This window comes from Sorghum bicolor, chromosome 10 (genome assembly GCF_000003195.3).
Source record: "Sorghum bicolor cultivar BTx623 chromosome 10, Sorghum_bicolor_NCBIv3, whole genome shotgun sequence".
Lineage (NCBI taxonomy): Eukaryota > Viridiplantae > Streptophyta > Magnoliopsida > Poales > Poaceae > Sorghum > Sorghum bicolor.
In genome coordinates this window covers 1,445,750-1,506,820 of record NC_012879.2, presented here as the reverse complement: position 1 = coordinate 1,506,820, position 61,071 = coordinate 1,445,750, and the positions used below count along the sequence as shown (strand labels likewise).

Genomic DNA, 61,071 nt, shown 5'->3' with positions numbered 1-61,071 from the left:
CACTCAACTTAAAAGTAGGCAGCTAATATTATATTGGCCACATCGAAATGAAAAGGGCCTGTCTCTCCTTTTGACTGTGTATATATATAGGTGAGGAGATAGCTAGCCGCCTACTATTAGCTCCTCATTGCATTGTCTCATTATTGCCGACAGATAAGTGAAACTTAATCATGAATTGAGAGATCAAACACGTGCAAGCAAAATGGTACTACAGTCTCCGTGTATTAACATCTTTCATTTTTGTATATTTATTCTGCTACCGAAATGAGCAGATGCAGTTCGTGGTGCTACGCTAACCACGCGCATATATATGTGCATCTCTTATTGTTTTCAATGGTATTAAGGCCTTGTTTAGTTTCGAAAAGTAAAAAGTTTTCGTACTGTAGCACTTTCGTTTGTTTGTGACAAATATTATCCAATCATGGACTAACTAGGATCAAAAGATTCGTCTCGTGATTTACAGCTAAACTGTGTAATTAGTTTTTGTTTTCGTATATATTTAATGTTTTATGTATGTGACACAAGATTCGATGTGACGGGAAATTTTGAAAACTTTTTGATTTTCAGAGTGAACTAAGCAAGGCCTAACACTAATTGCCTCTATCCGTTAAAAAAACACTAGTTGCCTCTTGTTACTATTGGAAAAAAATGTTCCTCGATTATTTTATTTGATAAATATATATATTAAATAGAAAAGCGACTGGATGGTGACTACGTACGGAAAGGAAGAGTATTGCGGATGATGGGACGCAGAGGACAGACATGTGGCAATCACTGGTACGACACCGCAACTTGCCCTCTCCAAGTGACGATTTTTTGGTTTTGGAGAGATTAGGTAACCGTTACAACAATTATAGGGCGCTTGGATGCCAGCCATACATGGGCCTTGTTTAGTTTCCAAAAAATTTACAAAATTTTTTAGATTCCCCGTCACATCGAATCTTTAGACATATATATGAAGTATTAAATATAGATGAAAATAAAAACTAATTACACAGTTTGGTCGAAATTGAAGAGACGAATCTTTTGAGTCTAGTTAGTCCATAATTGGATAATATTTGTCAAATACAAACGAAAGTGCTACTATTTCTATTTTACAAAAATTTTTAGAAGTAAACAAGGCCCTGGCCAGTCTGGCCGCAACTCACTTGTAGCAGTAGAAATGTCCGCCTAAGCTACAACAACTTTTTAAATTGCGAAAGGCTTGGCGCGCCCTAGCTGGTAAAGTGTGGCGGCCATCTAAACACCTCTATAGTACTACTGTCATCATCTTAAATTATAAGACATTTTTAAGATTTTTAAAGAGTCAAAATATCTCAAGTTTAACTAAAATTATACAATAAGATAATGATATTATTATACTAACTAAGTATCATTGGATTCTTCATTAATTATATTTTTTATAGTATATCTATTTAATATCATAAATATTTGATATTTTCTCTATAATTTTAGTCAAATTTGAAATATTTTAACTCTCCAAGATTCTTGAAAGGTCTTATAATTTGGAATCGAGGGGGTACTCAACAACGAGATGTTGTTGCTCTATCGACCTGGATCTCGTTGTTGATCTATCGACCTGGTTATTGTGTTAGATCATATATTATCCATGTCTCAAACTGTAACAATATGTGTTTTAGTTTTTCTTTAAAGAATGGAATTAAAGGGAAAATGCTCTCAAGACTTCTGCAAGCAGCTACGTGTACTCCCTCCGTCTCTATTTAATTATCGTCGTTGGTGTTGTCATAAGTTTGACTCGATTTATAGAAAAGACGTGCAATATTTATATATTTAAATAAATTTATTAAAAATAGATTTAAAGATCTTTCTAATAATACTAATTATGTATCATAAATATTAATATTTTTAATATATATGTAATTAAAATTGTTTCTCAAGAAACGTAAATGATATTTATTTAGGGACGGAGGGCGTATGTTTAAAAGGAGAACAATGAAAGATAATGGCACCACAAAAGACAGCCAAAAGATGAGTAGTGCATGGGTCTTCACATATACTACTGTATTTGCTTCCCACCATATTATAACCTGTAGTATTCATTATTCAACGTCCACCAAAGATCCGATTAATATGGCGTGGACCCAACTAGTTTTAATGCATGCACAGCGAGTGGCTACTGGCTAGAATAAAATATATTTAATTTGTGGGATTTGCTTGTTTTTTTGAAAGGATGTCAAGAATTTATCCATAAGTTTTATAGACGAAGAAAAATAAAGAGAAAGTGTACATATGCTACTCAAGGAAAAAAAAAGCTAAACGCTTTAGCATAGATCAAAAGAAACTACAAAACAAGACAGGAAACCAGAGACTACTCCGAACCCAAAAAGGTGCCGGCTGAAGCGCACTCCAAAGAACACCCAAATGGCCAGCAAAGAGCAACCACACCCACAAAGATCTCTCATTTCATTTTTCTTTTCTTTTCTAAAAAGGCAACTCCCTTGCATATATATGAGAAATGGATGTAGGAGTGTTAACCTAGTAGAAAAGGTGCTTAATTGTTTCATTGCAGTACGTCTGGTGATACACTTGGGTATCATGTTAACTCCCTACCATAGATTTGTGTCATGCTTCACAAAATTAAGTTGAGAAGAGAAAAGGTGTTAACTCCCTAGAATAGGTTAGCAAAAAGTCTAGTAGTGCCAACTTTGGTACAAAAAAAAAGTATAGTCGGCATTAAGTAGACAAATAGGTCTATGTTGTTGGATTCTTGTGGCCTATTTTATCTTTGGAAGAAGAGTAATGACAACAAATTTAAGGTATTATAGAGGTAATCGATCTTAAAGAATTAAGCATGGAGAGCACACAAATCATGTTATTAAGTTCCAAACACTTGATACATCAGGGCATGAGACTTATTGTTTTCCATTTCAAACATCGTTTCTTACTTCTTTATCAATGAAATGTGAAGATAGGAATCTATTCTCCTCGGTCACTTGAAATATCATTTGTCTACTCTTTTTGGAAACTAAAATTATTTTCTTTAGATGAACCAAACAACCCTTTTGCTATAGTTTGTGATCAATGCTTTCAATTGAGCATCGCCCACACTATTACTCCATCTTCTTGTTCTAATAATTTGAAAGCTTTTTATTGCCTACATTTATTTCCCATTAGCAACTAAATGGAAAAATTGGCTACCATCCCCTCCCAAAAAGGTTCTTAACTTCAGCCCTTTCACACCATTAATACTAGGAGAATACCCCACGTGTTGCTGCGGGAATGTAGATTAATGGATTGCGTGGCATGATGACGTGGATAAACAAAATACTTATGTGCCTTACTGACATAGACATTACAATTGTATGGCTAGTGGATTTTAGTTATGTATGATAGTGCATTGCTTAGTTGGACAACTTGCATGTTGAGAGAAATATAGTGACTTGTTGACATGGACAGTACAATTGCATGGGCTAGTGAATTTTTAATTGTATGTGATAGTGGCTTTTTTAGTTGGACAACTTGCATGTTGAGAGAAATAGGTAGCGAGGTTTAGCTTTATAGGAGTATAATTAAGACTTCCTCTTCCCCTATGGAGAAAAGCATTTCGTTTTTCTACCATCCATCAACATTCTCATGTAGTTGTAGAAAATGATTTGTTGAGGGAGCAAAAAGTGCAATAAAGTGAACATTGCCCAATTATGTACCGTAGACCGTAGCCACAGTCGAAATATTTGTGGAGATGCACAATACATGCATGTCTTGAAAAGGAAAAAAAGAAAGAAAGATAATGAGGCCTTGTTTAGTACCCAAAAAATTTTAAGATTTTTCGTTATATTGAATCTTTGGACACATTCATCGAGCATTAAATATAGATAAAATAAATAACTAATTGTATAATTTATCTGTAATTTACGCGACATATCTTTTAAACCTAATTAGTTCATGATTGGACAATAATTGTCAAATACAAATAAAAATATTACAGTAGTCAAACTCAAAAAAATTTCACCAACTAAACAAGACCTGACACTCCAAAGACAAGCTGATAAAGAATATATTGTACAAAAAGTCTTGTCAATCTATATTTTGCTGATGGTGAAAGTTAGTAAGTTACTGTAAAACAGAGCCATGATTTCAGAATATCAACTTCATGGAGGGCCGTGTTGTAAAATTCAAGTCATCATTGTGCCCAAGTAACTTATTTGTCAAATAATTCAGGGAAAGTCACTTGTGTAGTATCTCCATTTCCCAATATCTCCTTACGTAAGAAAACAGAATCTCTGAAAGAATCTGGCCACACCAAAACTCGTTCATGTTTATCCAGGGGTGTTGTTGGATTCTTGCGAGGAAAAGGAATCAGACAATAATCAGTGCTCAACTGCTGCGTCCACACCAAACTATCAAGCCATGCCCACTCGACAACCGGAGCTCGACAACCGATATAAATAATATGCATACCCAAAAAATCAGGTAAGAATTCTTGCTGGTTTTTTCCCATAAACTTAGGCCTTGTTTAGTTCACTCCCAAAACCAAAAAAATTTCAAGATTTCCTGTCACATTGAATCTTTCAGCACATGCATGAAACATCAAATATAGACAAAAATAAAAACTAATTGTACAGTTTAACTGTAAATCACGAGACGAATCTTTTACTCCTAGTTAGTCCATGATTGGACAATATTTGCCACAAACAAACGAAAGTGCTACAGTAGCGAAATCCAAAATCTTTTCGCATCTAAACAAGGCCTTAGATACAAAGTTTACGGAAAACAAATAAAAAATTCACAAAACTGATATACGGAGCCTAGAGAAGTTCCAAGACCTCTACAAAATTCTTTTTCTTTTTGCGAATTACGCAAGTGCAGACATAGAAACTTAACACATAATACACTCACTACTATAGACACACGTACATAAACTCTATCCTTATAAGCACCTCCGAAAGAGTATACCGGCACATCTTTAGATTGATGAAGTCACCACAAACACGTTACTATAGACGAGAAATCATAGAATAAATCTAGAACAATATGAACATCTGTGCTAAACCAAAGACATAAACCCAAGTAAACAGGTTCCGTCACAAGAAATATAACCGATTGAACTAGACTGAGTGTGCAGTCGCCTACAAAATTCAACCTAGCATATATGCTCACATTTGCATCGGCTAATAATACCTAATGTGTCCCATCTCCATGCTACGTGTGCAGAGTAGTGAATCAACGAGTGCAATCTAGCGGGGTACACGTAGCAGAGCGAGGTGTAATGCAGTCAGAGGTAGGGGAGGCGTGTTGTGCGAATGATTGGCGAGGGGTGAAAATGACACGCGCAATTGGCGAATGCCCCCACGGAATCACCTGCTGCCGTGCTCGCAGCTCGCAAGCAAGTTGCACCCAATGGCCGGCCGCGTCGGGCCCACCTGGTGGTGGCGGCAAAGCCTTGCGCAGTTGCGTCTCGTGGCTTCCATCGGCGGCGTGTCATTCTTATTCTTGCACGACCGTGCACGGCTGCCCACCTAGTGTGGTAATTAATTACTTGTTGTTTTGCTTTGTTAAAAAAAAAATTCATCAGCACACGTGGGTCCCACATGTACATGATGACAGAGAGATTTACCGAGATGGATTAGTAATAATATAATAATGTAGCGGTAGCTCTCTTTGGCGTATCTTTTATCACCTTTTATTAATAATATAGTAATACATCAGCATATTTAATGTGTATAAAATTATTATAAACCTCCATTAAAACTGCGCCTTAGTCGACCTAGTCGTCGTCGATATGATCGATCGGCTGCATTGTTGGCCTGCTATACCTGCTTTGCATTGCATGGGCTGCCCGCTGCCCGGACAGGCAGCGGTTGGACATGCCGTGTCCCAAGTCAGCATCAGCAGCTGCCATGCATGGGTTTATTGGTGCCACAAGTGTCCTCCTAGCGCATGGTTTATTGTTTAGTTCTAATTTTTTTTTGTTTTTGGTACTATAATATTTTCGTTTTTATTTGATAATTATTGTCTAACTGTAAACTAAGAGCATCTCCAAGGGCTTTGCAAACAAACTTTGCATTGCCCTATTTGCAAAAAGGAGTAGAAAATACCCCTCCAATGGTTTTGCAAATAAGGTTTGCAATTTGGTTAACTTTGCAAATAGAGGTTGAGGCTTTGCATATATGCAAACCTTGCCACCACTTTGCATCTACAATTTCGGCCTTCCACGTCGGACTCCGTCCCCCGGCCACGTCTGGACGACGTACGCGGCCACGGCGCGGGAACGGAGGTGGACCTTCACTCACGGGGACCTTCCCTCGAAGGAGGACGGAGGTGGACGGAGCCAAACTGACGCGAACGACGACGGCGACGAACAACGAACGCGGCCTATAGGCTGGGCGGCGACTGGTGCGAAGACCTGGGCTGGGCGGCAACTGGCGGCGACTTGGCCTGGGCGGCGACTGGCACGCACGATGTACGTCAAAATGGCGCGAAGGAAAAAAAACGTGCGGGCGCGATCGGTGAAAATAAAATAATTCAGAGGTGGGGTCCACACTTTGGGTTTGCCAAGTCTAAATACAAAGTCCTTTGGAGTTGGACTATTTTTAGACTTTGCAAATAAGTTTGGGACTTTGCAAACAACACCAAATGCAAAATTCATTTGCAAAGTCCCTTGGAGATGCTCTAACGAGACTCAATAGATTCATCTTGTGATTTACAGATAAACTGTGTAATTAGTTTTTATTTTTATCTATATTTAGTACTTCATACATGTACCACAAGATTTTATATGAGAGAAAATTTTGGAAAAAAAAAGTTTTTGGAATGAACTACCAAGGTGTATGCATGGGCCAGCAGCTGAGCTGAGATCCGATTCCGATCGGAGGATGCAATTGCATACATGCATGCAGGCTAGCCCATCCTCGATACTCCGTGCATGGGCCAGCAGCTAGCTAGAACCAACGAGGTATGGGAGGCGCCACTCTCCTGTATAGTTTCAAGACATGACAGTACATATACTCCATGTCTCATTTGTGGTGCGGGGACGCATACTCGCTCCTTCCGCCTCTAAATTAAAAAAAGTCGGGTATAGGAATTAAACTTTCTCAACTTTAAATAGAAAATGCATACAACATTTACATCTCTAAAATAAATCTATTATACAAGTATATTCAACTATTTGCTTAATGGTACTAATTATGTACCATAAATATTAATATTTTGTTAAATATATTTAGTCAAAGTTAAAAGTTGTTATTTTTAAAAGTGAGAATGACTCATTTTCAGGGATAGAGGAACTACTCCATATGCGTGTTTTTGCTAAACATTAGACTATCTCCATATGGATACCCAAACCAAAAATGCGTATGGGAGGCTCATTTTAGGTTGTATAAGAGGCACAATCTAAATATAGTCATCATCTCTCCTGAAAACAAATTTGTAGAAAGAATTCTTTTTTGGGTCCTGTTGTTGGAGAAGATCTCGAATGAATACTGAACTCTTTACCTATAGCACTACTCAATCATTGAATGAGTCTTGTATTTTAGGTGTTGTTGTTGGAGATAGTCTTAAATGATAAACAGTAATGATAAACAATGGCTACCGTTCATAAGATGTTTTAAACGGGCTAAACATCCATTTATATTGGACGTACGAACAATATCCCTATGCATGTGCATGTGAGTGCCCTAACCCGGCCGTGGATGAGCCACCGAGAGTGATATTCATATTGTGAAATCCAAATTTGGGAAGTGGGAAGTCCACGAGAACTCATCGTCACTACCATGTGGCGTCATCATCATTTCGCACCAAGCACAATGATGGCACCATGAAACCCTGGTCAGTATTTCCATGGAGTGGACTACGACAGGAGTCCCCGGTGCATGGATTCATCCATCACCAAAAGTGTAAAACCATATGCTGATAAAGGTTAAATTAGGAGAAACGCACTTCGGCATTGCAGCTCAAAGGAATATTTGAATTGACAACCACAATGAGCTAGGCTTTATTTATACATGATCATGCCTTATGTTGAGCGCCTGGGTTAATGATGGACCAACCGTCTTCGTCAAGGTCAGATTAACCGTGTTTTTTAGATGGAGACGGATGATTTGCCTAAAGATGATCAACGGGCCGGCCCGGGCCGGCACGGCACGGCTCGATAGGGCACGGGCCCGTATGGCCCACGTGCCACCGGGCCGTGCCTCCATAGGCCATCGTGTCTGCCTGACGGCCCAGGCACAGCCCGTGGGCCGATTTTCGGGCCGGGCTGACCCGAAAAGCACAAGGCCCAATAGTGCTTCGGGCTGGCCCATGGCCCGCTATATGAAAAACACCAAATTTAATACAGAATTTAACAAAACATAAGCAAATCATATTTAATTCGTAGACATTAATATTTCACAATTCACATAACACAATATACTCAAAGATCATATTTCACTTGTCCAAAATTACAAGTTTGACAAGTCACATAATAATACTTCAAGTTTCACAAATTTCCTGATACCAGGCCGACACCGTGCCTGCTGTTAAAAGCGGGTCGTGCCGTGCAGAACGAAGCAAATATTATTTCCAATAAAAGCTTGTGCTACTCATGCTTTTGACGTAGTACCTGAGTTTCCACGCGTGGAGTGCTTCCGATGAATTTCGCCAAACCTCATTCAAACACTCACATACGATGATGCGACCCATTTGTATATACATAGCTAGTTAGTTGGAGCCAAAAATTAGCTCAAATTAGCTTTGATTGGCTAACAACCAATTGAATACTTGGCTTAAGAAATAGCCCACCTATTAACTCTCCTGTTTAAATACACTAGAGCTAATATTTTGGCTATTTTTTAGCTAGCTAGTAATTAACACTTATATCCAACCCAAGTCCATAATTAGTTAGTTCATTGATTTCTTCACCACAAATGTGGACACACAAATATAGTGATTGAAGGGAACAATAAAGGAAGAGATGCATATGGGCCCATTTTCTTGCCAGCCCAGCACGGATGTTTAGCCTCCACGCTCCGGCCTAGACTGGGTGCTTCGTAGTTCGTTGTCGTGTGAAACCTCCATGTCTGAAGCGCCTTTGTTTATGTTGGCCAATGTAGCCAAAGAAAAAACGATTGCAGCGAGACCTTAACTTAATTAGGTCATGTTAAGCACCTTTATTTGGAAAAAAAAATTCTATTGTACATTGTGTTCCTCTAGATGTGTTTAATGATGTGATACTTTTACTTTTTTTCTCTATCATTAAGCATCTCTATAAGAGCCTATATATGCATTGTACATACATACCCACATAAACCACAAGTGAAGATTATTACCTTGGTACAATTTAGCTGTTAGAATAATGACAACCAAACAAGAGTGATTATGTGCTAGCAAAACTAATAGAAAAATCAATTAGGCGTAACTTGATTTAGTCATTAACAACACGATCAGCCAAAACCATTTAGTTTTGGAGAAGCTTATAAGAGACACAAAATCAGATATATTTTTTTCACTGATTATTGTGATTGTATTTTGACCGAGTGGATCATAAAGTTCTTCCCTATCTGGCCCTGGCCGGCCTAGGAGTTTGCGACAAAGACAACCAACTGCATAGACAACTGAGCAAGGGCCTCACACAACAGAAAATCTACTATCCTTGAGTTATAGATAATTAAATATAGGAGGTCTATCATTTGTACTCGACACACAGTTGAATGTGTTTCCATCTTCTCCTCACTCTCATTAGTAGAGCTAGGTTAAGGTACGTAGTTAGGATCGGAGTTCAGAGCTAGGTTAACGTAGTTAGGATTGGAAGTTTGAGTCGAGCCGATCGAACCGAGTGTTGCCTTGAGGTTCCAGAGTTGTCTTAGGAAGTTCTGGGGATAATCTCTTCTATATATCATATCCTTTCCTTTTGAAATAGTTGGAGGCTTGCATTTGCTTTATTATTCCACTTGCCAGATATTCTAGCCATTCCAAATTATATAGTTCACTTTAGGTTTGTTCTAATCAAACTCATCCAACTTAGATTTGTTCGCTTGAGCTTATCAGCCGAATCTATCAGCCATTCAGCAATGTTTTTCTCTCACAACAAATTAAAAAAAATGCATTGGTATCCACAACATTAAATTAGTTTCATTTGTTTAAAAATTCAAAAAGTTTAACTTTTTAATGACTAATAGATATAAGAAAACTCAGCCTTGCCCCGAGCCTAACAGGATTAGCCCGACCCGTTCACCTTATTGGACAAGGTATCGCTGTCCAGAAACATTTTTGTCAGACCAAAAAATTATTTTCATTTGTTTTTACACTAAATACTCATGTGTAACATGTCTAGGCCCAGGTCAAGCTCCAACCTTCTAGACCCAAAACATCAACATGGCTTTTTTGCAGCATGTGGCTCGGCCTAACTTTTGCTTAGGTCTGGTGACTAATCACACGAGCCTAGCTATAGGGTAGCCACTTATTGGAAGCACGTAGTCGAATTCAATAGTCCTGGGGCCGGTGAATGAGAGTTCTAAAATCTTCATCAATTAAACATTTCTTCTTCTGCCATGTAGTTTAACCATGCCATTCCACAATATCTGATGTGTATTCTTGTTCATGGCTCTATTAGGGGTTCCATGTCATACTTAAAACTTCTTTATATGCTTCCCAAATGCTTATACCTATGTTTATACTCAGTATTAGGCATTGTTTGGATGTAGTCAGATTCGCATCAATCCACATGTGTTGAGGTGGGTTGGAGTGGAACTTGAACTAAATTCTACCCCAATCCACTCCAACACATGTGGATTGAGGTGAATCCGACAACATCCAAACAATGCCTTAAGTGGGAGGGAGTACTAGAAGGCAGGAATATGGTTCAGTAAAGGGATTTTCACGTATCACTATTACAGTGCATCTAATTAAGATATCATAATGTATTGGTTTTGTTTGCATTGTTGCATCTCTTTCCAACTAACATAAATATACCTATCACCTCTAGGTGCTCCATCTTGTTTGCATATTCATGTTAGGGTTTATTATGTTTAGTAGCCAAAAAAGGCATTTTTCACTATTTTTATGTGTAGTCCTAATTACATGACATATTTTTATGTTTCGTAAATAATTTTATCAACAAAGGAGAACTCTATATATGTTTGGTTTTTCAAAAAGAATATTTAATGAAAAAACGGATTGACTCAGCCTATTAAATCCTCTACAAAGGGTGTGCATTGAACTCATTTTGCACAATTGGTAGGAGAATGTCTTGCACATTTAAGTATCATGAGATGGCACAATTGCACTGTCTCTATCAACTTGCTTGTAAGCATGAGGATGGTAACAATCTGCAAGTTTTACTATTTTAAGCACATATGTCATTTTGAACGTTAGTTATATTTTATAATTTGCAATATTGTTACCTAAGACCATCAAAATTAGGCAAATGATTTCAATCAAGAAAATAATCCTTAATACCCACTCACTTGTTATCTTTGGTAACCAAAAAACATTTATAATTGAAAAAATAACCCACTGGTTATCTTTGTTAACCAAATAACCTTTACAATTGACAAAAGGAGCAACCATGATGGATTGACTAATGTTATTACCATACTATTCAAATCTCAGCCTCCCTACCAATTTGCCACATCAATTCTCCTCTAAAATCTCATACCCTCATGCATACGAAGTTTGGTTATAAAAAATAATGAAATGCTAATTCAATATGGATGTGTAAGGCTGAGTTGCATCTCATAAGCTCACGATGCTACCAAGATATCAAGATATATATTTGAGCCAATGATCAAAATTTCAGACTAACATTAGTTGCACCGGTTCTTGAGTGTAATACAATCTCATGAGCAACGTGGTTGCATAGCATGATCATAAGTAAGAAGAGCATGTGATAGAAACTTCAATCAAACTGTGTTGCAAGAACTGACCATGTCATACTATGAGCAACACAACTAGCATGACTATAAGTAACATAAGCATGAAGAGAACAAAAAATTATTGATAAGTGCAAGTATAATAACATCAGCTCTATCGATACAGTAAAGCTAAAACCTCAAAACGTACTAGCTAGTTCTTGTTTGCATGTTTTTAAAATGGAATATAAAAAATATTATCCCCAAACTTCTAGTTCCCTGACCTTTGCATGTTTGGAATAGAGCTTAGTAAGGTTTGTAGCACACAAGAAATATTTACATGTTTGGATTAGTGCATAGTAAGGTTTGTAGCACGGGAAATGTTTCCACTGGTTTTTTGTATGTAGCCACCACAACCACACATCATTTTGTTATGAACAACTTAAAGTAGTTTTGGTTTAACCAAACCACTTTTACAAAAAGACAGAAGAATGTGGACTCACTAAACGCCTTGCATAGTTGCAGGTACAAAATTCCAGCACTGCTGCTCAAAACGAGCAGTTGAACTGAACCAAATTAAGGACCAAATCGCAAATCAGATTGCAAAAAAGCTCAAGGGTCAATTATTGGATCGAATATGTTAATGTCAATAATTTTTTTGCGAGCATATATCATGGGTATCTAAAAGATTAGGTCTTACACGTCTTCTGATAAAGATACAACAGAAGCAAGCAAATCTTTCTCTAACTGCCACTCATCCTTTATCACGCTAGTCCCACGGGAATGCATATGAGTGAATCACAGGGCGTTTATCATCCGCTTCATTTCCGAAGATCTCCTTGGATCAGGCTCGGCTATAGCCCTCTCAGTCAAGACATGTTTTATCCGGCACATTGATTTTTTTACCTGAAATTATTTAAAACAAAAAAAAATGTCAAGTATCAGATGTAGAAAAATAAATAGCATGGAAAAAACATATGCTGGACATACAATGATGAGAAATGCAGAGCGCATCAACAAGATATTTGTTTTGCATGGTGATAATTATTTTGCATGGTGAGGTCACCTTGCACGTGTTGCCGTTGCTTCTGATATTTGTTTTTAATAATTCTCGTGTTCCCAAAACAAAATTTAATTCTCAACTCTATCTGTATATGCTGGGAACAGGATACTATTGTTAGTTATTATGAGCCATTGTCTTTTAACACATGAACTTTACTTGTGGATTACATTGGTTACATGGTTCAGTTGTCAGGCACCAGATTTAAGAATACTATTCACTAACATACAAAATATAAAGAGAACCCACTTAGTTTAGTCAAATGTATTGGATTGTGCTTTAGACAAGATCAATAGGAAAATAAGTGTTTAGTATGCTATATTTACAATTATACAAGGACAATAAATCAGTAATAACTAGGAAACTCATGAAAATGAAATCCCAAATGTAAACAGTGACAGTGAGCAAACAAATACCAAGGCAGAGCCAGGAAAAGTGAAAAAAAATATTTCAATGTAAGGAAAAACTTTTGATATGCAGAAGAATTGTAATGGCATGGCTTCACACCAACATAACAAACAACCTATCATCTTACAAAGCATGCCATAGTTATTTGATGAAATCAAAGCTTCTTTAACTATTATTAGACATGACATCAAAATGATTCTGCAGAAAGCAAATACTGTGCTGTTACTATTGTTGGCATTCAGATACCTTGGAAATTCGCTCTGGATTTGGAAACCGCATGTTCTCTGAGTGCAGCATCTGACGCTGTGTCATTAGCATGTTCTTTTCCTTTAGGAGAACATACCACAGCTTCTGAAGATCATCCCAAGATTTTAAGCGCAATTCAGAAGCCTTCCAACTGCGACCTAACAATCGATACAAAGAAAAGGGGAACAGTAAGGTTTGTAGAGAAGCAGTGTTCAGACAAAAATATGTCGAAACAACAGTGCAAAGTATCTAAATCTATGAAAAGGCCATAAGAAAAGACAACCTGTCAACAGTTACATGAGTAGTATTTACAGTACGAAGGCGAGTGGGTACAAACATTTCAGCACTGCAACCAAAGAATCCCTCTCGATTACATGCGCATATCCTAAGGTTAACAAGGAAACAAGCAACAACAGCCCATAATTGACACCAGAGCAAACAAAACCCATTTGCCAGTACATAAGCTTTGTAAGTCCCTCACAAAACACAATCTTCAGTTATGTCTAGTTTTATAAAGGAATAAACAGAAGCACATGGACAGCCCTAATCAGAACTCGCATGTGGCATACAACTAATGATTCAGATATAACTGCCAGCCAAGTATACAGCGACCTACAATTAGTGATTCAGGTATCGCGGGGGTGTTTAGTTCCCCTTCTATTCCAAAATATTTTGGGTTTTGGTCCATCATTTTGCATAATGGAACTAAACATCATGCAAAATTTTTGGCAAAAAGGTGGTTATTCTCCATTTTGGATTTTGGCCTCAAGAGGCCAAAAAAAACCCAAAAGAGTCTCAAGAGGACCTCATGAGGGCAATAAATTCTGCATTTTGGATGGAACTAAACATAACCCTGAAAATTTTGGCATTTTGCATTCCATCATTTCACCTTGTTTAGGCCCTGTTTAGTTCCCAGGCCAAAATTTTTTCATCCATCCCATCGAATCTTTGAACACATGCATTAAATATTAAATATAGATAAAAAATAAACTAATTACACAGTTTGGTTGAAAATCGCGAGACGAATCTTTTAAGCCTAGTTAGTCCATGATTAGCCTTAAGTGCTACAGTAACCCACATGTGCTAATGACAGATTAATTATACTTAATAGATTTGTCTTGCAGTTTCCAGACGAGCTATGTAATTTGTTTTTTTATTAGTTTCTAAAAACCCCTCACGACATCCTTCCGACATATCCGATGTGACATCCAAAAATTTTTCATCTCCAATCTAAACAGGCCCTTAGTTCCCCAAAAAATTTGCAAAACTTTTCAGATTCCCCATCACATCGAATCTTTAGACGTATGCATGGAGTATTAAATATAAATGAAAATAAAAACTAATTACACAGTTTGGTCAAAATTGACGAGACGAATCTTTTGAGCCTAGTCTATGATTGGACAATATTTGTCACATACAAACGAAAGAGATACTGTAGCAATTTTGCAAAAAATTTGGGAAGTAAACAAGGCAATTAGTAAGCATTTTGCATTTTATGGGCACCTAAACACCCCCCCGAATGTCAGCCAGGTACACAGCAATGTTAGAATCCCAAAGAACCTACTGGCATACTTATAGACTAGGGCAGATGCAAATGAGTAAGCATTGGCCAATTCGAATTCACGTCAAGGGCAATAGTGCACTTAAATCAACAGGATACAGATCAAAATCCCCCTCTATTCACCGAACAAGGCCTCAATGGGTTGGCTTTGTCGACCATCTGCGCTAGCCACACCAACACTAGTAATCAACGAACACTCCAAACCTTCCGCCGCGCGAGGGAGAGAGTGGGGGAGAATGGATACCGTAGTGGGGAGGGGGCTTGTCCTCCTCGGTGCTCCGCTCGACCTCGAAGAACTCCTCGAGCGGGTTCTGCGCCTTCCTCACCGCAGACGTCGACGCGGCGGCGGCGGACTCTGAAGCGGCGGCGGCGGCGGATGAGAAGAGCCGCCTCCCTAGCGCCCTCGACAGGGACAGCATCACGGCGGCGGCGGTGGCGGCGTCCTGCAGCACAACGGATCGGATCAGGGAATCCGCGCACCGGAAGAATCCGATTCGAGGACGGGAAGGAGAGAGAATTACCGGCAGCGGCGGCGGCGGCAGGCGATCCGCGGGAGAGGTGGGGGATGAGAAGGGTTTAGATGAGATGCGACATGCGACTGCGAGAGGGTTTTCGCTACTCGAGTAGGGACTGACAGTGTGGACCCACTCTCTTCCCCTCTGCTAGGCTTCTCGATCAGGCCCACCGGCCGCTTCCCAGGTCAACAAACCATAGTTAAAAGTTTGGGGGGTGTCGGCGAGTGTCAGTAAACTTCACCATGGAGTAGTTCCACAAAAAATTGAAGTTTATAAAATACTTTTTTAGTTGTTCTCATAACTCTACAAAAAACTGAAGTTTGTAAAATATTTTTAGGTGCTCTCACAACTCCATCTTTTTTTCTCGAACTAAGTGATTAGAGCTAAAACCGTTTGACTAAAAAACGTGGAGTGAGCTGAAAAACGTGGAGCAAAGTAGTTCCTAATTCACCCAAAAACAGAAAACTTTTCAAAATTCTCGTCACATCAAATCTTGCGGCATATGCATAGAGCATTAAATATAAATAAAAACAAAAACTAATTACACAATTTATCTGTAAATCACGAGATGAATCTTTTAAACCTAGTTACTCCATGATTAAATAATGTTTATCAAATAAAAACGAAAGTGCTACAGTGTCAAAATCCAAAAACTTTTCGGATCACCTCAGGCCTTGTTTAGTTCACTCCAAAAACCAAAAGTTTTCAAGATTTCCCGTCACATCGAATCTTATGGCATATGTATGAAATATTAAATATAGACGAAAACAAAAAATAATTACACAGTTTAGTTGTAAATCATGAGACAAATCTTTTAATTCTAGTTAGTCTATGATTGAGTAATATTTATCACAAACAAACGAAAGTGCTACAATAGCAAAATCTAAAAAAAACAAGGTATAAGTGAATAGTACTAACCAATAACAATAGCGACAACATTGAGCAACGATCCATTACTCCATCCATCTCAATAAAAATAATTCTTGCTTTCAAGGATTCAAACAATTGTAAGTTCGATGAAATTCATATAAAAAGTATTTGTATTTATGATGTTAAATACATACCATTAGATTAATTAATTATAAAATATATTTTCTTAGAAAAACAATTTATAGACATAAACGATGATGCTATTTATGATGTACTAATCACGGCTTTGGAGAGCTTTCAGTACTTAAAAATCAAAATGCCAGGTTGTTCCCTCCTACAAAAATGTTTTATCATCCCCAGAGACATCCAGCAAACTTTTGCCAAAGCAACAATTTAGAATACACAGCAAGGTCGCCATGGCGTCTCTACTTTTTGAGGCAACAATCTGTTACAAGAATACCAGATAGACCATAGGAGATATGATATTATCTAACAAATTTCTCTCCCCAAAAATTTTGGAGCAATCATCCTCGCTACTCTAGCTCTTGCCTAGTATGTTGTGAAGGAACACACTTTCTACTCGTCCTATGTTCAGGATCCATCCCATTGGCATCACTCTTGCAATGGATTACGACATCCTGGAGCTTTTGTCCAGTTAAATGTATTCCCAGGGAAATGTCCCCATCTTTAAAGTTTGCCAAAACCCTGCAAAGGCAGGAACGGGTTCAATGTGGTAGCCTTTCATCCTCTGCCCCTGCCCCTGCCCCTACCCCTCCCTCCACCTCTTCCTCGACCGCCTCTCCCTCGGCCACCACCGCCTCTCCCTCGGCCACGATTTCCACCAAACATATAGAACTCGGCTTTTCCCTGCTTCAAACCCAGGGGCTGTACACCTCTCTTTTTGACACCCTTGGGTTCATCGTCGCTAGACGATTCTTCCTTGTGCCTTCTTCGGCTTTTAGAGATAAATGAAATCTCCCGTGAGCCACCAGGCCCATACTTGACCGCATCAAGTGCTTTCGAGTTCTGTTTCCTTTCCAAGGCAGCTATCCTATCCCCAAGGGGAACAGCCTCCTCGTTAGATAAAGAGACACTATTCACAAATGCTTCAGCATGGTGTTCATCCTTGACCTCATATAACCTGAAACAAATAAAGCAGTAAGGACATCTCCGATGTACCAATAGAATAGAATGTACATCAAATCAGTCAGAATAGTATAGCTACTTAATTTAGAAATGTGATAGGTCAGCACGAGACTGAACAAAAGACTCTGTAAATGAGAATTGCATTTTTTTTTCTAGAAGTTAATAATTGTTCAATGTAAGTTAACTTTCCTTAAGAATCAGAAATATGCACTGAATATACAATAAATGATTCAATTTTGAATAAAAATGGCACCTTCTAGTACCATAGACAACATGGCAAAATTCCAAAATCGAAAATGCACAGTTCAAGTTATAACCAAAATGAAGCAAGATCTCACCTTATACGCTTTGAATTATGAATGCCATCATCACTGTCAGATTCCGCTGAAGCATCAGATGCATTACCATCAGATTGTTGATCATCCTCACTAACACTATCAAAATGTTCTTCAACTAGGTGAGGCTCCTTTGTAGCTGCTTGAGGATGAAGTGCAAGATATTCTTTTGATTCTTCATCAATTTCAAAATCCTGCCCATAAGATCAATCGGATCAGAAATCAAGTATCATAAAAAAAATAGTACTGATTAGCTTACAATATGATAGAAGATTAAATAGCACAAGTAGGATAAGATTCAAGCTGGAGTGGTGGCCACAGTAAGAGGTTAGATGCAGCAAATGGTTAAATTACAGCTGAAATTCTCCACATTCAGTTTCTCATGCACAAGAGTGGATCATGAACAAAAGCTGTACAGCACACATCAGTGACATTAGCAAGAATGTGTACACAAAGTTTCACATGCTAAAATAAACAGCAGCAGCATTGCACAAGCATAAGATCAGGTAAAAATCAGGATAAATTGATTGAGATATACTGTGATTTCTTTTTATATACCACTACCAACATGGACAGTACAAATCCATCTGCAAGACTGCAATCTAATAGCAGTACTGAAAAACAACCAGTAAAACTCCACACCTTATCCTCAAACATTGGTTTGAACCGTTCATCATGCAAAATCGCCTTATTGAGTTCTAGTTTTCTTTTCTTCTTCTTAATACTTGATTTATCAACATTCTCCGCATCAAGATCCATTTCATCTTCCATTATACTGTCCATAATATGCCTGTTAACCTTCGGTATTTTGACGACTTGCTGCACGAGGAAAAAATGAAAGTTCATCAGGTTTGTAATATAGAGCCTGTACCACAGGTAGGCAGGTGAAAACATACCGTTATACGAGATTTTCTCTGAGCTTCTATTTTCTTTTTCTTGATCTCTTCTTTAATTGTCTCGTACTCAACAGGAGCAACTTCTGCCCGTTGCTGCAAAGAAATAGACATCCTGGTAAATACCATTTCATGTCTTTTCTTTAACCCATCCGACCATACAGAAAAATAATAGAACCAGTCCAAAATAGAGATCATTTATAGAGTAGATGCCTAACAAAGATCTAATTTACAAAGAACAATCTAGTATGTCAACAAAGGGAAGTGCCTTAATTTCAGGAAATCAAACATCTAGTTGTAACTAAAAGAATTGCTAAGCATAATAGAGGAAAATATGTCCAGCACAAGATAAATGGCTAAACATTCTAAAGAAACTCTCGTAAATCATATGTAAATGTGTAAAAGAAGCCAATTTTACCTTCTTGTATAGTTCATAACGTACGACAAATCCATGTAAATATGCTCTTACAGCACTACTGCCAATGTATTGAGTAAGGTTCAGTCGCTCCATCTCTTCTTTAGTCAAGAACTTGTACTCATCAAACAGTGTTGTATCTGGTTTCTCTTCCATCTCCTCCTATAAATGGAGCAAGGCAAATGATGAAATGTTCACTTGAGGATTACTAGATCAACTACTAGAAAGCAACTGAAGCAGTTTCACGCACAGTTAGGTTATCAAGATGTGAGCACCACTTTGGAGCAGGGCCAAGTGCAGGAATGAAGTGGGCAGGTATCTGGCTATTGTCCAGAGCTAATAGCATTAAACCACTATTCCGGAAGATGCAGACATCGTTTATAGCACCACCATCTGGTTCAATGCTAGTCATGTTATTTCCCTGAAGAAAAGATTGAGGGCATCATGGCAACATCCAACAAAGAACTTCAAATAATGGAAATGCATATTGAAATTGGAAAGATATAAAGGAATGAGTTTCACCAAAGAAATAAAAAGTTAAGAAATTATACAGCTTTATAATGGACTATGGCAGCCTGATGAGAGTATTGTTATGTTCTTTAAAATAGCATTGCAAATTACGGTTCGAAAAGACATACACTTTTTCAAGCATCGCTTGGCTAATTTCTAATAAATCACATTATTTGGTTTGCCTACTAAAGCATTCAGCTCCTAAGTCCTTGAACTGGGTTCAGAGCAAGAGTCAAGCAGGTATGAAGACCAAAAACAGTCATTTCAGTTTTACTATCGCAGTGTTGCAAAAAAAGGGTCACGTTAGTTCATTTATAAAACAAATATTCCAAACTATCAAATTTGATAAGTGTTATAAAAAATGGAATAAATTTTAGTGCCATGAGAAACATATTCCTCATAGATCGCCTGGAACCACAGATAATTTGGTAAAACTGATAGCTCCCATATTCCCTAAGAATTTGCTGTGTTGGGATTGGGAGGTACCTGGGTTAAAAGTGCCATGCAAGTATGCAACTATATGCTTCCGAAAAAGTGAAACAAGGGCAAATAAATTCCCTAATCTGCTTCCGATATCAATGTTACAGTAACAATTAATGATACATTCAGACTACATCATAATAAAAACTAGGTCAAAGCCATTTAAGGTATAACAACAGCCATGTTTGACTTCAAGAATGGCAAGCAAGCAAACATCCAATGAATCATAAAATATCAGTATGTCTTAAACTAGAGTTTGCTTTAAATCCATATCAAACCCAATATGGAAGTGTCAAAACACACCATGAATAATAATGAAGAAAACATTTTAACAAAATGGAAAGGAAAGAACTCACTGTATTAGGATCCCAGACTCTCACTATGTGCTTATCAGCAGTGATCAGTTTAGGTTCAGTAGAATTAAGTGTCTGGTGCCACTTGATATTCAATATTGGGCTACCATACCTGAAACAGATGATAACAGCATGCTCAGCGAATGGTACAATATGTAACTCAAGAAGTATTCAACTATTGATTGCATTTCAAACGTAATAGAGATATGGCCCCACTGTTTACAGCTTATTCTTTCAAGACTCATTAATAAAAACATAGACATTCAAAAAACTTATTGCAGCAGTTATTTCTGTTAATTTATTTGAACAAAACGGATGGAATGTGGGTGAAATGACATGATATTAGGATGGGGAAATTAGAAAAGGTAAGGCCCTGTTTGCAGGTGGGAATAGAGTAAGAAAAACCCATTTACTCATCTAGTGAGAGAATTCCTTCAGAAGGTTCATATAGAAATGGTCCAATGGCTCGAACTAACTTTTGATAATGATGAACAAATGAAAACCCTTTCTTCATAAGAAGAAACACAGGACTTACATGTGATCCTTAACTCGCAGAGGAGAAGACATGCGTAAATCATATATTGATATCTGCAGAAAATCACAAAATTGTTGAAGCATACTGAGACCTAAAAAATTCATGAAATTAATATAGCAATTTTTAAGGGATAGCTGTCATGTTTCATTAGTTTAAAAAATATCTATAAACACCACTAGATTAGCATACAGCACACCACTGTTAAGTACAATAGCCAAACTGAAGAAATGGGAAGTGGAACTTCCCCGTAGAGTTTTGCTTAATGTAAAAATAGTTTCCTCAAAACCGGTTGGGATCTGGATCCCTTGATGGTTTGTGGCTGGTCGTTGTCATTTGTTGCCTTGCATCATGTTGGTTGCATAAGGCTGTTTAAGTCTTTAAGACATCTTTTAGTGGTTGCTTTGGTCACGTAAGGTTGTTGTTTTAGTTGTAAGGTCACGTATCATTGTTCTGGTCTTGCATGGTCATGCAAGGTGGTTTTTCTGATCATTGTGGTCATGTAAGGTCGTTGTACTTCGCTATTTGGCCTTCTCTCTTAATGCAATGACATGCAGGTCTTCTGCATGTTAGAGGAAAAAAGGTAAGATAGATTATGCTGAGTAAATAAGGTCAATTATTTGAGAGTTCAAAAAACTGTCATTAAGACAAACTTCCCAATTCTATGTTGGGTTGAGCACAAGTAGGATGGCCTAGGCAGATATCACGTAAGGTCCACACAAGACCCCACTGTCTGAACAACTAGTAACAACAAAAGGTGAATAGAACAAAGGAGGAATGCATGATGCCATTTTCCCCATTTTGCTCCTTAAGAAAAAGCTATTAATACAATACAGATGAAGTTATATTATCCAACTTTGCAGGTGACAACATCAAGAAGCACACTTCAGAAAGAACATAAAGGTCAAACATGCAATAGCCTGTAATAGTGTAATGGCACAATTATCATGGCATAATTTTATTTGAAGTTACAAAGGTCAAACAAAGTAGGCAATTAGCTATCACAATGCTAATTTACATAGAACTAAAGCAGAAAACAGAGGCATAAATGGAGCAAAACGGGTTAAATTGTTGTCAGGATAGAAAAAGCGTAAATGCAAAACACTGACACCTGGTTCTTAGTTTCTGTCATGGTAGTAGGGGAAATAAAAAAATAACTAGGCACATTGAGAGAGAGAGCAGCGAAAATCAAGCAGGAAAACAGCTATTGACAACATATACCTTTCCTGTACTGGTTCCCACTGCCATAAGGTATCCCTGATCTTCATCAAATTGCAAAGACGTGACCTCCTGCAGTTTTAAACATGAGAGGCAGTTACAAACTCAAGCATCAGCATAGTAATTTGCTGTCAAAGTAAAACATGAACCTGATAATAATCTTCAGAAGAAACAGCTGGAATATTAATTCTGCCAACAGAAGTTTTTTTCCTCATATCAAAGCACTCAACCGCACCATCCTCACCGCCACAAGCAACAAGTCCATGGATCTTACTGGGAACACAGCAATTAATTTTGGGAGTTAACAATACTTGATTATCTAGCCACTAGAAAGCCATGTAGGTTAATAAAAATTATTACCTTCGCGTAACCGCATTTATTGCTGGTGATTGGGAGGAAAGAGAAGCAAGGAATCGTCCCTGCACAAGTGATTGGGGGGGAGTGAATTCAATAAACCAACAGAAGGAATATGGCGTATAATGCAATTCACAACCAGAATTGATACCACCAAAATCACATCAAGCATATGTAACATAGCTAAGTGGAACACCATTTCAAAATAATATGCTTATGTGCTTATGTTACATGTGGATCTTTGATTCTGTACTAGGTGTCAAATAAAAGCGTAAATATGATGCTTTGCTGATGACTAAGAAAAGATAAACAAACTATTCATATCTGTACGACTAATAAAGCACTGAAATTAGACCTGCTCTAAGTTGATCCTGTACAGATCTGGTGATGAAGCAGCACATAGCAAGTCGCAGGACCAACAATCGTAGGCCATGTCCCTTCCCATTCTGTCAATGAATCATTATGGGGATTAACAATATGTAAGATAGATATTTGGATAAGCAATGTTTTTACAACCTTTGAAACGATTCCCTAAATCCCTACTAATTGTTATCATAAAAAAATGAACTTCTCTGTTAGACTGAGAATCTGAGATCAAATACACTATGTGTTAAACTACTACAGGATATTTTATAATGCGAAACAACCTTATATTTCCCTAATCCACAGAGGTGAGAAGTTGAGGTTACTACCTCAGGCACACCACACTTCTTAAACTAGAAATACACGATCATTGAGACATAAAAGTATGCTATAGTAGAGATGCTAACCTTGGAATTCTCAAGCTATAATGGCTTCCATACTTGGCGTGCAAATTTACAGAACGATCAGCACACAAAAACGCAAGTTTTGAATAGTCATCACCAAGGATCTGAAGAAACAAACAATCAAGCTTGTTAGATAGAAAATACTAGAGCAGCTCTAGTTGGTAACAAAAGGTAAGAAACAAATTGTTGACATTTTCATAAGCATATATTATTAGGATGATTTGAGCAGTGAATCTTCTTCGACTGGTAATAAGACCCATATTGCTTGAGGAAACGTAAACAGCAATGATTTTAACTAATAATAAAATACTAACTCGCCTAGCACTAGATAAACAACCCATGTGTGTTCTCTGCCATCTCACAGTTACTTCTACTGCATATGGGGAAAGCTAAAACCACCCTCTATTATGTATAGAAGTCCAGACTAGTGATCAGGTGCATAAAAAGAATGCACCTCGAACTTTATCAACAATTACTTAAAAGCTAAAACTTATGTGCCTGGAAATGAGGTTCAACAAGAGTACCTGGAAAGTTACAATTTCTGAGATCAAGTGCCGCTCGAACTTCATCGACAACTCCTTCAACTCATAGACTTTAACTTGCGGGGGGTAAATACCTAGCACATAAGACAGATATATAAACATGCCGCACTGCCACTCAGTAGCACGTAAATTAAGCTAAACATAGGCATGTCAAGCTTAATAGTTAACACACCTGAGGCGATCACGTACTGGTCATCGGGCGTCAGCTTGATCTTAGTGGTGGCGGTCTCGAACCTCAGGTCATGGATCAAATCCAACCTCCGCTGATACTCTACAGCCAAAAAACAGCGAAGTTTCCCCTCATTGCTACCCCTAACATCTCCATTCTCCACACAGAGAAAAAGGTGAACGCCGGCGGGTGGGTTCCGGAGGTAGGTACCTTTGTCCTTACGGAGGGCGCGCTTCTTCTTGGCGACTACCCAGGGGGCGACGTAGCGGCTGCCGGTGAGCGAGTAGAGCTTGACCCCGTTGATGGCGGTGGACTTGAGCGTCCCCGCGCCGTGGCTGTGGCTCGCTGCCATCTCTGACGCGGTCGCCGGAGCCCCTCTACTCCGCGCTCCCCCTCGTCGTCGACGGCGCCGTAGCGGTGGCAGTGGGAGCTGCTGCTGCTGCTAGGGTTTAAGGAATTTGGAGGGGGTCGGAGTCGGCGGCTGTCCAGGCGCTGGTTGCGCGCGCAGTAGAGAGAGGAGACTGCCTGCCCTTGTGCTTGTGCAACGGACAGGACTCAGGGGGGCGGCGGCGGCGCGACGGACGCTCTCGCAGCCGTTGGATTGGGGGTTTCCGGCCGTTGGATAATCATCTGTAGTGGTTGGGCCTCGTCCTTCAACTTCAAGTTGCTGGTTGGTCGTGGGCCAGGCCCATGAGGACCTGAACAGCTTGTGAGCTCGTGACCATCTTCAATGCATGGATGGATGGATAGGCTCGTGATCGTGAGCAGCCTCCAGGCACCCAATGTGGTCCTTCACGGTCACATACTCAACAAGCTCGCCAGGAGGTGAGGAAAAATACAAGATGCAAAACCACCTTCTCAGTGTATATATAGGAGTTTTCGAAAAATGTAAAATGACATGTTCCTAGTGCATGTGCATCTATAGATGTAATATATTATCATAAAATTTGAGATTCAAATTCATTTTATAAAACATCCTGCGGAGAATGACAAATTCTGGGTGCATATATGCACCAGAAGATAGATAAATTCTCAAAAAAAAATGTCTTCTAGTGTCTATGCAGCTGAAATTCATTCTTTTTGTACGATTTTTTTTGTAGATGAAGTTTGAATCTCAAATTTTATGATAGCATACATCTATAGATATGCACTATGGTTGTGCACAGCTTTAGAATTTTTTAAAATGGAGTTTTCTAAGACCTTATTTAGTTCTCCACCCAAAAACTTTTCACTCATCCTTACAAATCTTTGGACACATGTATATAGCATGAAATGTAAACGAAAAAACTAATTGTACAGTTTGATTGTAAATCATGATTAGTCATAATAACTCAGTAACCCACGTGTGCTAATAACAAATTAATTAAGCTTAATATTAATAAATTCGTCTCGTAGTTTCCAAACTCCTTCTGATATTCTTCCAATATATTCGATGTGGCACCTTACAATTTTTACTTGGGGAACCAAATATGGCCTATCACCGAGTGCAGGCTGCAGTAGGTGAAAATAATAGTGCGAAGCGCCACTTTATTTATTTAGCTGATAAGTCATTGTAGAAAATAAGAAATATATTTAGCTGATAAGCCGTTGCAGAAAATAAAAAAAAATTCGACTGTTGGCAGAGATGCCGCTGAACGCGCGGATTCCAAATACCGGCCGGAAAATTGGCACGACTGCGTCGAGGTCAGCGAAGCGGAAGCATCGCCGCTCAGATGCGCCTGCAGATGGCGTCACGGTCGACCAGCTGCAGTGGTCGGTGCAATAAAAACGTCTGTTGATGTTCTTCATTCCGGTACCGGGGAAAATACTAACAGTGAGGCTTTGTTTAGTTTCTAAAATTTTTAAGATTCTAAATCACATTAAATCTTTAGATATATTTATAAAGTATTAAATATAGATAAAAATAACTAATTGTGTAGTTTATCTATAATTTGTGAGACAAATCTTTTAAATTTAGTTAGTATATAATTAGATAATAATAATTAATAAATACAAATAAAAATGCTACAGTAGCTAAAGCTAAATCTTTTCACGAACTAAACAAGACCAAAAAAAAAAGAGATTTGTGCTTAACTTGACAGAGAGAGACGTGATGTGCAGGAGGTAAGAATCTAGAACAAGCAAGAGTCAAGGGCGGTGCAGTATTGCTCGAGTTTTTCCACTGATCCGGCAGATCCTTTTACCCTGCTTTTTTAAATTGGCGAAAAAAGTTAGGTTTAGCTACTATAATATTTTCGTTTATATTTGATAATTATTCTCTAATTGTAGACTAACCAGACTCAAAAAAATTTGTGTTGCAAATTATAAACTGTGCAATTAATTATATTTTTATCTATATTCAATGCTTCTTGTATACGTTTAAAGATTTAATATGACTGAAAATCTTGAAAATTTTTGAACACTAAGAGCACTCTCAATGCAGAAACTATCATGGTTTTTATAGACATTAATTATAATGCCATCTAAGCATTTTGCTGATGTGGCAAGAGAGTTATTGAAGAGAGAGAGCAAAAATTATAGAAACTGGGTGTAAGCTAGAAACCATGTCTACACAAAGTCCAAGACATGAAGTGATATGATTGGTTAAGAATGGAGAGAGAATAAATGTGATTGGATAAAAAAATATTCTATAGAAACTATCCATTAGGACCATAGTTTCTATATATAGTGTCTATAAAAATTAATACGTATAGAAACTACATATAGTTTGTAGCATTGGGAGTGTTCTTAGTGAGACCTCGAGATAGAATCCTGATGCACGCCCCTCAACATTATATTCCACGTTGGGACCCAGCCCCACCAATGACATCCCCAACATCACCTAAGCAGGTCATCGATTTGTGGTTAACAGCTGCTTTGCTTTGTTAAACTACTATACAATGGAGTACTCAATTTCTAAACAACAACAGCCGCTGCTGGAACCCGTCACTTCAGATGCTAATAACGCTGGGTATAGCGTGGCTGCAAACAAACAAACAAAGGCAAACCTAAAATTTCTAAAAAATTCTCGTCATATCGAATCTTGCGGCACATGCATGGAGCATTAAATATAGATTAAAATAAAAACTAATTACACAGTTTGCCTGTAAACCGCGAGATGAATCTTTTGAGTCTAGTTACTCCATGTTAGACAATGTTTGTCAAATAAAAACGAAAGTGCTACAGTACCCCAAACCAAAAGTTTTTGCGAACTAAACAAGGCCTTAACTGTGTTTGGTTTCAAAAAAATATGTTTCGTTATTTAGGCCTTGTTTAGATCCAAAAACTTTTTGGATTTTGACATTGTAGCACTTTCGTTTTTATTTGATAAATATTATCCAATCATAGAGCAACTAGGCTTAAAAGGTTCGTCTTGTGATTTATAGGTAAACTGTGCAATTAGTTATCTTTTTTATCTATGTTTAATGTTCTATGCATGTGCCGCAAGATTCGATGTGATGGAGAATCTTATAAAGTTTTGGGTTTTTTTGGTGTATCTAAACAAGGCCTTAGTTTTCCATCCAAAAACTTTTTACCTATAATATCGAATCTTTATATATGTATGGAGCATTAAATATAGATAACAAATTGGTTATATAGTTTGATTGTAAATCACGAGCCAGAACTTTTAAGTCTAATTAGTTCATAATTAGTTATAACTGTTATAATAACTCACATGTACTAAAGACAGATTAATTAATCTTAGTAAATTCATTTTGCAATTTCTAGTCGAGCTATATAGTTTATTTTTTGTTAGTCTATGTTACTTTAAATGTATGCCTAACACATCTGATGTGATATAAAAAAAATTCTTTCCACGAGCTAACTAAACAATGCCTAAAAGTATGCAGCTAGAAGCGAAAAAAAAAACGATATGACATTTGAGCACGGGATTTCCTAAGCTAACACACGCTTATTAGTTGTCTATACTTATTTATAGGGGGCGGAGTTTGATCATCTAATGCCTTGTTTATTTCGCTAAAAGAAAATTTTTTGAATACTGTAGCATGTGTGTAATTATAATAATTATTATCTAATTATGCATAAACTAATTAAGTTTAAAAGATTCGTCTCGCAAAAATGTAATCTGTGTAGTTAATTATTTTTTATCTATATTTAATGTTCTATGTATGTGTCTACACATTCGATGAGATAGGTTTTGGCGAAAACTAAGATCATGTTTGGTTGGCGTTGTTAAACTATAACTTTCATCGCATCGAATGTTTCGACGTATATATAAAGTATTAAATATAACTAGAGAACAATTTTTGAGATAAATTTTTTGAGCATAATTAGTCTATAATTATCAAATAAAATAAAAATATTATAGTACGTGTTAAATGTTAACCCCCTCCAAATATGCCCTAAACAAGGCCCCACAAAAATCCTTGTAAAAACTTGAACTGAAAGCAATGTAGTACTATCTGTACTACATACTCACCTGCCATCACGGCTTCGTGAACACCAACCGCCTGACCTCCAGGTCAAGTTCCAATCAGATCACAGAGCCGCCCAATGCCAGGCTTTGTTTAGTTTCTAAGAAATTTTACAAAATTTTCTAGATTCTTATTATATTAAATTTTACGATACGTTAAAAAATAATTAATTACACAATTTAATTGTAATTTACAAAACAGATCTTTTGAACCTAGTTAGTTTATTATTGAAACTATCATGCCATGGGATTTGTAATGCTATTTTTGTACCTGTGATGTCAACTCTTCGTCGTCCTAGTTTAGGGTATGTTTAAATCAATTTAAATCAGTTATGGTTAGTTATGAGTTGGGGTTAAAATTTAGTTTAAATTAGTTAGAGGTTGGCTAACAACTAGTTAGATATTTAGCTAAAACAACTAGTCAACTTGTTAACCCCTACTTGGATGATTATTTTAGCTACAATATTTGTCAAATACAAACGAAAGTGGTACAATATTCATTTTGTAATATTTTTTTTTGCAACTAAGGCCTTGTTTAATTGAGTAGTTACTGTAGCATTTTGTTTTTATTTTGACAATTATTGTCCAATCATAAACTAACTAGACCAAAAGATTCGTCCACAAATTACAGGAAAACTGTATAATTAGTTATTTTTTTATTTATATTTAATGTTCCATGTAATGTGTCGTAAGATTCGATATGAGGATTCGTCTCGCAAATTATAGGTGAACTATACAATTAGTACATTTTTATCTATATTTAATGCTTCATGCATGTGCCGATGTGATGAAGAATCTTGATAAATTTTGTAACTTTTTGGGAACTAAGTAACCCCTAACTAAATAGCTAGTTGTTGAGGACGCCCTAAGGTAGCCAGGTCCAACACGATGAGAACAGATATAATAATCTATTTATAGCCAAAAAAATATTGATGTGGAAGAGAGAGAAAAAAAAGAAGAGTTTGACTCTCATGCAAGCACCAACACTAATGCATAGACAATAGTGGGTCCATGCACTAAGTGAAGTGAATGTGAGAAAGATTAGGAAAGAGAAAATAGAGCTTGAGTAAAACTAATAATAAAAAAGTTTCTTATAAACAAATAAGAGACTACTATTGTATAGCTTGGCTCTTGCAACTTGTCTAATAGCTAAACACTTGGCTTTATCCTTTATTATTGGCTTTCTTCTACCGTGTTACTTTTTATTTTTCACTTTTTTTCATTCGTGTATATACTACATGTAACCTTGGAAATTACAAAAATAATACTATACATACGTCAAATGTGTGAATTTCAAAATTAACGTACTGTCGTACTCCCATCGAACGACTTTGTAGCATCATCATACCAGTAGTACGAAATAGCTTAAAGTCTTGGGATGAAAACAGAGCGGATACGGACGGATATCACCGATATCATATTTGTTTTCATATTTCTGGTCGGATTCGGATTCAAATACGGATAATGTCAATCATGTCGGATAATATACGTTTGTTCGTCGACATCATAAATATACGATTTAAATATTCGGATACGGATACGGTATCGAATGTTGAATATTCGGACTCGGATACAGACAGATCTGAACCCTTCTAAACGAATTCGGTCTCGAATACGGTCGGAAAATATCCATACCGTTTAGCTCTACAAAATACTGGTTGTGTAGCTCTAAAATCCTAAATCTAGAACTGTAAGTTTGTTTAGTGCATTTATATACGACTCACTTCGTTCCATTTTATATTAGATACAAATATTTAAACCACTTCAATTTAAACCTGTAAATTACATATCTAACAAAGATCTCAGATCTTCTGTGCTACACGGTATAACGGACCAATACTCAAATATAATTTTGATTATTTTTGTTTCGTGAGGAAACAACATTGCTTTTTTCGCAAATAAAAACGATGACGTCCTATCGAAGCCATTATTCCACTGTACAAATATTTATATTTATTTACAATGCCATCAATAAGATTGGATTGAGAAAGAGGCCAATGCATCTGTTTTTTAAATACAATATACCCACACAAATTTGTATGCAGCTAATCCTCCTCTAGTTACTAATCAAATTCCACTAGAAGAAGGAGAGATAGTGACAGTTGAACTCCATCTTCGATGGAGTTCAACTGTCACTATCTCTCCTTTTCCAGCATCATATAACAGATGAAGCCTTATGCAAGCACATATTCCTTCTCGGGTACATCTGGAAGGCTCGCAGTGACAAGAGGTTCCAAAGAAAAACTGGACAGCACACCAGATCCAACAAGCAGCAACAGCCCACATGAACTCTCACCTGGATGCTCTAAAAGATCAAACTCTCTTTTACTTAGATAACCCCATTATTTCTGCCCATAACCCTTACGCAGGAAATGGACAAGGGAGCCATCAATCGACTTCTACGACAGATCATTACCTACTACCATTTCCTACTTCTATTTCAGGAACCATGTGCTCCACTGATGCTTCTACAATGCTAGATAATACTACATCAACTCCTAGACCGGCGGGTTTAGAAATTTTCATCATCAACACAGATGTGCATCCACAAATGAGTATCTTCATCAAAGCTACCATGTAGGAATCTTCTTTAGTGGTCATGACAGAATCAGCTGCTTTGGTATTTGCGGCAAGCCTGCTCAACCAACTTCAATGCAGCCCGACCACAATTCTGTCTGATAACCAATAATTGGTGCACTTTCTAAATGGCTCCAATCTCTCCAACCCTCCTGATTGGAGAATCAACCAATACACTCAAGTAACAACCAACCTTTTAACAGGATCCAACTTAGCAGTGCGCAAGATAAAGAGAAATCAAAATCGGATGGCTGATTCCTTAGCAAGACAGGCGCTTTATGCCCTTCAATCTAATCAGTTACAACATTCAAACACCTGTACTAATCCTAGCCAGGATAATGATTGCCCTGTTCTTCGGGCAATCAATGCTGTAACCATTAACTCTGTAATGGTTCTCTCAACTTCGTGCTGTTAATATGATTATGGCTACTTATAAAAAAATGTTATTTTGTTTACCTATCTGGGTTGTATCGATTGATTGAGAAGGTAGCGTGTCACACCATTTTTATGCACTGATGTAGTGATGTCAACACCATTCAATCCCACTAGTAGAACATAGAATTTCACGGGACTCATACAAGAATTTTATAATAATAATCATTTTTATTTTCACAAGAAATAGGAATTATTGTTTTCTAAAATGAGCCTTATTAGATATTTCATAATTTCATATCACATGAATATTTTCTTTGCAAAACCAATATAAATGCAAAAAGTTGGCATACAATACAACACTCTCCTCATGAACACACCCACGCTTATAAAAAAAGCAAACCATACCCTATGAGTGCTTTCGAGAGACCGAGTTGGGCCGACATATGTAGAGATTGATGAAGTCATCATATGCCTACCATAAAAAAGAAACGTAAAATAAATCTTGAAAAATATAGTCACCTGTGTTAGCTTGGGAACTTAAACTCGATAAATTCTATTGTAAGAAAAACCTAGCCATTAGTTCGAAAACGATTAGGCATATATAATTTCTTTAAAGAAGAGTATTTATTATCTTTTTTGAAACAAATAACATAAGTAAATTTTGTTCCCAAAAAATCAACTTTGTTCATGTCATTGTAGACCGTACAACCATTTTGAACTTTTGTTTACCTATGGAGCAATTTCATGAATAATTCATGAGGTGTCTAAGTATGGATACAAAGTAAAGCATGTGGGATATATAGACTCTGGCTGAATTCATCACGAGACAAACCTAGAAAAAACGATTGTTTTCGTATATGTAGAATGAAAGGTATGGAGGCCTAGCCAACTATAGTGGGCTCTTCTCCACAGTATTCGTCATTTTATTTTGCGAAAATGAATGTTTGTTTTCCCATATAAAACAGAATTGGTTTAATATTTTCGTCCTATTGTAAAACGATTTTCCAAAGTTGTCCTTGGGATTACGATTAAATTTTACTTTTGAATTTCATATATTAATTAAGTGTATTATTAAATATATGTAAATAAAATTAATAAATAAATAAAAATCCTGTTGCCTGCGCCTTGTTTAGTTCGTAAAAATTTTCAAGTTTTTCCGTCACATCGAATCTTTGGTCGCATGTATGGAGCATTCAATATAAACGAAAATAAAAACTAACTGCACAATTTACCTGTAATTTGTGAGATGAATCTTTTGAGCCTAGTTACTTCGTGATTGGATAATGTTTGTCAAATAAAAACGAAATACTACAGTAGCCAAAAATAAAAGTTTTTGCCAACTAAACAAGGCCGAGAGAGAGAAAAAAAAACACTCACCCGCGCCCCCCGAAAAACGGAACCCCAAAACGGCGTGCGCTGGCCGGCTGTCCGCTCGCACAGGCCGGCGGAAGGAACCCAACCAAACCCACCCCCGCGGCCCCACTCCGACCAAACCGCCCGAGCCGGCGCCAGCCTAGCCCACGCTGTTGGCCTCCTCTCGCAGTCGCCTCGCCTCGCCTCCGCCCCTTTCCCCCTCGGCGTCGTCAACCCACCGCCCCCCACCCCTACCCGCTGCTGCTAGCCCGCAGCTCCCTCGCTTCCTGCACCCACCGCCCGCGGCGCGGCCCAGATCCCGCTCGCCGGTGGTGGCCTCTCACCCCCCCCCCTCCCTCCCGCCGCCGGAGCAAGGGGGACTGCCCAAACCCTAGTGGGAGTAGGAGACCAGGAGGGAGGGCGCGCGAGATCCGGCGGCGGCCGCCCCGATGGGGGACTTCAACGTGGCGCTGGTGATCGTGGCGGCGGTGGTCAGCGTGCTGGTGCTGCTCGTCAGCGTCTACCTGCTCGTCAACTACCAGCACCCCGACGACGCCAACCAGGCCTACTTCCCCAAGCTCGTCGTCGTGCTCGGCCTCACCGTCGCCGTCCTCTCCATCCTCATGCTCCCCGCCGACGTCGCCAACCGCCAGGCCTGCCGCAAGGCCGTCTACAACGGGGCTTGCGACCTCACGCTCCCCATGAGGACGCTCTGGCTCGTCGTCTACATCGTCGACGCCGTCCTCGTCTTCCTCGTCATACCATTCGCCATGTTCTACTACGAGGGCGACCAGGACAAGTAACCTCCTCCCCCCTCGCCGCTTTCCTTCCCCTTATTAGCTGCGTCTGATGATTTGGATCCGCCTTCCCTGCAGGTCCGTCGGGAAGAGGCTCAGGACCGCCCTCATCTGGGTCTTCGCGTCCGCGGTGGTTTGCGGCCTCGTCCTCGGTATCCTATACGGTGCGCGCGGATCAGTCCATGCTCCCCCCATTCCTTTCCTCATCCCCCACTCAGAATGCTCTTCTGATTTCTCCAGGATTGGAGTGAGATTCTGAATACTACTAGCATTTTAGTTAGTGTACTTCAGTTCAAAAAAATGTGGCATCTTTTGCCAGAATCTTGTGGTGGATTCCAGCGATTCCTTGCATTTGAGCTCGATTTCAAGCGACAGCTTTGGGCTCTGAACCTTCTTTTTTCCCCCTGAGTTATCCATCTTGTATAGCGACAACTGCACAGATCCGGAATTCAGTTCCCCTTGTTGGTTGTTGCTGCCCCTCCGTGGATGGTTCTTCCTGTGCTTCACGAGCTTAGTTTAGATTTCTTTCTACTGTGTATATGTGTTGTGGATTACATAGGCATTCCTTTACACGGGGATTTTATTTAGTTCACACAACAAAAGATTAGTTTGTCTCCTTCGGTTTTACAGTCATATGACTGGGAGAAAACTGTATTGCTTTTTTGATAGTTTACATTGCATAGAATGGGTATGCCTTGACACAAACATCATTTACCTTCTATACAGATCCTATTGCACAAATTACTGATCATTAACAACATGAGATGTTTATGGCTAAATTTTATGTCATCTAGTGATCACCAGATATCATCAAGTTCCTAGGTTTATGAAATGTTGAACCTTTTCAGTCTCGTGATGGTGTGTATTTACCTAAGTAGGCTGATCCCATCTCCATTTTGTCACTTCAGGACTTGTTGGTAAAGTGGACTTCACTGTCAGGCACCTATCTTCAACGGTCCAGACATTTCCAAACTCATTTTCTGGATTCTCAAGTGGCCAGCCTTGCTTTAGTCAATTGCCTCGTGTGGTTAGTCACTGATGGAAACATGGAATTACCCTTTTTTTATTGATGACTTTTAGTCTGTTTCTTCTCTGTCTTTACGTTTCACTGAACGAGTAGTAGCCTCTGACTCCCTCTATTTTTCAGTGTGCAGCTTCTACTGCACCGGCTAACTCGCAAACAACTTGGACAATGCGTGCTACCTTCCCTGAATATGTGGTTGCTCTTACTACAATCGTTGGATCTGTGCTTTTCACGGTGAGTGTAGTTTAAAATAATGGATACATTTCTGGTATATGTATTGCTTTGTTCAAATTTGCCATATTTTTTTAGATATGGTAAGTTGAATATGTAATATGAACACTGTTCTCTCCCCACCATTTAGTACTGCTGTAACCTGTAATCATGCTGTCATCTTTCTGCATTTTTTTCTTCCATTTTGCTGACTATACTTTTGTTTGGTAGATATTTGGTGGTGTTGGAATTGCCTGCCTTCCATTGGGACTTATATTCTCATTTATCCGGCGTCCAAAAGCTGTAATTACACGCTCACAATATATAAAGGTTGGGCCTACATTCTCATGTACACTGTTTTGATCATAAAGGATGCATGCCTCACTTGTGATCAATCTTTGTGTTGCTAGTAATTATCTGGATATCAATGCTTCCTTGAGGTTAAACATGTGCCCTGCAGGAAGCAACTGAATTGGGAAAGAAGGCCAGGGAGTTGAAAAAAGCGGCTGAAGCTCTTCACCAAGAAGAAAGAAGTGGGAACAAGGGCCGGAAATGGCGCAAAAATGTGAAGGCTTTAGAAAAGGTACACAATTTTTTTTATTGAAATTGCTTTTTCCAGGCATTGATAATGCTTAACAATTATTTCCACAAAAACAACAACCACCATATTTGGCCTTTTACATGTGGTGTTATAAAGTAACCCCAAGAGATTAGTTAATGGTATATGTCCTTTACAGATGTAGGCATGCTATTTCAAATGCGTAAAAGCTAAGTACCTAGCTATATATTTAGTGTAATGGTAACAACTTTGGTTCTTGAGGGTCTCTGTCTCCCTTTTAGCTACTGGGAACTCTGCGGTTGGCAATACTTAGTCTCATGTCTGTCAATTATCAGAATAAAGAAGATATCAGTTTCAAATATCTGGTTTCAATAAAAGGTGGATGTATTTTTAACATGTATCTATAGAAGTCATCGCATTTTGGAGTTTTGGTGGTTCACAAGTTCTCTCGTTGAGTTGGTGCCCATGTGCATGCCACATGATGATGTTCTTGTTCGTATGGTACTTGGTCCCTGATTATTGTAGTGTAGATCTTTTCCCCAACGTTCCTGTCATACCTTTTTGTGTATTGTAGTGACACTAACTGCTAAGTTCAATCTTTCAAATATCAGGAGTTATTACTTTTGGAAGATGACATGAAGGCTCTAGAAGAGATGTATCCTCAAGGAGAACAGGTAATCCGACGTAAATTATCATGTCATACATTTTTTTATGTTTAAGATTCTCTCCTTGACATCTGTTATGGTACAGGCTGAGGCTACTTGGGCATTCACAGTCCTTGGGTACATTGGAAAACTTATATTTGGTGTTGTTGGGTGAGTGCAAAACTTTTGTCCTGTATCTTAATCAAGTGCACTTTCCAAAGTGATCCCTTTAAAATGTTGTTGTGCTTGCAGGTTAATTGTTTCAATAGCTTGGGTTGCACATATTGTCATATACTTGTTGATTGATCCTCCTCTATCTTCTTTCCTGAATGAAGTCTTCATAAAGTTGGATGGTGTTTGGGGTATCTTCTCATCTTCCATTCTTGTAAACTTATGCTGCTGATGAGAACAATCCAATTAATCTTCTGATTTATATACCAGGTCTCCTTGGGACTGCTGCTTTCGCGTTCTTCTGCTTCTATCTCCTTATTGCAGTGATTGCTGGGGAGATGATGCTTGGTTTGAAACTTGTTTTCATCACAATTCACCCGATGAAGTAACCAGCTCATACCTTGGCATACTATTTTTTCCTCCTGCAGTTTTACTTATTATAAATCTCATTGACAAACCAATCAATTTGTTTCAGATGGGGAGGCACTTTAATGAACTCCTTCCTGTTTAATGTTGGGCTCATACTACTTTGCTCCATCAGGTATGCCACCAATGCCTTCCTTACATGTGGTTGTAACATGTTATGAATTGTCAAAGGGTTCAATTTCATTTTCACTGAACATTACAGGAGAATGGATATTTATTACATTTCTGCGGCATGATTTGTATCTTTTCCACAATGGTCGAAACCGAAGTTCATTACCAAACATGCATGATTTGTATCTGGCATTGTTTTTAAGCTTTCATTTGGAAAGACAATCGTAGTCAGTTAGAATGTTCATATTGGCATGTTCCTCGATGTACCATGGTGAATGGAACTATAATTTTCCTTATGTTGCATGCACTGAAGATGAAAAAGACTTCTGCATGAGCATGAGTTTTGTTGATTTTACTTGGTTTAAAGAAATTTCAACATGAGCATTGACTGCCTATTTTTGTTGACTTTGTATTTCGTGATTTTAAACCCCTCTTAATCTAATTATCATAATTTTCCTGCTATTATATGTGCAGTGTGATTCAGTTCTGTGCCACGGCTTTTGCCTACTATGCCCAAGCAACTGCTGCTCAAGAGATCTTTGGCCACACATTGCAATCCCTTCGTGGAATTAAGTATCTTTACAAGTGAGTCTCTCAAATGAAGAGTGAAATTAGTTGCTTTGTTTACAGGTGTTGCAGACACTTAAAACTTGAATGTATTTTGATACTTGAACCACAAAATATTCAGGTACAATGTTTTCCAGTATGGCTTTGTTGCTCTTGCCATTCTCACACTCTTCTACTATGCTATATTTGTAAGTCCTTTTCATCAAGTGCTTAGTCAATAGTCATTTACATTAGAGTAAATTACACTCACCATACAACAACTAATTAAGTGGGTGCATATTAGTCCAACATCTTCTAATTTGTTCAATTTAATACGACAACTATCTAGGTGGATGTTTATTGGTCCAACATCTTCTAATCCGTTTAATTTGAAGTAAGAACTTAGTTCATTGATGCGTGTATGTTCCAAGCAGTGTCTTTGTACACTCTATATCTCTACCATCGGAAGTTACACACCCTAGCACGCTCATTTCGTCCATCACTCAACTTGAATTATTTATTATATTATGATATCATTTTTCTGACTTTGTCCAAATAAAAGCTTACATTCAATTTCTATTTTAAATTTGAGTATAGGAAAAGTCATACCATTAAGAGAGACATAAAATGGTAAGCTTATGAGAAATCAAATGCTCACTACCTATCCTTCTAAAACTTATGCGAGAATTTGTAGAAGCTCCACGTTATGCTAATCCGCTAAATCGAGTTTTAAGTTTTTACAAGCCAATTAACCTCCCCTCCTCTCTAGGCCTTTCCTATCCTTTGGACGGTGCAACTGTTGCATCGTCTTCTTTTTTATGTCTACTACATCATCTTATTTTTTTTGTATGTCTACTACATCCTTTAAAAGGTGGCAACTGCTTTTTATTTTCTTTTTTTCCTTAGCTTGGTAAACCTATATAAGAACTTGGTTAGTTTGGTTATAGGTAGAACCAAATAAAAAAACCAAAATAAAATTTTGTTTATTCTCATTTTTGAAAAAAACCTTTCAGTCCCTGATTCTGATGATATGGACAACCCACATATCAATTCAAGCCAGCCATGAATGACAATAGGTTGAAATTTAAATAATATTATGGTATAGAAAGAAAAATGATCGGTTTAGAATTTTTCATATTTATAAAATCAATGACAGCTTTTATATTTGGCCGGGTTCATAAATGAGTAAACGATTCAAGTTGATTGATGGATGAGATTAGCATGCTAGGGTCTATAGCTTGCAATGACAATGATTCAAAGTGTACAGAGATGCGTTGTTACTTGGACCGTATATGCACGAATAAACAAGTTCTTGTATCAAATTAAACTTATGAGAAGATTGTGGATCAATATGCACCCACCTATATTGTTGTTGTATTAAATTGGACAAATTACAAGATGTTGGACTAACATGCACCCACTTAGATACTTGTCGTATGGTGAGTGTAATTTACTCTTTACATTAATAACTATAAAAGAAATCAAGTTTGACTGTATGTTATTCCCAATACTTGTTAGGGATGGAGAAAGAGGAAACCAACAGGAAGGTTCCAGCTCTCAAATTGATTTGCTCTGTAAGTGAAGCTTGACGGATTCATCATATTTGCCCCCTGAGTTAGTTAGGGTCTTAGGGATGTATATGATCAACCAAACGAAACCAAATCATCTTCTCAAAGTTGAGGAACTGCAAATGGTGTAAATTATCAGCTATGAGACTTCAAAGGCGAGAACGGGGGGACTATTGGTTACCACGAACATGGATTTTAAAGTAGAACCCAGTTGACTTTGCAGTGTACACATTTCTTGTATCGGCTCTTCATTTACGTCTGTATTATTGCTTTATGATTGGCTGGTGATGTTATTCATGAGAGATGTTTGGTGTGTCTGGGGGCGCTTTGCCCCCCTTTGATATTCATTTCTTGGCTGTGTCTGGAGTTAGGTCAGTTCATTGCTTTTATATGTATTATATACTGTGATTACAACACAAGGTTCTAGGTTGTATTAATGATGTCTTGATTATCCTTGTCTGTCTGTGATCCCTGCTTGCGTGTCAACTATAAGCTTATCCATTGTTGGCAGTTGCCATTTCCAAACAAGGCTGTTTATCAGTTCTATTGTGAAGCTGCTATCACAAAGAATTGCCGGCGTTTGTCTCTTCCTAGTGCCACTCGTTGATATGACGCCTTGAATGTGCAAAGTTTCTTTTTTTTTTCCTTTTATAACTGTGGGTGGGGGTGGGGGGTATGGGTTTGTTTGGTTGGATGGCCAACTCCCAACCAGGCTCCGGGAAGCCACCTTCTTGTTTGGTTGCCTATTTAGAGCAAGTATTATAAGGCTGATTCAGCCGGCTGAATCTAGACCACGTAGGAAAGAAAGGTGATGTGGCAGAGAAAGAAACAGAGAGAGAAAATGAGCCGGCGCTAAACTCTCCGCCCGGCAAAATGCGGCTAAACGACTGACACAGCCTGTTCCTAGCCAATGAGCCTCGGCGCTTGCTCTCCCCCACCTTCTACTCTCTCTCTGAATAAGCATTAAATACTACTTCATACCCAACCTCTCAGCCAGCTTGTTATATATACAGGCTATATTACTTACTCTATGTGACATGGCATAAGCTCTCAGCCGGCAGTCGGCTGGCTTATTAGCCATGCTCTTAGGCCAGTTTCAATGGAAGTTTCATTAGAGTTTCATGCACATTAAATATGCTGATGTGGCGCTATATTAATGAAGAGAGAGATGATAAGAGTTTTATGGGAGTAGAGAGAGTTTCATCCCCATAAAACTCTTATGTACTGTTTTTAAATATTGATGTGTTGGAAACTGTGACATGAAACTCCTATTGAGGATGACCTTAGAGTCCTAAACAAAACCAAGCTCTAAGGGAGCCACCGACACCCCTCTAGCCAGGCTCCAGGAGGGTTAGCTGCGTTCTCGGTTCTCCTCACCTCCTGCACTCACCCTCACCTGCACTGCGATGAAACCAACAGCTGTGGCCCTGCCTCTTCACCTTCACCATGACGCCGGCGACCTGACCATCCAGGGCTACGACGTGCTCCACCTTGCCGATGACGACCTCGGCACCCGATGCGGCGAGGACAGCCTTGGTGAAGAGTCCTGAGTGGATCTGTGCACGTTGGTGAGGCGGCGGAGCACGAAGGAGGCCCGCGCAAGGTGGAGTCGCTCCCATCACGCTGCCGCCGCAGATGACGTCATCTTATATTATATATTATGTCCTACACTCATGGCGGACATGCGGGGGCTGTTGATTTATTTACTCGGATATATGTCATATATACGTGTATTAATTAGGCCTTGTTTACTTCCACCTAAAATTTTTTAAAATTCTCCGTCACATCAAATCTTTAGACGCATGCATGGAGTATTAAATATAAACAAAAATAAAAACTAATTACACAGTTTAGTCGAAATTTAAGAGACGAATCTTTTGAGTCTAGTTAGTCTATGGTTGGACAATAATTACCATAAACAAATGAAAGTGCTACAGTGTCGCGAAATTTTTTTCTTCACCAACTGAACACGACCTTACTACAAAGGAATGAAACACCCAACCAACCAAAATTAGTGGAGCGAATCAGATATATATTCCAAGCAGCTACACTACACGTACCCATGCCCAACGACCAAACAGGAAGGAAAGCAACTGATTTACAGCAGCCACACACACCCCCCCCCACACACAGCTTTTACGGAGAAGATAAGGTTCATGCATGAACTTTTATAACGAGCAACTCCAATAGTTTGCTAAAATTTACTTGGCAAATCTATAGTTTTACCAAGTCTCAAAACCAAATGCCAAGTAAAAAAAAAGTCTTCTCCAACAATTTGTTATTTGGACTTGGCAAAAGAACTTGGCATCTTAGGATTTTTGCCAAAATCACAAAATTGAGCCTCCAACAAGTTGGCAAAAATAGTTGGTAAATTGAGATACACATAATGCCAAGTGATGGAGGACTTGGCATATTTGCCAAGTGATGGGGAAATTTTGCCAAGCTCACAAAATTGTCAAGTAGTTTTGCCAGCTTGTTGGAGGCTGTTTTTTATGGTTTTGGCAAAAATCCTAGGATGCTAAGTACTTTTAGCAAACTGTTGGAGTTGCTCAACACTACCTTTAAGTAATTTGTTTCCCGTTCCCGTTAGAGCATCTCCAATTGTTTGGAAAAATTCACTTGGAAAAAATTGTCATTTGGCAACTTGCTAAACCTTTTGGCAAGTGAATTTTTCTTGTATTCTCCAATTGTTTGGTAAATTGGGCTTGGTAAATTGTTCGAGGGCAGGGTCGAATGTGGGATATGAAGTCGATGCATTTAAATTTATATTTCATCCATACATTTAAATTTATATTTCATCCATACATTTCAAATTTATATTTCATCCATACCTTATCGAACATCTGGGCACAACAACAGCTGGGGAATAATCATGCAGCAGCAGCAGCAACAGTATGGAGCAGAGAGCAGCATCTTCCGATTGCCTAATCATGCAGCAGCAACAGCAGTCTGTCGCCGAGAGCATGAGCAGAATAATCATGCAGCAGCAGCAGTATGGATATGGCAGAAAGCAGCATCTCCTGATTGCCGAGAGCAGCAGCAGCAACAGTATGGAGCAGAGAGCAGCAGCAGAACCATGCAGCTCATGATTGCAGCAGTAGCAGAACCAATCAGCATCAACAGAACTCACTCGCGGCCGGGATAGCAAGTCACGCCGAGCGCGGATAGATCCGCGCGCGACCCCTCCGTTTTCCAACTTGCCAAATTTTAGCAAGTTCTATTCCAATCTGTTGGAGAAGGATTTTTCTTCTTTTTCTAAATAAATAAGGATAGCAAGTCATTTTTCCAAACAATTGGAGATGCTCTTAGTAAGTAGGAGTATGGGACAATATTTGCTTTTCCTTCCCATGCATCCGTGAATGGAGTTCTTTTTTTATTTGTTTCCCATAAATACTAAAGAAAAAAAAATCATAAACCAATAATAAAAGATCGTTGAATTGACCTATTTCGGTTACAACATGGTCCAATGGATGGTCCGATTAATTAAACTATAAATTGAAATATTGGATAATTTGTTGTCCAGTCCAGTCTAAATGAACACACCTCTACGTGTACTAGTGCAATCCACAATGAGCGTTGCCATATGGATAATTGAGAGATCATAATGACCATCAGACAACAACTAATTGTCGACTTAAATAAAAAAATTAAAATTATAATTTTTTATAGATCCTCAAATATTGTCAATATTAACATCTTATATTATATATTATGGATGTCATGATCATGATAAAGTAATTATAGTTTTAAAATTATATGAGTAGCTATATAGCATTCTTGTTCACATTTGCTACGAATATTATAGCTTACATTCTCAACATTCTTATTCTCGTTTTCTATGGAATTGGTTATTTTTTATCTATATTTAATATTTTATATATGTACTGTAAGATTTGATATGACGAAGAATTTTAAAATTTTTTAGAAACTAAACCAGGACTTAGTTGGTGAAAAAAGATGGAGAAAAAAAGGACGTTGCAGAGGGGCTGCGCTGAACGAATCTGGAGAGATAAACGGCTCAGCTTTAGAATGGAGCTGGCAGACAGACACCGAGTGGGACTTGGGAGGAGGGAATGCGGTGTTGACCAGCACGAATCTTGCAGCGCAGCGGGCGACGTGCGTCCGCAAGCCGTAGCGGTTTGGACTTTTCGAGCAGCAGCAGCAGTTCAAATATGTCGACAGTTATATTTATGCAATTATCAAAAGTAAAACAGTTCAAAGAAGAGATCACATCGGTGGTCAAATCAAATAAATTAAAGTTTACACGCGTACATGTTGATTGATGATGACATTATTTAGGACCTGATCCATTGTGCTTTACAAATTCAACCACCATGTGTGCCGGTGCAAGAATCCGGTTACCATAATTTAGAGCATGCATGCATATCACTAGTACAGGGAAGGGCTTTAGCCTCGGGCCGTAAGCGCCTTTAGTCCCGGCTACGGAACCGGGGCTAAGGTTTCGGGACTAAATGTCCCACCTTTAGTCCCGGTTCCGTGGATCGGGACTAAAGGTCCACCTTTAGTCCCGGTTGGTAACAGAAACCGGGACTAAAAGGTGCGCCAGGGTGTGCCACCTGGCCTCCACTTTTAGTCCCGGTTGTTGTTACCAACCGGGACTAAAGACTTTTTTTCTTTTTTCTTTTTTCTTTTTCTTTTCATTTGGTTTTCCATTTAGGGTTTACAATTATGTTATTGTTATTTTCGAATGCGTATTGTTTGCTGGTAGTTTATGGAACGCGCACCTATATAATTTATATAATTTAAAGGATTACTTATAAATATACTATAAAACACTATATATATATATAAATAATTATATCTATAGGTCCATAATAAAATATTTACACATATGCTTCACGGACAAAGTATTTACAACACAATTTTTCTCCACCACTCAAGTATCGTACAAATGATCATCGTTATTTGGTTTCATCTGCTCCTGAGGGTTGAAATAGCACTCGCCGCCGGAATCCAGGACTTGGTCATTAAGAAATCCTGCGATTGTCTCCTGAATTTCTTTTAGGCGCACCGCATCCAACACCTGCTCCTTCAGCCACATCTCCTTTAATAGACATTAAAGAAAAAAGTTAGAGGTATGAATAGGATTTATTAAATAGCAACAAATAAATGAAATATACTTATTATATATACATTTTACATACTTTTAGGTGCTCAAGATTAGTTCTTTTGGCATACACCGTCATAAACTCGCACACATAGTAGCCACACAAATTGTTGCCCGGTGTCTGCCGTAGAACCCACTGAAGTAAGATGGGCTTTGAAAGTGCTGCATTCAACTCTGGACGGTGTTTCTGCACGAACCCAGCCCAAACCCTAGCAATAAAACGATCATTATTAATTATCCATTACCAAGTTAAAAGAGTAGAATTTAATATATAGAGATCGGAGTTACCCTTGGATAATATCTATCATTTCTTGGTAATCATCCTGTGGTTTTCTCAATGAGTCATAGATTACCAATTGACATTGCGAGAGATCAATGACAATTAGTATCCAATGAAAGCTGCATTTGTGTGCATATATGTAGGCAAAATTAGTATATATCTTCATATTGTTTTGAATAATTAGTTAAATAGAATGTACACACGATAACGACACTTACTTAAAGTTGTAGGGAAAGAGTATATATCTTTTATCTTTTTGGTTGATCAAGAACCTCCGTAGATTTCTCTCTGTTTGAGTTCTCCATAAAACATACGGGGTCTTGTGGTCTTTGAATACAATATTTGGATCCACAAATCCAATCTCCTTGTCATTTCTAACTCTGAGGTCCCTCATCATGTTTCTGCATATGTATAGCGGGTTTCTGTAATTAGTTATATATATACATGATAAGTTACAGAGACATTATTGAAAGGAAGAATCACTTACAGACAGAAGCAACTCATTAGAGATTTGTCAAGAGCGTCCATGTGGCATAGTTGGTGTAGCTTATTAAATTGAACATAAATAATATCATCACCACGGAAGTAATGATAGTTTCTAATTCGGACACAAATATAGTCATCTGCTTTTCTGACACACGCTTCCATGTACCATTTGTTTAACATGTACATTTGCGTTCCAAGCTTGCTGAGGGCCGCAGGGTTGTATAAACTCTTGCCATATGTATATTCCTTCTGCCAATGATCAATTTGTGGAGCACTTTCAATTGGTGCCCCCGCTATCATTTGGGCTAAGCTAAGACCAGTTTCCGCAAAAAAATTTTCAAGCTCTTCAAATTTTAAATCTGCCGGTATCTGCTGGTCTAGCACGTCAATGTTTGAACCATATTCATTTCCAATGACTAGCGGGGGCACTGATTGCTTTGATTGTTCCCCGAGCTGTGCTACACCCTTGCGTGCTCTTTTCTCTTTCTTCTTCTCTTCTTCTATGGATTTTCTTAAAGTGCGATCATAGTCCGATAAAGATGATGATTCTTTCTGAGCTTCACGTCTCTTTTTTTGTTCAGCCTCAACCCTTTGTCGTAGATCTTCTGGCCGTAGTAAGAGGTACGGCTTCTCAGGATTTCGCTTGGCTTCTCTTTCAGTCTTAAGTTTCTTGAAGAAACTATCCACATCTGATTTTACTGAAGCATTTAGTTCTGCATCAGTCTTCTCATAGGACAACTTCTTAGGAATGATAGCTTGTTTCTTTTCGGAGGCTTTCTTTTTTGGCGGTGGGGCGGCCGACACATTTGATTTTGTGGCCGGCCTCTTCTTTCGTGCTGGAGCCACGTGTGGAGGCGATGGGGCGGCCGGTGGCGGTGTTGGAGCCCGAGGAGGCGGCGTTGGAGCCCTAGGAGGCGTTGGAGCCCTAGGTGGCGGTGTTGGAGCCTGAGGTGGTGGTGTTGGAGCCCGAGGTGGCGGTGTTGGAGCCCTAGGTGGTGGCGTTGGAGACCGAGGCGATGCAGCCGTGTCTTGCACTCCCTCGTCATCACCCGCAGCACTATGACATGTCGGTGACCACCTGTGAAAATAAAAGGTATATGAGTAAACCGCTAACTAAGAGAATGCAAAATAAATTTAGTGAACAAATGTATAGTCAATTTTCATCCGCACCTAGGATTAGATTCATGACGAGGAGGTGGTGGTAGACTACTAGGTGATGCCCCAGGAATAATGATGTAGCGCTTGCGCCAACAAATAAAAGTCTTCTCTGCTTCTCCTAGAGTCTTCTCTCCATCACCTCCTTCTATCTCAAGCTGCACATTACTGAAGCCTTTGACAACTCTATCCACCGAGACACTAGCATATCCAGGTGGAATTATCGCCCCATGGATTCTTGGTGTCCTTGTAGGGTCGACAGGAGTTACAACAGCGACAGCAACCATGACTGTGGCAGTCCCCTGTGGAATGTGCAGCTCACATGTTGTCAGAGGCTCAGTGATGTCATCCACCGGAAAGTGCAGCCCCATGTCGTCTTGAATAGTTGGCATCTCTGTGGAAGCGCAACTACTTTTCAACTGACCGAGGGGCTAATGTTGACTCTAGGCTGTGATGCAGTTTGCCCTTGTATAGAACTTAATGCAATCTGCACTTGTCTTTTGATCTCCTCGTTCATTCTCTCTTCAAGCGCTTTCTCTCGCGCTATCGCTTCACGAGCCGCTTCGCGTGACTCAATCATCATTGCCTCCAACCTATACAACCGCTCTGCTTCCTCTTCCTTCTTTCGTTGGCGGCTTCTATAAGTCGGTCTATCTTTAGGGAAGCCATGCTCCCATGATATCTCCCCATAGCCTCTGGTTCGCCCACCGTGTTCAGCAGTCTCCAGGGCGTATGTCAGCTCATCCTTTTCTCTATTTGGCTGCCAAGTGCCGCTTTCAACTAATCCTCTAGCATAGGCCATTCTCTGTCCTACTCTCTCGAGCTTTTCGCCGTACACTATCTTTCCGGTCTCTAGGTCTATGGTTCCCCCATGACCAAAGAACCAATACTTGGCGCGCTCGGGCCAGTGCATTGATTCTGGTTCGATCCCTCTCCCAAGAATCTCCTGTTCCAGCTTTTGCCACTTAGGAATAGCAGTCCTGTAGCCACCTGAACCCAAGTGATGGTGGTATTGCTTTTGTTTAGCATTTTCTTGATTCTTGATCATCCGTGCCTGACCCTCTTCTGAGTTCTTAAACTCTACGAACTCATCCCAAAAAGGCCTCAACTTGACGTAGGCCTTGTTGGTGAAATCTGGTGTCCGGCCTTGTGCAACAAAAGTCTTGTATAATGTCTTCTTCCAAGCCTGAAATTGTTTGGCCATCTTCTGCATAGCCCAGATTTTAACCTTCTCCTTCAAAGCTTCATCCTGTGTATCGAGCGTGAAATGTTGAAGGATATCTTGCCAAATCAATTCCTTGTCACGATCTGAGACAAAACTAATATTAGGGTTATCTTTCCGTTGCCTCCATTCACGAGCACTAACCGGGAGCCTGTCCCTTACAAGGTAGCCACAGTACGCAACAAATTTTTTAGAATTAGCTCCAAGTACTTGTCCTGTACCCTCATCGAATTCCGACAGAATGTACCGACCCTCCAACGGCTTCTTCGGGCCGCGCACTTTTCTACTCTTCTCAGAAGTTGTCGCCGATTTAGAGGGCTACACAAACAAGTATAAATATATTAGTATAAATGTCATTTATTTTAATTTCATATATATACATATATACTAGATAGTAGATAGACCTGATCAGGATTGTCTCCCACAAGTTCTTCATAATCGACAAAGTACTGACTCCCATCATCTTCGCCTTGGGGATCTGGATTGGCACCGCTGTTGATTAGGTCCATCATTGCATCATCCATGTTGTCATTCGGATTGGCCATTTCTACAAATTTAATCAAGTCTTAAAAGTTTTTGACGCGATCAATAAAAATTATTTAGATAGACTAAACTTAGACAATATTCGATACAACAACACATGATAAATTATATCATATAAATTATATAATACAAATGATAAATTATAAAATAGAAATTATACATCTCATCTCAATATCTATCCCCACTAACTAATTACAACACATGATAAATTATATCATATAAATTATATAATACAAAAGATAAATTATAAAATAGAAATTATACATCTCATCTCAATATCTATCAACACTAACTAATTACAACACATGATAAATTATATCATATAAATTATATAATACAAAAGATAAATTATAAAATAGAAATTATACATCTCATCTCAATATCTATCCCTACTAACTAATTACAACACATGATAAATTATATCATATAAATTATATAATACAAAATATAAATTATAAAATAGAAATTATACATCTCATCTCAATATCTATCCCCACTAACTAATTACAACACATGATAAATTATATCATATAAATTATATAATACAAAAGATAAACTATAAAATGAAAATTATACATCTCATCTCAATATCTATCCCCACAAACTAATTACAACACATGATAAATTATATCATATAAATTATATAATACAAAAGATAAACTATAAAATAAAAATTATACATCTCATCTCAATATCTATCCCCACAAACTAATTACAACACATGATAAATTATATCATATAAATTATATAATACAAAAGATAAATTATAAAATAGAAATTATACATCTCATCTCAATATCTATCCCTACTAACTAATTACAACATAGGATAAATTATATCATATAAATTATATAATACAAAAGATAAATTATAAAATAGAAATTATACATCTCATCTGAATATCTATCCCCACAAACTAATTACAACATAGGATAAATTATATCATATAAATTTTATAATACAAATGATAAATTATAAAATAGAAATTATACATCTCATCTCAATATCTATCCCTACTAACTAATTACAACATAGGATAAATTATATCATATAAATTATATAATACAAATGATAAATTATAAAATAAAAATTATACATCTCATCTGAATATCTATCCATACTAACTAATTACAACATAGGATAAATTATATCATATAAATTATATAATACAAAAGATAAATTATAAATTAAATTAAAGTAACTTGTGCTTTCTATATTCAAGTTCAACTATACACAACAAGGTTTTTAATTATGTCTCAAGTAAATTTATAGTATAAAAATATATAAATAATTAATCTAATAATATTTATATCTTTTATAGAAATGTCATAAAAATTTTGAATTGTTTGATTTTTAAAAAGTGTATGTTTTGTGAGCGCATGTGTTTCGTCGATGGGAGTACGTTTTGGCGAGAGGTACGTATTTCTCGTGGGCATGCGTTTGGGAACCGATTCATAGTTTTGATTCAAATAAAATTCACTAAAATGATTTTTATCATGCATTTGGGCCACAACAGATTCATAGTTGAAATTATAGTTTTGATTCAAATAAAATTCACTAAAATGATTTTTGTCATGCGTTTGGGAACAGATTCTTTTCATTCAAATAAAATTCACTAAAATCATCTCATTCATACAACATATCACATCTCATTCATACAACAAATCAACAATTCATACAACACATCATCAATAATCATTTTTTTCTCTGTGTACGTGCTCACCCTCGACGACGGCGGCGCGAGCTTCTCTGGCCGGGGAGGAGACCGACGGCCGGGGGCGCTCTGACGAGGGCGAGGAGGTGGCCGCGGGGGCGATGAGGGCGAGGAGGCGGCGCCGGAGAAGCTTGAAGGCCGCACGGCGGCGCGACGACGAGGTACGGCTCGGGGATGATGAGGAGGCGGCGCGACGATGTCCGGAGGCGAGGAAGCGGCGGCGGCGCTCGTCCGGGAGAGTCTCTACGCCGGAGAAGAAGGAGGCAGCGTCGGCTCGGGCAGGATGTGGAGGCAGCGCGGGGAGCGGCGGCGATCTGGAGGCTAGAGCAACGTCGATCTGGAGGATGAAGACGACGGTTTTCTTATATACACGCGGGGACCTTTAGTCCCGGTGCGTAGCACCAACCGGGACTAAAGACCCTTTAGTCCCGGTTGGTGCTACGCACCGGGACTAAAGGTCCAACCTTTAGTCCCGGTTCCTGGCTAGAACCGGGACTAAAGGCAACCTTTAGTCCCGGTTCTAGCCAGGAACCGGGACTAAATGTATTTTTCAGTTTCTTATTTATTTATGCATACAATAATTAGATTAATGTTGTTAACTGCATAGTAAATAGAATAATAGGTATTAATTTGTTAAAAAATAATAGTTCCATTTCTTTTTGTCTAATTGGTTACATAATAAATTTGGAAACATAAAATCTTTTTATCACTTATATTAACAAACTTAAATATGAAAAATAATTAGTATTTTGTTAATGCAAAAATGTATTATTTAATTTTAATATCTTAAAGCAGATGTTTTTGATAGAAAAATTTGTTTGTGCAATATTTAAACGTAAATTTTGTTTATTTATCATCATTTATCTCCAAAATCATGATATACGTGATATTCACCATTACATCGAATTATTTTTTAAAATTTTTCTCTATTTTTTATTTATTTATGCTTACAACAATATTCACCATTACATCAGATTATCTCTAACAACTTTGTATTCAAATTTTTTTCATTTCAAGTCATCAAATGGGTCATTTGACCAAGTTTGACCATAGTCAAAGCATTGGTTTTTAGAAACACACACTTTGACCGAACCCTATATGGTCCCAAATGGAAAAGTAATGAATACAAAGTTTGTTGCACTCATCAAGTTCTACATTTTGTCTAATGGTCAACTTTTCTTTTGGAAAAGTTTGAACCACTCAATTTTGAATTTTGATAGAATTCATAGCCACGCATGGGTTTTCGGAACCCTAGATGGTCTCGAACGGAAAAGTCATGAATACCAATATTGTTCCACTCATCAAAATCTACATTTAATATATAGACCATTTTTGCATTTGACAAAGTGTTGCGAAGGTGTAGTTCAAAATCCACAATTGACACATGTAGTTTCATATAGTTTGTGTGAGATTCAAGAATTGGTGGGTATTGTGAACTTAAACTTTCTCAAATAGAAAAGTTGTCTATATAAAAAGTTTAGATCTTGGTGATATCTAACAAATTGGTATTCAAAATTTTTTTATTTTAAGTAATTTAGTTTGTCATTTGACCAAGTTTGACCAATACTCGTCTTGGATTTTGAACAAATGTGCTTAGGATTGGCTCAAATTTATCCAAATGGAAAAATGGACAATATATCAAATGTAGATCTTGATGATCTCTAACAACTTTGTATTCAAATTTTTTTTATTTCAAGTCATCAAATGGGTCATTTGACCAAGTTTGACCAAAGTCAAAGCATTGGTTTTTAGAAAAACACACTTTGACCGAACCCTATATGGTCCCAAATGGAAAAGTAATGAATACAAAGTTTGTTGCACTCATCAAGTTCTACATTTTGTCTAACGGTCAACATTTCTTTTGGAAAAGTTTGAACCACTCAATTTTGAATTTTGAATTTCGGAACCCTAGATGGTCTCGAACGGAAAAGTCATGAATATTTTTGACTATTTTTGCATTTGAAAAATAATTGACACATCTCTTATAATAGCAAACTTAAATGTCATTTCATTATTTGAAATGATATAAAATAAGAAAAACTAATATAAACATCTTAAGTTACAATTGTCACATACACATACTATATTGCAATCTATTTATTAGGCGGGCACAATAGTGATCTTCTTTTTGACGTATGTTCCTTGGTCATGATCTTGACGTAACCATGGAGTGTCCTCAGCATTTATCAGTATGCTCGGATCTTTGGTCACATTGAAAGGCGTGATTCGGTCATCCCTTTCATAATCTTCTGAAATATCTGACTTGTCCTCAATTCCCACAATGTTTCTTTTCCCTGAGAGAACTATATGGCGTTTTGGCTCGTTTGTTGATTTGTTGTCATTTTTCCCTCTCTTCTGTTTTGTAGACATGTCTTTCACATAGAACACCTGATTCACATCAGCAGCAAGGACGAATGGTTCATCTTTGTAACCAACATTGTTGAGGTCCACTGTTGTCATTCCATAGTCTTTATCAACTGTCACCCCGCCTCCGGTAACCTTCACCCATTGGCACCGGAACAAAGGGATTTTAAAATTAGGTGCGTAGTCTAGTTCCTAAATCTCCTCTATACGACCATAATATTTTTGTCTGTTTCCATTCGGGTCTATGGCGTCTACGCGAACTCCACTATTTTGGTTCGTGCTTCTTTTATCTTGGCCTAGGGTGTAAAATGTATTTCTATTTATCTCGTACCCTTTGTACGTGAGGATGTGCCATGATGGTTGCCTAGCCAACAAATACAGTTGCTCATCAATCTGGTCATTACCCTGACATTCTTTTCGTAACCAATCAGTGAAAGTGTCTATGTGCTGACGCATAAGCCAACCTTCATTCTTCTCTGGGAATTGCGATCGTAGGAAGTCCTTGTGTTTCGTGACATACGGCTCCACCACGGATGAGTTTTGAAGAACTGTGTAGTGTGCTTTATTGAAAGAATCATCCCCCGTACCGATGTATGTTTTCTTTTCTAGTGTTCCCTTTCCACTCAGTCTGCCCTCGTGGCGCGATTCAGGAACACCAATTGGGTCAAGTTCAGGAATGAATTCAACACAGAACTCAATGACCTCCTCTGTCCCATAGCCCTCGGCGATGCTTCCTTCTGGCCGAGCACGTTGGTGAACATATTTCTTCAGAACTCCCATAAACCTCTCAAAGGGAAACATATTATGTAGGAACACAGGACCCAGAATATTGATCTCCTTGACCAGATGAACTAGGAGGTGTGTCATGATATCAAAGAAGGATGGTGGGAACACTAACTCAAAGCTGACAAGACATTGAACCACATCATTCTGTAGAGCAGCTAGTTCTAGTGGATTGATTGCCTTCTGAGAAATTGCATTGAGGAATGCACATAGCTTTACGGTGGCCAGACGTACATGTGGAGGTAGAATTCCTCTTAATGCAACTGGAAGCAATTGCGTCATAAGCACATGGCAGTCATGCGACTTTAAGTTTAGAAATTTCTTCTCAGGCACACTAATTATACCTTTTATATTAGAGGAGAATCCAGATGGGACCTTGATGCTGCTTAAGCATTCAAACATGATTTCTTTCTCTTCATTGCTAAGAGTGTAGCTAGCAGGTCTTAAATATTGGCGTCCATCATCTGTCTTCTCTGGATGCAGGTTGTCTCGTTCTTCCATGCGTTGCAAGTCTTGTGGTGCTTCAAGTGAATCCTTAGGCTTACCATATACACCCATGAATCCTAGAAGGTTCACACAAAGATTCTTTGTTAGGTGCATGACGTCGATCGCATTCCGGACCTCTAGGACTTGCCAATAGGGTAGCTCCCAAAATATTGACTTCTTCTTCCACATGGGTGCATGACCCGCTGCATCTTTTGGAACTGGTTGGCTGCCTTGTCCCTTACCAAAAACTACTTTCACATCCTTAACCATCTCAAATACATCTTCTCCAGTTCTATTGCGAGGCTTGCATCGGTGGTCTGCCTTACCTTTAAAATGCTTTTCTTTCTTTCTAACTGGGTGATTCATAGAAAGAAATCGACGATACCCAAGGTACACGACCTTTCTGCATTTTTTCAAATATATACTATCAAGGTCATCAAAACAATGTGTGCATGCATTATATCCCTTGTTTGTCTGCCCTGAAAGATTACTTAGAGCAGGCCAATCATTGATTGTCACAAACAACAGTGCTCGTAGGTCGAAGTGTTCCTGTTTGTACTCATCCCACACACGAACACCTGTTTCACTCCATAAAAGAAGGAGTTCTTCAATTAATGGCCTTAGATAGACATCAATGTCATTGCCCGGTTGCTTCGGGCCTTGGATGAGCACCGGCATCATAATAAACTTTCGCTTCATGCATAACCATGGAGGAAGGTTGTAGATACATAGTGTAACAGGCCAAGTGCTATGACTACTGCTTTGCTCACCAAAAGGATTCATACCGTCCGTACTTAAAGCGAACCTTAAGTTTCTTGCGTCTTTTGCAAACTCTGGAAATTCCCTGTCTATTGCTCTCCACTGGGACCCATCAGCAGGGTGTCTCAACATGTTGTCTACTTTACGGTCTTCTTTGTGCCACCGCAATAATTTTGCATGGTCCTTATTTCTAAAAAGACGTTTCAGACGTGGTATTATAGGAGCATACCACATAACCTTTGCAGGGATTTTTTTTCTGGGACGTTCTTCCCCCTCAACATCGCCAGGGTCATCTTGCCAGATCTTATACCGTGATGCTTTACATACGGGGCATTCATCTAAATTCTCGTAGTCCTTGCCACGGTATAGGATGCAGTCGTTAGGACATGCATGTATCTTCTTGATTTCTAATCCCAAAGGACAGACGATCTGTTTTGCTTCGTACGTAGTAGTGGGCAGTTCATTAGGCTTTGGCAGCATTTTTTTTTGATATTCAGTAATTGCCCAAATGCCTTATCGGATACACCATTCTGTGCCTTCCATTTTAACAGTTCTAGTGTTGTACCCAGTTTTTTTTGCCCATCCTGGGCAGATGGGTATAATAATTTCTTCTGATCTTCTAACATGTGGTCAAACTTTGTCTTCTCTTTTTCACTTTCGCAATCTTTTTGTGCCTCACGAATGACATCACCAAGAGCATCATCTTAAACAGGTGCGCCTTCTGCATCTGCCTCATCTTCAGCTTCTCCCATTGCTGTATCACCGAAGTCACCGTATTGAGCAATAATGTCGTCAGGCTCCAACTGTTCTTCTTCACCTTCTTCCATCATTATACCGTTTTCTCAATGCTTGGTCCAACAAATATAGTTTGGCATAAAACCCGACTTCAACAAATGTGAGTGAATATTTCTAGAGCTAGAATATTCCTTCAAATTCTGACACAAGGCACATGGGCAACATATGAATCCATCCCGCTTGTTTTCCTCGGCCACTCTTAAGAAATAATGCACACCATCAATGAATTCTTTGGAGCGGCGATCGGCATTGTACATCCAATGACGTGTCATTGCTGCATTGCAATGTAAAATATTATAAGTTTCTAATTTTTTATAAAGAAATTAAAGTAACAAATAACCTAAAATTCTCTATTTCTGGTTTTTCTAAACCAACAAAATTAAAAAGACATAAAATTTCTCTATTTTCTAACTAATCATGAAATGTGGCATGCATACTAGTTATAATTAACTAATTAACCATGTCATAAAGTGCAAATTAAAGTATTATAAGTTTCTAATTTTTAATAGAGAAATTAAAGTAACAAAAAACCTAAAATTCTCTATTTCTAATTTTTATAAACAAGCTAAATTAAAAAAGCACAAAAATTCTCTATTTTCCTAAATAATCATGAAATGTGGTATGTATACTAGTTATAATTAAATAGCTAAATCGGTCAAAAATTGCAAATTAAAGTATTATATGTTTTTATTTTTAATAGAGAAATTAAAGTAACAAAAAACCTAAAATTCTATATTTCTATTTTTTCTAAACAAGCTAAATTAAAAAAGCACAAAAATTCTCTATTTTCTTAAATAATCATGAAATGTGGTATGTATACTAGTTATAATTAACTAACTAAATCGGTCAAAAATTGCAAATTAAAGTATTATATGATTTTATTTTTTTCTAAACTAATTAAAATAAAAAACATGAGCCTCCACCACGCAACAAGATTAATCAGTAGCAAAAGAAGAGAAATTAACATTGAGCTAGAATCATCTACAAACTACAAGTTCATGTCCTCAAAGCATTATTATATTCGACAAACCTTAGTAAATAGGTATTGGGTAAGCTCAGACTTCAACCATTGAACAAGTTTGTCCTCCCTCACTACTGGAAATGGAAAATTTCAACCGACAGTAAAACACAAAAAACCAACAAGGAAAATAGGAAACTAAATTTTCTATCGGTTCACCGACATGAAAATTTCGATAGAGCTAAAGCGACAGTCGTGTCGGGTGTGGGTTTTCTCTGTCGGTATGCCGTTTTTCTTGTCGGTAAGGTGCGGACAAGAAAATTATTCGTCTCCAGGTCTAGAGATTTATCTTTGTTGGAATATGATGACAGGAAAAAATTATGCGGAATATTTTCTCCTGTCGGTTTTGCATTGTCAAAAAATAGAGTTTGGACCGACAAGAAACGATTTTCCTTGTCAACACTCTCCTGACAGTACTATAACTACAACAAACCGACAAGAAATATTTATTTAGATTTTTTTTCTCTCATTACAGTAATCCACTACCACAAAACTGAATACCTTTGAGGGTCAAAATCCCTCAAGAAAACCCCTAAAACCGCCAAGAAAATTAATGTTGGCGGCTAGCACTCAAGGAATGGCCGCCAAGAATAGAGACACAAGGAAATACTATTTTCTTGAGTGCCGGCCGTCACAAATCAATTCCTTGAGAGTTAAACCGTTAAGAAAATAAATCAGTGGTAAGATTTTTAACATCTTCAAGAAAATAAATGTCGTAGCTCGGACTGGAGCTGGCAGACAGGACACCGAGTGGGATGAGGGAATGCGGTGTTGACCAGCACAAATCTTGTAGCGCAGCCGGCGAGACAGTGCGTGCTTCCGCAAGCCGTAGCGGTTTGGACTTTTCGAGCAGCAGCAGCAGTTCAAATATGTCGACAGTTATCTTTATGCAATTATCAAATGTAAAACAGTTCAAAGAAGAGATCACATCGGTGGTCAAATCAAATAAATTAAAGTTTACACGTACATATTGATTGATGATGACATTATTTAGGACCTGATCCATTGTGCTTTACAAATTCAACCACCATGTGTGCCGGTGCAAGAATCCGGTTACCATAATTTAGAGCATGCATGCATATGTGGCAGGACATGTGTGAGCAGCCGGTTCATTGTACAAGGATTCGTATAATAGTACATCTCTGCTATACTAGTATTATAATAACAATGACAATTATATATATATATATATATATATATATATATATATATATATATATTCTAGCGTTGTTTTTAGACCATTATAATAAATAAAAGAACCTACTCCCTCTGTCATGTGCATTCTAGAAATTTTAAGATAAATATATTAAGAGAGAACATAAAACACATGTAACTTTATATTTTATTTCCTAATCAGACATGATCATCAATGTGAGTAGTGATGATTGGTTGTTAAATAAAGAGTATTTAATATAAAATTAGGTTATGTCCTTAGAATACATTATCTTTAAGGATATTTTTTGAATGTACTTTGTTACCGGCGGACGGAGGGAGCTAGTATATACACATGCATGTAATGGACGCATTTTGCGGCAAAGCGAAAACTATGGTTCGCCACATACGCGATTGTAGCACAAAAACTGCTCCTACTTACAATAATGGGTCGGTCCATATTTAATGAACATCTCTCTATCTGCAAGGAAGGAACACCGTTTATGGATGTATATATATACGTGTGGTTAAAAATAGAAACAGCAGCCTCGATGGATGGAAATATTCATCATATATAAATATAAATAGAGAGTACACACCGTGCCGTACCACTAGGCATCAGCTAGAGCGCAAATTAAAGATGAAGCAGCATCAGTTGTTATTAGTCGTCGTCGTCGTTGCCGGCAGCTGCTTGTGGTTGCAATCGACGACGGCGGCCGGCGAGCCCAGTCCGCTGGTGGCCAACCTGCCTAGCTCCCCCGTGATGCGGGACTTCATCCACTCCCGCTGCGAGACGGTGCAGCGCCCCGAGTCGGCGGCGGGATGCTACTCGCTCCTGCTCCCGTACGCGGCGTCCATCAACGGCAGCGCCATCAGGGCGGCCCGCGCCGCCATCACCGCCATGGTTTCCGAGCTCGGGGCCTACGCGGCGGATCTGCGCAAGGTCGGCGGCACCGTCAGTCCCCAGTACGACCTGAGTAGCTGCATGCAGGTAGCCCAGGAGGGCACTGACGGGTGCAAGGAGCCGCTGGCCAAGCTCGCTCGCCTTGAGGAGGAGGAGAAGAAGGTGGTGACCCAGCAGGATCAGGATGTGGCTGACGTGAAGAAATGGCTTGGCAACATAATCGCCAAGTCCTCGCAGTGCCGTCTGTTCGATTCATATGGTGTGGGTCAGGTTGGCGTGGACATGCCCAGGCAAGGAATGGTGTCCAGCTCCATAGACGCCTCCAGTGCTCTCGTGAATGACATTACAATGGCCGCCCAAGCCCAGCACCAACAACAACAACAACCTGCGGATGCGGCGGCAGCGCGGGATTTCATCCACTCCCTCTGCAATGCGACATGTCCCGTGCCCGTGTGCGTCAGGGAATGCTTCAACCTCCTGGCGCCCTACGCCGTGTCCATCAACGGCAGCAACACCAGGGCCGTCCGCAGCGGAGTCACCGTCGTGGTTGCCGAGCTCCAGGCCTTGGCCAAGAGTGCCATCGACTTCAACAAAACCAATGGCCAGGACTACGAGCTGGGTCCGTGCATCCAGGTGATCCAGGAGGCCGCCAAAGGGGGCGAGGCTGAGCTCCAGCTCAATGCCGCCGACGATCAGCATTTTTCCAAATGGTACCAGGACGCCAAGAACAAGATCCAAAAATGCGACTATGACATCGCCGATGTGCCCAGGAGCCAGGTGGTGCTCAACGCTTTTGCTGCCTTGGCCGGTATCGTTAGCGGCGGCGGCGCCGCCGGCACACCCAAATAATCCATCTATCATTATATATTCCTCAAGAAGCACCATCTCTCTGATCGATCCCATCCCATCTATATATTTTCGGACATGGAGTTTTTATTTTTGTTGGGTACACACTACTGGGACAAATCTCAAAGAAAAATTATTTGCTTTAATTAGCTTTTTTCTGTAAAGTGAATAATATGCAAGAATATATATAGAATGTCTTGCCAAAAACGTACGATGTAACCCATCTTCGAGCAACTGTACTCATAAAATATCTGCACCGGCCGTATGTACGTACGTGTAAAATTCAAAATTACATACAGAAGAAAGTTGCATATATTGAGATGCACAACAGTGAATTTCGATCATCATATCATAGTATATATAGAATTTGCATGAATGATTGTAATATGTATATATATGCGTACAATGCAATACGTACGTACGTATCTGCAGTGATTGAGATATTGCCGAATTAATTAAAGAATGCAGAGAATTCGTTTGCTTCACGCCAATTACACAAGGGACGGAACATAAGCATGACCATGCATAACATGTCTTTTTTTTTATGCAACGTCATGCCTCTCTTGTCCTCAGTCTCGATCAACGAGGAGAGCGAGGATCGGAGAAACAGATCATGTTTCAAACAAAATCATGTATCCATTTGCACGTTCACAATATGTCCGGCCTTCCTGCTTAGAGAATTTCTAACAGTCCCACAATACAACTACTCTCCCAATAAGATAGTATTAGGGTAGCCCAATATCACTCTCTAGATTTATTGGGGGCGATGCTGCAGCAATATCCAAATATATATCTCTCAATACCCATATGAAGGGTGGATTTCACATAAGTGTAAGAGAAATTATGACTGAAAAGTAGTAGTTGAGATGCTTCTATGGTATTGAAAGAGTTGTATCTCCTCCTTTCTTTGAAAGAAGATGAAAGACAATATTGGTGGCCTCCCAAAAAAGAAAGAGGTGTTATTGGGAGACTACTACTAGAGGAGAAAAAGTAGCACATCTCCTATAATATGAGAGTTTTATAGGAATGAGAGGTAGTATTAGGAAACTGCTGGTGATACTGACCTAGGGTTACCCGCTACAGATGCCTCCATTGCTCTCGTTAATGAATGACATCTTGTTAATGAATGAGACGAATCTTTTGAGCCTAATTAGTCCATGGCTGGACAATAATTGTCAAATAAAAACAAAAGAGCTACAGTGTGCAAAAACTTTCCACCTCCTCAACTAAACAAGGCCTAAGAGGAGGTTCAATTCATATATGGCTCAAATTCATGATTTCAAACATGTCCTCAACGCCCAAGGCTGCATTTTTATTGCGCCGTCTCAGTCAAAGTTGTTTCTTTTCACCAAGTTAAGTTTGAATTAATTAGCTCTGCATTCAAACTCAACTTAGTGGGGGCATTTGTTTGAGGAGATTTTATACAAACTTTCTCTAATTTTGCATATATTTTTTGTATGCGCTATATTGAGAAACTAGAAGAAACTAAAAGATAAGAAGCTACCAAAATCATATTGGAGCTCCAGACTTCCCATGGGTGTGTACTCGAGTACTGGTTCATAATTGGATTGGGTCAGCTTATTTATTTTAAGGAAAAAAGTTTATTCTTCCTCACTCATTTTTTTTTTGCGAAAGTCTGTTTTTCCTTCCTAAACTCAAAAATCGGGTAAACCATCTTCCTCAACTTTTAAAACAATACGTTTTACCTCCCTGGCCCGGTTATAAGCAGATTTTAAAGGCGATTTTGTCTTTTTTTAATTTATTTTGGCTGAATCTTTAAAAAATTATAGTATATCATCAAATAGAAAATCTAATTTTGTTGACCTCCACATGAGTAGATCTACATAGTGAACATATAATATGGTATGCTTTAGTATAAAGTTTTTGCTATAGATTTTGATCTATTCTTTTCTGTAATTAATTGAAATAATTCATAACCACAGTTTCTATGGTCCAATTGTGGTAAATTTTTTATGGTGGCCTAATTATTATATTATTAAACTGTATTAAAATTTTCATACTCATTGGATAATGTACAACTTAGTTATAGATTTATGTAGATTTAATAAGCATAAACCCTAAATAATTCTATAACTAAGTTATACATGATCGTATGAAATCTTTTCTATAGTTCAACCACACAATAACTAGGCCAATATAGAAATTACCATAATTGGACTATAGAAACTGTAGTTATGAATTATTTTAATTAATTACAAAAAAGAATAGATTAAAATCTATAGCAAAAACTTTATATTATATTATATTATATTATATTATATTATATTATATTATATTATATTATATTATATTATATTATATTATATTATATTATATTATATTATATTATATTATATTATATTATATTATATTATATTATATTATATTATATTATATTATATTATATTATATTATATTATATTATATTATATTATATTATATTATATTATATTATATTATATTATATTATATTATATTATATTATATTATATTATATTATA

The 61,071-nt window shown here is 38.3% G+C and overlaps 3 protein-coding genes across 3 annotated transcripts; 1 reads left to right on the top strand and 2 right to left on the bottom strand.

The window, feature by feature from the left end:
- LOC8069044 (39S ribosomal protein L47, mitochondrial) lies at positions 12,363-15,731 on the bottom strand. Its single transcript, XM_002436349.2, has 4 exons — positions 15,583-15,731; positions 15,306-15,504; positions 13,501-13,658; positions 12,363-12,692 (listed from the first exon to the last, which is right to left on the bottom strand). Exons 2-4 carry the CDS (start codon positions 15,478-15,480, stop codon positions 12,585-12,587), a joined length of 441 nt encoding a protein of 146 aa, XP_002436394.1. The 5' UTR covers positions 15,481-15,504; positions 15,583-15,731; the 3' UTR covers positions 12,363-12,584.
- Positions 16,732-24,684, bottom strand: LOC8069043 (nucleolar protein 10). The gene is made up of 16 exons (XM_002436348.2): positions 24,371-24,684; positions 24,164-24,262; positions 23,974-24,065; positions 23,453-23,553; positions 23,038-23,128; positions 22,689-22,747; positions 22,478-22,601; positions 22,332-22,400; positions 21,114-21,166; positions 20,582-20,690; positions 19,486-19,656; positions 19,239-19,397; positions 18,824-18,916; positions 18,570-18,746; positions 17,931-18,121; positions 16,732-17,587 (listed from the first exon to the last, which is right to left on the bottom strand). The coding sequence occupies exons 1-16, from the start codon at positions 24,510-24,512 to the stop codon at positions 17,188-17,190; spliced, it is 2,130 nt and encodes a 709-aa protein (XP_002436393.1). The 5' UTR covers positions 24,513-24,684; the 3' UTR covers positions 16,732-17,187.
- LOC110431212 (LIMR family protein Os06g0128200) lies at positions 33,034-39,394 on the top strand. Its single transcript, XM_021449958.1, has 14 exons — positions 33,034-33,678; positions 33,755-33,840; positions 34,585-34,703; positions 34,824-34,934; positions 35,142-35,240; positions 35,371-35,493; positions 36,081-36,143; positions 36,220-36,284; positions 36,366-36,475; positions 36,555-36,669; positions 36,760-36,825; positions 37,296-37,406; positions 37,510-37,576; positions 38,886-39,394. Exons 1-14 carry the CDS (start codon positions 33,329-33,331, stop codon positions 38,931-38,933), a joined length of 1,533 nt encoding a protein of 510 aa, XP_021305633.1. The 5' UTR covers positions 33,034-33,328; the 3' UTR covers positions 38,934-39,394.

Excerpts from the sequence above, each read along its gene's own strand:
- LOC8069043 (XM_002436348.2), bottom strand. The coding sequence starts at position 24,512 with ATGGCAGCGAGCCACAGCCACGGCGCGGGGACGCTCAAGTCCACCGCC. Across the intron at positions 19,657-20,581 it reads GAGTCTGGGATCCTAATACA|GGAAATAACATGACTAGCAT; the intron begins GTGAGTTCTTTC and ends TCTTTTCTTCAG. Across the intron at positions 18,917-19,238 it reads GTTATGAACTATACAAGAAG|CAACGGGCAGAAGTTGCTCC; the intron begins GTAAAATTGGCT and ends ATTTCTTTGCAG.
- LOC8069044 (XM_002436349.2), bottom strand. The coding sequence starts at position 15,480 with ATGCTGTCCCTGTCGAGGGCGCTAGGGAGGCGGCTCTTCTCATCCGCC. Across the intron at positions 13,659-15,305 it reads CAAGCCCCCTCCCCACTACG|GTCGCAGTTGGAAGGCTTCT; the intron begins GTATCCATTCTC and ends ATCGATTGTTAG. Across the intron at positions 12,693-13,500 it reads ATCCAGAGCGAATTTCCAAG|GTAAAAAAATCAATGTGCCG; the intron begins GTATCTGAATGC and ends AAATAATTTCAG.
- LOC110431212 (XM_021449958.1), top strand. The coding sequence starts at position 33,329 with ATGGGGGACTTCAACGTGGCGCTGGTGATCGTGGCGGCGGTGGTCAGC. Across the intron at positions 35,241-35,370 it reads CACGCTCACAATATATAAAG|GAAGCAACTGAATTGGGAAA; the intron begins GTTGGGCCTACA and ends TGTGCCCTGCAG. Across the intron at positions 36,476-36,554 it reads AAAGTTGGATGGTGTTTGGG|GTCTCCTTGGGACTGCTGCT; the intron begins GTATCTTCTCAT and ends TTTATATACCAG.